This window comes from Passer domesticus, chromosome 25, assembly GCF_036417665.1.
Source record: "Passer domesticus isolate bPasDom1 chromosome 25, bPasDom1.hap1, whole genome shotgun sequence".
NCBI lineage: Eukaryota > Metazoa > Chordata > Aves > Passeriformes > Passeridae > Passer > Passer domesticus.
In genome coordinates, this window is record NC_087498.1 from 1,814,828 (window position 1) to 1,875,775 (window position 60,948).

The 60,948-nt window shown below is 57.2% G+C and overlaps 3 protein-coding genes across 8 annotated transcripts in view; 2 read left to right on the forward strand and 1 right to left on the reverse strand.

Moving 5' to 3' along the window:
• Positions 1-863, reverse strand: part of EPS8L3 (EPS8 signaling adaptor L3) — a 5,139-nt gene extending 4,276 nt beyond the window's left edge. The window contains exons 1-5 of the mRNA XM_064399031.1: positions 788-863; positions 534-618; positions 365-438; positions 216-280; positions 1-113 (exon numbers count right to left, since the gene is read on the reverse strand). The exon at positions 1-113 is cut by the window's left edge and continues 43 nt beyond it. Coding sequence (XP_064255101.1) covers positions 1-113; positions 216-280; positions 365-438; positions 534-574 — 293 coding nt within the window. The 5' untranslated portion in view covers positions 575-618; positions 788-863. The remainder of the gene's footprint in view (positions 114-215; positions 281-364; positions 439-533; positions 619-787) is intronic.
• Positions 864-21,254: 20,391 nt separating this feature from the next.
• On the forward strand, positions 21,255-29,561 carry CSF1 (colony stimulating factor 1). 3 transcript variants are annotated; one of them, XM_064399089.1, is made up of 9 exons: positions 21,255-21,575; positions 22,821-22,952; positions 24,649-24,711; positions 24,986-25,165; positions 25,571-25,748; positions 27,287-27,414; positions 27,648-27,703; positions 27,792-27,844; positions 28,138-29,561. In XM_064399089.1, exons 1-8 carry the CDS (start codon positions 21,555-21,557, stop codon positions 27,841-27,843), a joined length of 810 nt encoding a protein of 269 aa, XP_064255159.1. In that variant the 5' UTR covers positions 21,255-21,554; the 3' UTR covers position 27,844; positions 28,138-29,561. The 3 variants fall into 3 exon arrangements, with proteins under 3 accessions (XP_064255159.1, XP_064255158.1, XP_064255157.1); XM_064399088.1 differs by having other exon boundaries at positions 21,260-21,575; positions 26,603-27,414; XM_064399087.1 differs by lacking the exon at positions 21,255-21,575 and adding an exon at positions 22,545-22,729 and having other exon boundaries at positions 26,603-27,414.
• Positions 29,562-33,894: 4,333 nt separating this feature from the next.
• AHCYL1 (adenosylhomocysteinase like 1) lies at positions 33,895-60,185 on the forward strand. 4 transcript variants are annotated; one of them, XM_064398834.1, is made up of 17 exons: positions 33,919-34,133; positions 49,041-49,152; positions 49,505-49,648; positions 50,370-50,470; positions 51,393-51,495; positions 52,316-52,410; positions 53,161-53,267; positions 53,348-53,464; positions 53,608-53,671; positions 55,516-55,604; positions 56,024-56,094; positions 56,683-56,777; positions 56,920-57,018; positions 57,541-57,609; positions 58,663-58,741; positions 59,099-59,219; positions 59,709-60,185. In XM_064398834.1, the coding sequence occupies exons 1-17, from the start codon at positions 34,029-34,031 to the stop codon at positions 59,713-59,715; spliced, it is 1,578 nt and encodes a 525-aa protein (XP_064254904.1). In that variant the 5' UTR covers positions 33,919-34,028; the 3' UTR covers positions 59,716-60,185. The 4 variants fall into 4 exon arrangements, with proteins under 4 accessions (XP_064254905.1, XP_064254904.1, XP_064254906.1 ...); XM_064398836.1 differs by lacking the exon at positions 33,919-34,133 and adding an exon at positions 37,325-37,442; XM_064398837.1 differs by lacking the exon at positions 33,919-34,133 and adding an exon at positions 46,156-46,268.
• The last annotated feature ends 763 nt before the right edge of the window (positions 60,186-60,948 follow it).

Consider the following 60,948-nt stretch of genomic DNA (forward strand, 5'->3'; position numbering starts at 1 on the left):
TCCAGGATGACATCCTGCCCCCAGAGCCGGCCCTGCTCCTCCAGGTCCTTCAGGCGCCCCAGGCAATCCTCGGCGCTGCGGAGCTCCCGCTCCAGGGGCATCGTCAGCAGGTGCTGGGGGGACACGGTGCCACACGGTGCCACACGGTGCCACACGGTGTCACACGCGCCCCTGGCAAGGCTCGGGGGCGCGGGGCAGTTTGGGGGGGCTTCTACCTCAACGTGGTACTGGAAATCATTCTGGAGCTTGAGCAGGGTCTGCCCGTAGTCCTTGCGCTGGTCTGGGGGCACAGCAGGGTGAGGTGACAGGGACAGGCTAGGCGGGGGGGGGCTAAAGGGGTTTTTGGGGTGCAGCCCTCACTCACTGTAGATGCTCTTCCCGGTGAGGCGGACGAAGCTGTTGGAATGTCGGAGCGGGGTCCTGTCGTCATACTCGCTCCTGGACGGACAGACGGACACTTACACCCCCTGCCCCCCTTCCGCCCGGCCCTCGGGGGTCCCCAGGGTGGGACCCGGCCCCCCCTGGCCGCTCACCGGGAGGGGCTGCTGCTCCAGCGGCCGAAGGGGTCTCCCATCCTGCCGGGGAGCAGCCGGAGCGTCTCGGTGCTGCTGTGGGATCCTGGGCACGGTCCTTGTGTCACCCCCGCTGTGTCCCCACCCCGGGCGGTGCCGTCGCCCTGGTGGCCACCGGGACCGCCCTGAGCTTCCCTCGCAGTGCCCCGCTCCATCCCAGCCCCTCGGGGTCACCCGTCCCCCCATGTCCCGAGATGGGGTCCCTGCCCGCTCACCTCGATCCTGGCTCTGCCGCTCGGGTGACAGGGGCAGGGGACACGGCTTGTCGTCGGTACCGCACCCAGCTGCTCTTTGCCCTCTCGTTAAAGCGGGGGAGGGACGCTGGGGACACCAGCACCTGGCACAGCCCCCGCCTCCTCCATCACCCGCGGCAGGGCGTGCTGGCCGGGGCAGCAGCGGGGAGCGCGGCCCGGGCGTCCCCGGCACAAGGTCCCCGCCCGGCAGGACCCGGCCCTGGCACCCGCAGGACTCTGTGCCCTTGGCCGCTGTGATCCGGGCTCGCCCCAAAGCTGCTTTGTAGCCAGGAGGGGCCGGATCCGCGGGGAGGGTCCAGGATTTGGGTGAGGGATGGAGTCACCATCCCCAGAGCTGTGGGGTCAGCTGGGCTGGGGGCACACGGCGTGGCCAGGGTCGTGTCCGTGGGGTTGGGGTGACGCTCTGAGCCACCTCTCCCGGCACAGACTTGTGAGGCTTGGGTTCGTTTTAAGCCTTTTGGCTCCTCCAGTGCAATTTAAGGGGTGATGGATCAGCTGGGCCGTGTCCCCTGTGTCCCCGAGGGTCCCATCTGTGCTCCCCGGTCCCTCAGGCTGTCACATCCCCGCTCACCTTCTCTCTCCTTTTTTTTCCTGCGGACCAAACCGACCCCACCGCGGGGGGACCCCGGCGTCCTGCATCCCCCAGTGTTACCCGGAGCCGGCGATCCCCCTTGGGAGTGTTCGGGGGGTTCCGGCAGACACGCAGGGCACAGCGGGGGGAGCAGGAACTGGGGCGGGAAGGGGTGCCCATCGTGCCTCAGTTTCCCCGGGCGGGGAGGGGCAGGGTGCAGTCCCCACTGCGGCCACGAGGGGGCAGCACGTTCCCGCGGCCCCCGCTGTGTCCCCCCAGATGTGTCTGTGCCCCCAGATGTGTCTGCACCCCCAGATGTGTCACCTCAGATGTGTCTGCACCCCCAGATGTGTCCCCCCAGATGTGTCTGCGCCCCCAGATGTGTCTGCGCCCCCAGATGTGTCACCTCAGATGTGTCTGCACCCCCAGATGTGTCTGTGCCCCCGCTGTGTCCCCCCAGATGTCTGTGCTCCCAGATGTGTCTGCACCCCCAGATGTGTCACCTCAGATGTGTCTGCGCCCCCAGATGTGTCTGTGCCCCCGCTGTGTCCCCCCAGATGTGTCTGTGCCCCCAGATGTGTCTGTGCTCCCAGATGTGTCTGCACCCCCAGATGTGTCTGTGCCCCCAGATGTTTCTGTACCCTCAGATGTGGGATCCCCCCAGATGTGTCACCCCCAGGTGTGTCACCCCCCCAGATGTGCAGCCCCCCCAGATGTGCAGCCATCATCCCCGGCTGGGCAGCCTCAGGTGTGCGGCGCTCCCCCAGATGTGCAGCCCCCCCCAGATGTGCAGCCCCCCACACGTGCGATCCCTCCAGATGTGGCGCCCCAGCTGTGCAGGGTCCCGGCTCCTGCCAGCGCGCACCGCCGGCGTCCCTGGCGCTGGGGACGTTTGGGTGACACTTCTCGGGGCAGGGTGGCACAAGGGGCCCCCTGTGGTCCCCGTGGGAGGTTTGGGGTTACAACCCCTCAAAGCCAAGCCCCCTCCCCGATTTAGGGCTGCACCCAGGGCTCGGTCCCCCCGTCCCCACCCCCGGCAGGGACCGAGCGCTCGCCCCGCCCCGCCCCAGCTCCTCCCAGTCACCCCACTGGGGAAACTGGGAACGGCCCCGGCTGCGGATTCACTCCAAAGCCCCATTTTCGTGTTTTTCTCCTCAATTCGCAGCCAGAGGCAGCAGTTCCCCGCACAGCCCCAGCCCGGCTGTGTCCCCCTCGCCCTTCCCCGGGCTCGGGAAGTCCCCAGGGGACACCGACCCCCTTGGGAGCAGCCAGGGAGGGGCTCGGAGCCTTCTCGAGACCCAGAAATCTTTTCCCACTTCAGGTTTTGAAACCCCCAGCATCAAAATGTGCAAAATCTGTCCCCAAAGCGCTTTTGGGAGGGAAATGGCCTCAACCTGCGCCCCCGTTCCGCTCCTGGGGAGGGCACCCCACACCCAGCCGGGGACAGCCGTGGGGACATCACCCTGCCCCCGCTGGGGACACCGGGTCCCGCGCTACCCCAGAGGCAGCACGGGGCATTTTGGGGTTCGCCAGGCGGAGGGGGAGCACAGGGGCAGCCGGGTCTGGAATTCCCGGTGACACATCGCTCCCGGCCAGGTGCCACGAGCCGCGGGGCCGGGAAGCAGCCGTGCCTCGGGGCTGGGTGCCAGCCAGGGACAAACCGCCAGCCAGCCTGGATCCGTCCTCACGTCACCAGCCCGGCCTGCGGTGTACCCGGGCCTGTCACCTAATTGCTGGGGACCAGCGTCTCCGTCATTGGGGATGGCTGGGCACGTTTAACCCCTCAGGGGCTGGCAAACTCTTGGATCAGAGTCCCGGGTCAGACCAGAGGCGTGGCGTGACACGGGTGGCACAAAGCACAGCCCAGGGCTCTCGAGATGCACAGACCCACAAGCCCTGCCCTGCACGGGCACTCCCGGGTGGTGGCAGTGGCAAACCAATGTCCCAGCTGCCACAGCTGCTGGGCTCACACGCTGTTGAGGGGTGACACAGGAAAAGACAGAGGATGCGGGGTGACACCTCGCTGTCATCCTGCCTCCATGCCTTGCTTGGTCTGCCCCTGGTCCAAGGTCACTGTGGCATGGTCACCCTGACACGGTCACCTCGGGGTGGCCACCTTGGCATGGTAACTTTGGCATTGTCACCCTGGTATGGTCACCCTGGCATGGTCACCTTGGCATGGTCGTCATGGCATTGTCACCCTGAGGTGGTCACCCTGGCATTGTCACACTGGCATTGTCACCCTGGCAGGGTCACCGTGGCATTGTCACCTTGGCACTGCCACCCTGGCACAATCCCCTGCTGGTCCCCATCACCCTGCTGGTCCCTGTCACCCTGCTGCTCCCTTTCTGGTGGCTGTCCCTGGGTGCTCCACCTCCTGTCCCGTTCCTGAAAGTCCCCTCTCAGCGCTGCCCCAAACCCCTCCTTCCCTGAGGGCACCCTCCGGGTCACCCCGGGTGAATCCCTCGGGGTCTCAGCCCTGTCCTGTGGGCTCCTGGCCCACGTGGCTCTGCTTTGTCCTGCTTTTCCCAGAGTGCACCATCGTTGTTTTGCTTTGAGGAGGTTGAAATGGAATTTTTTTGGATTTCAGTGAGGGAGCTGCACGTGCTGCAGAGCGTTGGGGACCCGTCACTTGGGTGATCTTGGGCTGTGATGCCAGGCCAGGCACAGGCCAGGAGCCCCACGGCCACAGAAGGAGCTGGGTTTCCTCCACAGCCCCAGGGCTCTGGCCACAAACCTGCAACAACCTTCTTATTTTTAGTGTGAAGAGGGAAAAACCAACGTGCCCATGGCCACTCCTGTGTGTGGGACCCATCCTGTTTCCTTCCCACCATCCATCATCCTGGCAGCCCAGCCTGGGGATTTCCAGGGGGACTGGGGGCTGACAGGACTGCGGCACCACACAGATTTAATTAGAGGTGATGAGGGCATGCAAATGAGCAGGTTAAATCCTGCTTGGGGGTGGCCAAGCCCTGAGGATCCTCAGAGGGTTTGAAGGTGTTTCCCACGTTTCCCACGCTCCGGGTGCCAGGGGAGGGCTGGATGTTGGGGGAAGCAGGGTCTGGCTGGGAGAGGGTGAGGAGGGAGGTCAGGGAGGTCACAGCTCCACGGTTATTCCATGTTCCTCTCCAGCGTGGGGAATGCTGGAGATCCCCTGATGTGCTGGGATCCAAGTGAGCCCAAGGAAAGCTGGAATTTGGCTCTTTCTCCTCCAATTTTGGCATTTGGGATGAATTCCCTCATGGAAGAGCTGGTGTCTTTACCATTCCATCCTGCTTGCCAGCCCTTCCCTCCTCCTCATCGCTTCCACACACAGGGGCAACCCTAATCCAAGAGATTCCTGACATGCTCTGCCAGAGCAGCCCCTCTCTAGTGCTGGGATCTGAGCCTTGGAATGTTCCTCCAACTCTAAATCCCCAAAAATTTAGGGATGAGCCCCAAATCCTCCGTCCTGGGATCTGAGCAGCCCAGTGGGGCCTTGGAATGGCACAAAAGGTGCTCAGCAAAGCTCAAGATCCCAACTCTTCCCTGGAAGAAAACAAGGGGAGTTCCTTGGCTGGATGGAGCACCTGGAGCTGCTCAGGGACCCAAACCCACCATTCCCATGGACAAACCCGGGGACACGGAGCTTGTGGCCATGATGGGGAGCAGAATGGGGTCAAGGGTGCAAGTGATAGCTTTTCCAGAGGAAAACCCCCAAACATTTCCATGGAATCTCTCCAGGGAGGAGGATGAAGGTGTGGCCGAGCCTCGTGGCCCTGAGCTGGTCGGGCTGAGCAGCCAGGAGGGCAGTGCTGAGCTGGGGTGGGCTCCCTTCCCATGGGAATGTGCTGCTGAGTCAGCATTCCTGGAGACCCCATGGGTGATGGGATTGGGTTGGGAACCTGCAGAAACTTTTGCTTCTTTTTTGTCAAGGTAAGGATTAAACATGTGAGATGATATTTCTTGTTGGGACTCAGATGTTTATTGGTTCTTATCTCTGTCACAAACCCTGAGTTCTGCAGCACTGCACTCTAACAAACTAAAAATGGAGCCCTGTCTCTCTCTCTCTGCAAGGCCTTTTAAGGATTAACTGAACAATTAAGAAATGACACCTCAATTATTTTTACTTTTAACCCAATAACCAACCGCCCATGGCCGCAATGGGGACTTTTACATCCAATTACACAAAACCACCCAAACCCATGGAGAAGAAGGTGAAGAAGGAGCAGCCTCCGCCCTAGAACCTCCATCTTGTTTTATCTATATTGCTGTATTCCAAAACCTTAATCTCTAAGTTTTCCCCCCTGTGATATCACACACTTCTATTCACACTCCACACCCACAATCCCAGTTCTGCCATTCCATTCTGGAAGCTTCTCCACGGCCTCAGGTCAGTGCAGTGTTCTCCTGGGGGTCAGTGCCTGGCAGCACAGAAATCTGAAATTCTCAGCATCCAGGGTTCCAGCAGGAACCCCGTCGAGGTCCCTGGGAGGGGGATGGGTGCAGAACGTGACACCCAGCACGGGTCAGGGGTGTTGCACTCGAGGGAGAAGCTCTGGAGGAAGTTGTGAAAGGGGGAGCAGATGCCGTCACTGGGGTGTGGGGCGGGGAGAGCCCACGGAGGAGCTCCCAGGGCGTCGGGTGGGAGCTTCCTCCTCCCACGTCATCAGAACCGTCTGTGGGTCCTTCCTCCCTTGGGGGAGCTGGGCAGGAAGGGGTTGCAGAAAGGGACAGGGCTCCCAGGAGGTGTTTGGGAGCTGTTTGAACAGGGTGAGGAGCACTGTGACTGCTGGAACCCTGGGTGCTGAGAATTTCAGATTTCTGTGCTGACAGGCACTGACCCCCAGGAGAACACTGCATTGACCTGAGGCCGTGGAGAAGCTTCCAAAATGGAATGGCAGCACTGGGATTGTGGGTGTGGAGTTTGAATAGAAGTGTGTGATATCACAGGGGGGAAAACTCAGAGTTTAAGGTTTTGGAATACAGCAATATAGATAAAACAAGATGGAGATTTTAGGGCAGAGGCTGCTCCTTCTTCACCTTCTTCTCCATGGGTTTAGGTGGTTTTGTGTAATTGGATGTAAAAGTCCCCATTGCGGCCATGGGCGGTTGGTTATTGGATTAAAAGTAAAAATAATTGAGGTGTCATTTCTTAATTGTTCAGTTAATCCTTAAAAGGCCTTGCAGAGAGAGAGACAGAGCTCCATTTTTAGTTTGTTAGAGTGAAGTGCTGCAGAACTCAGGGTTTGTGAGACTGTGACAGAGATAAGAACCAATAAACATCTGAGTCTCAACAAGAAATATCATCTCACACATTTAATCCCAATCTTGGCAGAAAAGAAGCAAAAGATTTTGCATGTGACATGTTCTAGCAAAACTCCAACTGCTGCTCCTGCCCTCAGGTGCCACCTGTCACCCATGGACACCCCACGGGAGTCACAGGATGGGAGTCCAGGTGTCCCAGGGCCCCCAGCATTGCTCCCAGCATGGTCCAGGCTGACTGGGACACAAACAGCTGTTTTTTCCCCTTAAAAAGCAGCTGTCTCCTGCCAGAAAACAGAATTCCATGGAAAAATATTAGGAATGGAAAGTGTTTGGCCTTCCCTATTGTTTGGCTCCTGTGGGAAGCTGAGCAGGAGGAGGAGCCCATGTATTCCAGCCAGTGCAGCTTCTGCTGGACGTCAGGAGGGTTGTGCCCTTGGATGGTGTGAACATCCAGGACCATTTCCTATCCAGGAATGGGTTGATCATGTCCTGAAATTGGTCCAAAATGCGAAGAGTATTTTGAAGAAGAGTATCCAGCCTCTTGAGTCATGGACACTCACCCAGGCAGCATCTCCAGCCTGAATCCAGCACAAATCCTGGGACTTTTCACCCTGGTTTAGAAGATGCTGGGTGATTCAGGGATGGTTTGAGAAACAACTCATCCCTGGGAGTGCCCATTCCCTGGGCAGCAGGGCCAGAGGAATCTGCAGCCCTGGGGGGGATTTGTCACCTGGACATCCCCCAGTCCTGGCTCAGTCTCAAAGTGGCTTTTGAGGGACAGGGGAGATTGGAGGCCAAGGTCCACAGAGCTGGGATGGGGCTGATGCCTCCTGAGATGCTCCCAGCAGCTTCCCAGGGGGATCCTTGTTGTTCTGCAGGATGTAGGTGGTCCTGGGGGAACACGGGACCCGAGCTGGTGCCTCCTCTTCCTCAGCCCTCCAGCTGCTCTGGGTGGAGACACTTGGCCAAGGTTGGGCCAGGAGAGATCTGTGAGTCCTTGTCTTGGTTTGAACAGCCAGGTGTCTGCTAAGGAAGGCAGGAGCCTCCCCTGAAATGGAAAATGTAAAGCCCCTCCCTCTGAATTATCATAATTTTGAAATCAAGGGGCTCTCAGGCAAAGACATGGGAATAGGAATAACAGTTCTTTACTAGGAAAACTAAAAATACAAATGCAATAAAGCAAAACAAACCACTGCCAGAGTCAGAACAGGCCCTGTCCCCTGTGTGTCAGGGTGGTGGCACAGTCCCATCCCATGGGGGCTCAGCCCTCCTGCAGTGCCAGCTGTGCTTCTGCTGGAGCAGGGATCCTGCACAAGGGGGGAGTTTTCCTCTGCAGCTCCAGGGCTGCTGGAGATGGGCCTGGTCTCCCTCTGGGAATGCAGGGCAGGAGAAAGCTGCTCCTCTGGGAATGCAGGGGGCAAAGGCTGCTGTGCTGTTCCAGGCTCAGATTGGATCCAGGTAGGAATGCTTGGCTCCTGCCCTGGGCAGAGCATCTCCCCATGGGATGCTGGAATTTGATCCGCCCTGCAGGGACACTCAGTGGCCATGGACAGCAGAGATCTCCTGGAGGGAGGATTGGCTGTGGGAGAGATGAATAAAACTGCCCCATGACCAGAGAAGAACTGCCCCAGCTCTGAGAGATGGGGACAGAACAGCCCCAGCCACATCTCACATCCCAGGACAGTCCCTGAGCCGTCCCAGGGCCGGGCACTGGAGGTGGGAATGGGGAGGTTGGGTTGGAATCAGGATTCAGCCCCTGCAGGATCCCTGTGGGGCCCTTCAGTGAAGGGCTGAGGGCAGCAGCCAGGATGGTCAGGACTCAGAGACTCCCTAGCCCTTAAAAAAGGAATTTCTGGATCTAGATGCTGAAATTGAACAATTGCTGCCATTTAAATAAAATAAAATATAATAAGAGAAAATGAAGAAAGATAAAATTAAGTGCATGAAATAAAAAAAGAAGTTAGATAAATAAGATAAAATAAAAGAACTAAAATAAAATTACATAATAAAAATAAATTTAATAAATAAAATAAAATAAAATAAAATAAAATAAACAAAAAATTGAATAAAGGATAAAAAAGTGAAATTAAATTTAATGAATTTATTAATTTAATTAAAGTGCAGTAGAATGAAATGAAATGAAATGAAATGAAATGAAATGAAATGAAATGAAATTAAATAAATAAAATAAAATAAAATAAAATAAAATAAAATAAAATAAAATAAAATAAGCTAAATAAAATGCAACCTGTTTCTAGCTTCCAGGGAGGTGGAACTCCAAGGACCCAGGTCCATGGGGCAGAGGGACAGGAGATCCTTTCCCCACAGCATCCCAGACCCCATCCCTATGGATGCTCCATGTGGCCCCAACCCTGCCGTCACCCTTAGAGCCTTTTTCTTTTGTTATTTTGCTGATTTTCCCACCTCTTTTGCATTTAATTACCCAGCAACATCCCATTGCTCCAGGGAGGAGTGGGATGCACCCGGCTCCAGAATCAGGGATTCCACCCCTGCAGCACCCACGAGAGGGAAGGGGCTCCGGGGAGGTGATCTGGGTGAGGGATGGATCTGAGCTGGAATGATGGATCTGAGCTGGAATTATGGATCTGAGCTGGAATCACGGATCTGAGCTGGAATCACGGATCTGAGCTGCAATGGTGGATTTGAGCTGAAATGATGGATCTGAGCTGGAATCACGGATCTGAGCTGAGGGATGGATCTGAGCCGCAGGGATGGATCTGAGCCGAGCCCGGCCGGCCGGAGGGGCGAGGGCTCTGCCCCGGGAAGAGCCGGCTCATTTCCAGGCTGAACAAGCGGCTGCTGCTGCCAAAGCCCAGCGCCGACGGCCGTGGTGGGAATTTCGGGGCTCACAGAGCGTCACTGGAGGTGCCCCGCGCCGTCACCCCCGCGGGCGGGAGGCGTTTTAATGAATCCCTTAATTAGGAAGCTGCGAGAGGCGCTGCCCAGATGTTGGCCGGGGATGCAGCGGTGGAGGCGGCCCCGGGGTCACTGGGCAGAGCCCCGCGGGGCCGTGGGTTTGCGGTGGCGGTGAGGATGAGGAGCAGCGCCGGGCGGTGTGTCTGGCCAAGCCGTGCTGGCTGCTCCCAAATCCCTGCCGGACCACCCGCCCAGGCCTCGCTGCGCCCTGGAACTGCCCGGGGGCGTTGGAATGAGCGGGAATGTTGAGCGGGCACCCCGGGAGGGGACACGCAGGGGTTAAACCCCGCCGAACCCCGGGAAAAGCCGGCTCCTTTCCAGCCTGAGCAAAGCCGGCACCCTGCCAGACTGCGGCTGCAGGGTCCAAAATCCTGGATTATTAACCGTAATCCAGGCAGGGCATTCCCCTGGAGCGCACTCGGTGCCTGATCCGCGGCCCGCAGGCAGCAGGGAATGCAGCCCAGCATCCCCGAGCACCCAAAACCCCTCCGGAGCTGTCCTGGGACAGCACCCGGCTCTGCTCCTGCTCTGCCTGCAGCCTCTGCAGCTCCCTCCAGCAGCTCCAGCGTTTATTTACAAGTGGGATGGGAGTTGTGCCTTTGCTTCCCTTTATTTTTAAACTTATTTATCTTTATTTTGGATTTCTGACTCATCTCCACCCGTTGCCGGGAGGAAACCAGAATCAAAAAAGCCCCAGATATCGTTTGTATCAGCTGAATAAAATCCTCCCCCAGGGAGGAAAGTCCAGCAACAGCTCCAGGACCCGGAGCCGCTTCTCCTTCTCCCCAGTTTCGTTCTTACAGAGGAGGAAAAATCAAATTTTCCTCTTTTTTTTTTTTTTTTTTTTTTTTTCAAACCACAACTGGTTTCCCGGTCTGCAAGCACAGAGCCAGCCCTGGAGCTCACAGAATGGGGGGCAGAGGGGTGATGGGTGCCCCCCACCCCTGGCACAGCTCTGTCTGCCCTTGGGGTGCCCAGCCCCATTCCCGTGGGATGCTCTGTGGGGATGCAGCACTCCTGGGGAGGGGGGGTGTCCTGGGGGTGTCCCACAATCGGGCTGCCCTATTAATAGGGGTGCCTGGTTCATAGGGGTGCCCAGAGATGGGGGTGCCCCATTAATGATCGTGTTTTGGAGACAAGGGGGCACCCCAGCAGTGAGGGTCCACAATTAACGTGGCTGCCCCATTAATGAGGGTGCCCCAGAGATGAGGGTGCCCCATGAGTAAGGACACCCTGAAAACCAGGGGAGCCAGAAGCAAAGGTCCCAGTCAATGGTCCTGTCCCATTAATCAGGGTGCCCTCTTAATGAGGGTGTCATGGAGGTGCCCCTAAAAACAAAGGTGTCCCTTTAAAGGGGGTGCCTTAAAGATGAGGGCACCCCAAGGAAGAGGTGCCTTTTTAATGTGGAAGCCCCATTGTCAGATTGTGCCCTTTTCTGGCCCAGAGATGGGGCAACTGAGAGGTGTTTTAAAAACTTTTATTCCATTTTTAGTCTCATGTGAAGGGTGAGGCAATACAGATGTTATAATTCACGCCATCACAATTAGAAGCCAACTATTCCTTAATTATAAAACATTATAAGTGTTTCTTGGCATTTCTAAGTCAGCATTTCTTATCTCAAGGTTGGCACACGGTGTGAGCCTTCTGTCAGGCTTTGAGAATTCTCTGCAAACCCATTTCCCACACCCCATTAATGAGGGTGCCCTGAGATTGGGGTGTCCCATTAATGAGGGTGCCCTGAGATTGGGGTGTCTCATTAATGAGGGTGTCCCATTAACAAAGGTGCTTTGGGATTGGGTGCCCAGTGTTGTTCCTCCCTGGGGAGGTTCCAGGGTCTCCCCTCGTGGTGGGGGCAGGAGTACAGAAGGTCCCGAGACCCCTGGCAGGTCCCACATCCCTCCTTCAGCCAAACTCTCCCAGCCCAGCTGGAATGTGTGAAGATTGGGGGAAAACAACCCAAAAGCAGCATCGTGGGGCTGAGGGTGGGCTGTGACTCTGGCACGTGATGAACCAGCCTGGACCCCTCCAAATCCTTCCTGGGGAAGGCCAAATTCTGGATCTGCTTTTCCTTTTCCAAGGGAGAGATGCTCTGGTGATGCCCGGCTGCATCCTGCCCCTGCTGGTCCCTGGGGGCTGAGAGGATCCTGTTGGAGTTCTGGTCACTGAGAATTTCAGATTTCTGTGCTGCCAGGCACTGACCCCCAGGAGAACACTGCATTGACCTGAGGCCGTGGAGAAGCTTCCAGAATGGAATGGCAGCACTGGGATTGTGGGTGTGGAGTTTGATTAGAAGTGTGTGATATCACAGGGTGGGAAGCTTAGAGTTTAAGGTTTTAGAATCTAACAATATATATGGGGCAAGATGGAGGTTTTAGGGTGGAGGCTGGTCCTTCTTCTTCACCTTCTTCTCCGTGGCTTTGAGTGGTATTTTGTAATTGGACAGAAAAGACTGCATTGCTGACTTTGAGTGATCAGTTATTGGGTTAAAACTGAGAATAATTTAAGTGTCATATCTTAATTGGATAGCTTAGCCTTAAAAGACCTTGTAACAAGAGATAGTTATCCATTTTGTGCCTTGGTAATGAGGGACTGCAGAACTCAGACTTGTGAGGCTGTAACACTGGTAAGAGACAATAAACACCTGAGTCTGAACATGAACTATCCTCTCAAGTGCCTTCAATCCCAACCTCGTCAGAGGTAGGAAAAAGAAGCTGAAAACCATCATGGGTCCTGATAGCAGGGAGGACAAAATTGCCCCCCTGGCTCAGCAGAAAGGTTTGAAGGTGTGAAGGGAGGCTGTTGGGTTCTTATCCCAATCCTAATCCCAGTAGTAATCCATCTCTCTGTTGCAATGAGCTCAGGTCCTGCTCATTCCCTGCACATGGAGGAACCATCAGCTCCTGGTATGGATTAAATTTGTTCTTTTTTCTGTCTGTATCCTGGGGCTGATCCTGCTGCCAATGTCTCCTGCTTTCCTGGCATTTGGGTTGGTTTCCCTCATGCCAAGGCGTGGGATCAGGTACCTGGCATAGAAGGGCTGACGTGACCCCAAACCAGCCTGGGCAGAGCTGGCACGGGGCAGCAGGGCCCAGCAGCTCTGGTGGCTTGGGCTTTTCCCAGGCAGTGGATCCCAGCTCATGTCCTGCTTTTTCACAGCTATTCCAACTGCTTGGCATAACCCAGGGGTCTCTGCTTGGTCCCTGCTGCAGCCAGGTGGGATGTTTGCATCCTGGGGTTGGAGGTGGGATCCAGCCCTGGAGCTGGAGCTGGGCTGCATCCCTGGGCTGGGCTCCATTCCAGGCCCGTGCCCTTCTAAATATTTTCATTACTTTTAATTCCCATTTCCCTTCCTGCATCCTGGTGGCTCCAGCCCTGGGGAGGGATGGGGATCCAACCAGTGGCTCTGACCCCTGGGGACACCCCGCAGGGGTGGGACACGGAGGATGTGACCCATGTGGAAACCACAGACGGTTTTGATGTGTTTATGAGCCTGGCACAACTTCCTCTGCCCAAATTTCCCAGTGAAGGACTCAAGTTCTCCACAAGCACCCAGGATGTGCAGTGGGTGGGGGGAGCAGCACCCATGGGTGACAACCCCTCCCATGACAAGGGTGGCTGTGCTGCTGGGGCAGGGCTGAGGGGCATTTGGGGAGGTGGATTGCAGCTCTTCGTGTCCAATCCCACATCCTGGGGTGTGTGTGGGCCGCGAGGCTCGGCCGTCACCCCAGAGTGATGCTCTCGTGGAAAAGGTGAGTGGCGCCGGCCAAGGGTCACACTCTCACCCTCAGGAAAAGCTTAGGCAAAAGCTATTCTTGAAAAAAAAAAAAAAAATAGAGTTTCCTCTTTTCCTTCCTCGTCGCAGGCACGTGGTGGTGAGGTCATGGAGCGCTGGGCTGGCCGCAGGACATGCCTCGGGCTCGGCGTAATCCCGTCCCCAGGGCCGCAGCCGGTTCTGGCCAGCGCAGGGTGGGGGCAGCCCCGGGCCCCCGTGCCCCTCCAGCGCCACTTTGCTCCCGGTCAAGCCACCACCACATCCTGAGGCAGCCCTCGGGCTGCTCCCCGCGCGGTTTCAGCCTCCCGGCTGAAAATCAGCCCCAGATGTGGCCGAGCAGCTGCGGCTCCGTGAGCGGGGCTGGGACACGGGGACAGCAGGAGGGACCTGACAGTCAGGGGCTGCTGGGGGTTTTGTCCCACCCGTGGGTGGCAGTGTGCTCTGTGCAGGGGCTGTGCCCAGGGAAGGGGGCACAGGGACACCCAGGGCTCCCAGTGCTTGGGGAGAGGCTGTGGAGCCTCAGCCCTGGTGTGTGGCACAGCCTCAGAGGACCTGGGGCAATGCCCACTGCCGAGTGCCATCCTGGGCTGTTTTTTGGGAAGCTGACAGGATCCAGGTCCCCACTGCTGTGCCACCACCCTCCAGCAGGAGCTGAGCTGTCCCCAGGGGGTGGCACAGCCCGGCCCTGGGGACATCATGAATTTTAATAGCCCACGCTTGCTTGGGGACCTCTCAGGCCCGAGGTCCCTGGTGAGTGTGGGGCTGCTGGCCCTGCTTGGAGCTCTGGGGCGGCAACCACACGCTAATGAAAAGAGGATGGAAAACTCCTGTGGTTCCTTGGAAATCCTGCACAGCTACGAGCAGCCCACACCGGCTTCCAGATGTGGCAGCAGCAGCCATGGGATGGAATTCTGATGGATTTTCCTCAGTTATGAGTGCTGAAGCGGGGGTGGCAGCAGCAGATTGGCTGTGCAGCAGTGCTGGCCAGGGGAGCACTGAGGAGCCCCTTCCCCAGGGCTGGGGATGGGTTTGGGGTGGCATGGCTCTGCCTCACGCTCTCCCTGTTCAGCTGGGGCTCCTGTGGCTCATCTCAGGCCCTGAACTTGAACCTTTCCAAGATCCTTGGGGATCCTTGATTCATTGCATTCCTCTGGGTGTGAGGAATAGCTCTGGGAGCGCTGACTCCCCACAGCTTGGATGCCATCAGCAGCCTGACCCCACTGCTGCATCTCCCCCTGCCAGCACGTGGAAGATGCCCCAGACTCAGGGTCCTGCTGAGGGTCCCCCGAGCATTGCTCACTCTCTGGGGCCACAAGAGCCCAGGCAGGTTTCTAATCTGTTGTTTTGTGCTGTTCAGCCTCTCTGGCACCATTTCCCCCGTGGGGATGGCAGGTTGCTGCCGGGGATGCCGGGGCCGCAGGGCTGCCGGGAGGGATGATGGGCGGAGGCGCAGCAGCACATGCCAAGATGCATCAGCCTGTGTTTTTCTGGTGGTGCCTGAAGGTTGTTTGTGCTGTCCCGGGATGATCCAATGCTCTTGGCGTAGGTGCAGGAGCGGCCTCTGGGCACACGCACTGCTATTGACCAGGACCAGAGTGATCCTGGTTATCCCCAGACATCTCCTGCCCCAAACATCACTGCAGCCCCCTCCAAACTGCTATGGGAGCCTATTTTTTACCAGTTTTGCATGAGCAGAGCTTTTCAGCAGTCCTCAAACCACTCCTTTGCATCCACAGCACCAATATCACCCAGGGTTGGACGGAGCTTTTGGTCCTTGGATGAGCAGGGAAGCAGCCCACCTGCTGGAAGGACCATTTGTTTTCTTGGAGGAAGCAGCAGGACATCAAAATTTGAGTCTCCAATCACATACAAGCAGCTGGAGCCATTTCACCCCATTCCTGCGAGCTGCTCGGCTCCATTCTGGCACGGGATGGAATTGCGATGAGCAGGGGGAAGAGAATGGGGAATGTCCCCTGGGAGTGAGGATGAGGCCACTGAGATGGAGACGGGAGCTCCTTGTCCAGCTGCGAGGGAGATGGGAAAGGCCAGATTTAGCATCGGCGCTGGCTGGGAGCGTGGGAGCAGCAGGAGCTGCTGGACGTGCACCCGGAGATGCCGGCACAGCTCTGCCCGTGCTCCATCCTCGTGTGTCCCTTCCCGTGCTACCTGGGCTGTCTGGGAGCAGGGGGATGGAATCGATGTTTGTATCACATTTATTTGGCTTTTCAGAGGTGAAAAGATTATTTTGATAACCCTGAGTGGGTTCCAAACCCTTCCCAAGCTGGACAAGTGCAAGGCTGGAGAGAGCTTTGTGAGCCACCTCTTCACCCCTTATCACCACCCTCCCCCCACCAGCCTTTGCAAATTCAAAATCTCCCATTTTCAGCCCAAAATGAACCACTTGGCCCCAGCCAGGGCTGCCAGCATAGCTGAGGGGTAGAATGTGTGTCCTGGCAGCTCCTCCAGGAGCTCCATCCCTTCAAAAACCAGCTTGAACTTCATCCCTGTGTTGGGAAAGGGATGGATCAGGTGTGGAGCCACTGGTGACTTCCCTACAAGTTCCATTCCTCCAAAAACCAACCCTAACTTCACCCCTCTGACGGGAAAGGGATGGATCTGGGTGTGGAGCCACAGCCAGCTTCCTCAGAAGCACCAACCCACCAAAAACCCTCCTGAAGCTCATCCCTGCCACGGGAAAGGGCTGGATTCAGGTGAGGCACTGAGAGCTCCCAGAGCCAAGGCTCGTCAGGGATAAACCACTCCTGGCACCCCTGACCTGCCATGGCATCCCACCTGCCAGGCAGGGCTCCGGCTCTCCAAAGCCATCCCGGAGCAGTTGGCAGGAGGGAGGAGGCAGCTCCACGGTGCTAAAATCGCTGCTGCTAATGAAAAACAGGCTCCAAGCAGCCAAACAGCTGATCTATGGCCGCCAGCTGAGTAATGCCTCGAATTCCTGGCAGGAGCTGCTTCCTTTTGGGAGGCGAGGGCTCCTTCTCCAGCAAGCAAGGCACTGCTGTCCCCCCCTGTCCCCATTAACCCCCAGCTGCCCTTCAGGGAGCAGGGAGTGGAATGATGGAGATTATACACTGCTGGGGCTCTGTCCAATCCTCTGTCTGCCCGTCTTTGTCACCCTCCTTGTCTGTCTGTCCATCTGTGTCCCCCTCCAGAAGATGATGGGCATAAGCCCCACCGTGCCCTGTGAGAAGAGTCCTTGTCCCCCAGGGTGTCCCTTTGGCTGGCAGGGATGTCCCTTAGGGCTGGGGGTCCTCCAGCTTTCAAGGATGGGGCAAGCAGGGAAAGCTCGGCAGCCCCGGGCGGGATCCTGCTGCCGGGTGTGGAGCAAGATAAGGCGGTGACTCAGCCCCAGCCCTCATCCCCGCTTCCCTCCTTCCCAGCAAGGCCCGGCCGGCACCTGGGGACCGCGGGCTGCAGCCGGGGCTGGCCGCGCGTCGGGGTGTCCGTGGCTGATGTAAACAGCTCCGGCTGCCGATAAACAACGGGCCCGGCGGGAGCACAAACAGCTCCTCTGTTCTGGCTGCGGGCTCTGCCCCGGCCGCCGCTGCACGGCCCGGCCTGCGGGCTCCAAACAGCCCCCCCAGCCTGCACACGTGTGGGGGTCACAGTCCCAGTCTGGGGGTTGAAGTGGGGTTCAGTCCCTCAGACACGTGCTGGGGTCAGGGCTGTGGCATCCCAGTAAGGGTTTGGCACGTTTGGATGTCACCTTGTTCCTGGCCATGGTGACAGACAGGACGTCCCCAGGTGGTGCTGAGGCCTGGCTTCCCTGGGCATTCCCAAGCTGCCCCCAGTTGTGCCCAGCTGCTCCTGGCACAGCCCCTGGAGCCCCGGCCATGGGTCAGGACCCCCTTGGCTGAGCAGAGCTGCCCCCACGCTGCGCTGTGCCATGAGCTGTGGGTGATGCCCAGCAGGGCATGGGGCACACTGTGCCCCCCAGCACCCTCATTCAGGGTGTGCTGGGGATGCTGGGGGTGCCCCAGAGCACAAGCACAGGGACATTGCCCCAGGGTGGGCAGTGTCCTGCTGCCACCCTGAATCCCCAGCTGGTGGCACCTCCTGCCCCGCGTCTCCCCCCAGCTCTGCGGGTGCCCGTGAGCAGCTGCCTGGGAAGGTTCCTGGCTCTGGCCCTGCCACATTCCTCGCTGGAGGGAGGAGTGGAGCTGGAGCCATGACTCAGCCACAGCCACGAGGACTGGGGACATGCTGGTGACCCACATGGTGCTGTCACCCATCTTTGGTCCCTCCTCACCGCCTGGCACTCCTCCCGGCATGGGCACCCCTTCCTGACCCCAGGACTGCCTTTATGCGTGCCCAAGGACCCCTGAGCATGTGCTGGGGTGGTGGGAGGTCTCCCGAGGGCCTCTGTGGTCTTGGAGCCCGGGTTATGATAACTCTGAGAAGGGACTTTCTCCGCAGGCGCCGGACACAGCCTGACCCTGCGGTTCCCTCGCTCCCAGCCTGGCTGAATTCCTGGGCCAGGGCTCTGCTCCCGTGGGTGCTGACCCTGCGGGGAGGGGGCTGCTGCCAGGGCAACCCTGAGATCCCCCCGCTGATGGGAGCTGGCTAGGATATTCCAGTGTCCCCATGGAGGTTCCAGTGTCCCCATGGATATTTCCAGTGTCCCCACGGGTGTTCCGTTGTCCCCCATGGTGTTCCAGTGTCCCCGTGTGGAGCAGGCAGCACGGGAGGGATGGATGGAGGAGGGGAAGCGGGGGATTTGCTGTGGGATGAAGGCTCCAGCCTCATCACGACATCCTGAGTCCCCCCTGCTGGCAGCGGCCGGGGGGAAGTGCCTTCCAACCCACATTCCTCCACTCCTGAAGGAACTGGCTGGGACCTTCCCACGGGGATTTCCAGCCTGGGCACACAATGCTGCAGCTTGGATCGGGCTGGCGGGGTCCTGGCTCAGCTACAGCACCCAGGAGACTGTGGGAGAGCATCCTGGCCCCACGTGAATCACCGGGAAGGAACTGATTAAGACCTTGCAACATTTTCCTGCTGGAAATAACTTTCTCCACAGAGGCAGCCCGAGCTGGTCCTAGGATGCAGCTGGGGGGGTTGGACATGCCACAGGTTTTATCCCTGCTTTGGGGCTTGCTGGCTGGAAAAAGCCTCCCAAAATGAGGGATTGGTTGGGATGTGCTCTCACTCCCATGGGGCGTGGGAAGACAGGGAATTGCTGAAGCAAGAGAATTGAGGTCCAGGGATGCTCTAGCCTCACCACCGTAGAGATGTGGCTGCATGGGGGTGGTGCTGGTGGCTGCTCGGGGCCCTTTGGAACAGGAACCATCCTGCCCTGCCTTGCCTCCAGCCCTGCGTGCTCTGTGCTGGGGCCAGCAGACGTGGGCACCCCCGGGATGCCCCACAGCCTCATCCCACCTTTCCCCCTTGGCTGTGGCTGTGGGGGGAGAGGGGCAACTCCTGCACAGCACCAGCGTGGTGACAGTGCCATTGGTCCCAGTTTGCAATTGGGAGAGGGACAACCACCCTAAATTTTGCCTCGCTCGATTTTTCTGGCTACAGTGTGGGCATGGAGCTGCTGCCACCTCTGCCACCTCTGCCACCAGCCCCATTTCTGCCCCGTGACTCAGGGATTTCGGCAGGTTTGGGAAGGGAGGAGGGGCAAAAGCCACTTCCCTGCCAAAAAAAAAGAGGCGGATGCTGCTCTCGCCCTCTGTCATGCACGAGGCGGATTAATATTAACCCGTCCCTCCATCCTGCCGTCCGTCCGTCCTGCTCTCCTTCTGTCCCTGTCCCGCTGCTCCACAGCTTGTCCCATGACCCAGCACATGACACTTTTCCTGTCCCTTTCAAGCAGAGGGCAGTGAGTGTGTGGGGCATGAGCAGCCCGTGGTCTCAGCCGGTGTGAAAGGGCCTCATGTGCTGCCACGGGGTCCCCGTGAGTCACCCCCGGTGCTGGCGTCACCCACCCAGTCCCTCGGTGTCCACCCTGGTGTCCTCCCACCGTGGGGGCTGTGAGGCTCCCGGAATAGCTTGTGATGAAAAATGTGGGTAACGGCTCAGGGTTTTGGGGAGAAAGGGGTTATTTTGGGAGGATGGCTGATTTCTAGTGCAGCTCGCTCCCTCCCCGGCCTGTCACCCTCTGCACCCTCAGATGTTTATCTGCTGCCGTTGCTAAGGGACGCTGCAGGTGACAAGACCTGTGGAACCCATGTGCTGGTGCAGATCTGGTGCTGTCTTGGGGCTGTCACTGCTGTCCCCAACTCCAGCTGCTTCCCCATCTCCTCCAGCAGGTCACTGATCCCAGCCCTCCACTCTTGGCATCAGCTCTCAGCTCCAAGAAAACCCCTCAGCAGCTTCTGCAAGCCCAGCAGGGTTTCCGGCCCTGGGGAGCAGATCCTGCTGGTCCCTCGTGCTCGGATGTGGTGGCTGTCACCTACACGTGGCCCCATTGTCACCTTGTCACCGTCCCCTGTTGCAGCCTCATCCCACGGTGTTTGTGGAGCAGTTTGCTTTCGGTTTCTTGCCAGAGTGCTTGGCACTGCCATGGATCACCTCGTGGCCACTAATCACTTCCAGTCGCCTGGAAAACAAAAAGGCAGCGAAGAGGAAAATCCCAGAGCTGGGAATGGGGCTTGTTGCATGGCTCTGCTGGCCCCGGATCCAGCCCCTCACATAACCCTGTGCACGGACCTGTCCAGGGATCTGTCTGCACCTGTGCACACGGACCTGCTTGTGCACATGGGGATCCATCTGTGCACACATGGACAAGCCATGCACACATGGACCCAGCCACGCACACAGGGATCAAGCCACGCACACAGGGATCAAGCCATGCACACATGGATCTGTCCATGCACACATGCATCTTTTCATGCAAACATGTATCTCTCCATGCACACATGGATCCATCCATGTACACATGGATCTGTCCATGCAGACATGGATCTGTCCATGCATGTGTGGGCCCATCCATGCCCCCAGATCTGTCCATGCTCATGTGGACCCGTCCATGCACACGGATTTGTCCGTGTCTGTGCAGATCTATCATGCACACGAATGCAGCCATCTGGCCATGCACATCCCTACAAATGCATCTGCCTGTGCACGTGTGGATCCATCCATGCGGATGGATCTGTCCGTGCACATGTGGGCTGATCAATGCTCATGGATCTGTCCTGGCACACCCCTGCTGATGCATCCATCCCTGCATGTTCTGATGGGTGTCCATCATGTGTGTGTGTCTGTGTGTGTGTGTCTGTGTGTCTGTGTATCTGTGTGTGTCTGTCTGTGTGTGTGTCCATGTCTGTGTGTCTGTGTGTCTGTGTGTCTGTGTATCTGTGTGTGTCTGTCTGTGTGTGTATGTATGTGTCTGTGTGTGTGTCCATGTCTGTGTGTCTATCTGTTTGTGTCTGTCTGTGTCTGTGTGTGTGTGCAGGGATGAGCAAGCACACACATGTGCAAGGCCCAGAGCTCTGTGTGTGCTCCGAGAGGTGTCCCTGCAATCCAAGAGGGTTGTGTGTATATTCACATGTTCACAAGTGCCCGGGGGTGACCATACACACACACGGGGTGTGTGAGCACACGTGCACATTCCGAAGGTGTGTGCATGCATGCACAGCTGTGTGTGTGCACACACGTGTGCCAGGCTCAGGGTGTGTGTGTGCCCACGGCTGCCGGTGCCCGGGGTCCCCGTGGCCATGCAGGCTGTGTCTGTCCCTGGCACATCTGTGCAGATGTGTGCGAGCCCAGGTGAGCACACCCGGCGTGTCTGCGATAGCGGGGGCTCACACACGCCGTGCCCCGGGCCGAGCCGTGCCGGGGTGATCCGATCCGGGAAAGCCGAGTCGATCCCATCGGAACCGAGCGGCTCCGGCCGGACCCGAGCGGCGCCGACTCCACCCCGGCGGTGGCGAACCGAACCGACCGAGCCACCCGAGCGGTTCCGAGCGGCTCCAGCCCGACCCGAGCGGTTCCGATGGAGCCGAGCGGCGCACACGGGACCCAGCAGTGCCGGCCGGTGCCGCTCGGTGCCCTCCCGGTGCTGGCCCGGCCCGGGCCCCGCGGGGCCTGGCCGCCCGCCAATGCTTTCTCATAAACCACATGCTGCCGCGGCGCTATAAAGGGGAGCGCGGCCGCGGCGGCGGCTCAGCCCGGCCCCGCTCGGCCCCGCCGCTGCCGCCGTCTCGCCCGCTCCGCCCGGCCCTGGTCCCACGGCAGCCCCCATGCCCCGCCTCGGAGCCAAGGTACGGCGGCCCCTCCCGCTACCCACGGCCGCGGAGACCCCCTGGGCCCGGCCCCGCTGCCACCTGCGCGGGGCCCCGCGGGAGCGGCAGCCCCGGCTGTCCCCGTGTCCCCTGGTGGGTCCCCTCCCCGGGGGTCCCGGCTCCCGGCGGGGGATGCTCCAGCCCCGCCTCGCTTGGCGGTGGCAGCCCCGGACCCGCGGGGTGAAGCCGCGGCTCCAGCCCCGCTTCCCGATTCCCGGTTCCCGCCTCCAGCCGGGTCACGATTCCCAGACCCGGCGTGCGGAGGCCCCGGCTCCAGCCCCGGCCGGTCCCCGGCCCCGGCGCCGGCCCCGTTCCCGGCGGGGGGATGCTGCAGCCCCGGCTCCATGCCCGGACCTGCGCGATGAGGCTCCGAGCCCCAGCCCGGCTCCAGCCCCGGACCCGCGGCGTGAAGCCCCGTCCGGGTCCCCGGCTCCAGCCCCGCTCCCGGCTCCAGCCCCGTCCCCAGCCCGTTCCCGGCGGGGTGAGGCTCCGTTCAGCCGTGGCCACATCTCGGCGGTGGCCCGGGCGGCATCTTGGAGTTTCACAAGAGGGGAGGATTCCTGGACATTATCCAGGGGAAATTCCCCCCACCCATTACCCAGGCACCCTCTCCCTGCCGGTGCCCCGGCAGACGGGGGTGCACACCCACCCGAGGGTCCCCTCCTCCCCCACCTCGCGAGTCTTGGCTCTGGGACAAGCCCCGTTTCTCACCGGGGTCCCGCCACCGATCGGGGCCTCCCCGCTTCTTTGCAGGGGGATTGGGAGGGAAATTTGGGACGAGGCCAGAGCTGCTGCATGGAAAGAGCCCGGCGGGTGCAGCTGGGGGGGTCTGGAGGGTGGGAAGAGGATTTTTGGGGATGGGTGGGTCAGTGTGTCAGACGGGCTCTGGAGAGCCAGGGCGGAGGAGGAGATTTGCAGGAGAGACGGAGAAATGGTGCGGGAGAGGGGAGAGGGGCTGGATCGGGAATGTGGAGGTGGCCAAGAGCCACATCCAGCCTTGTGTCACCGGGCCTTGGGAAATTCCCTGCTGACCTGGAGCTCCTAAAAATAGCAGGATGGGGATAGGCACGGGGTTGGAGGACCACAGTGGGATTATCCCGCTGGACCGTGGCCAAGTCCCGGCTATGACAGAGGTGGTCACGCTGGGGGGTGGTGGAGAGGGACGGGGGGCTTGGCGTGTGTGTGGGTTATCCCTGCTTCAAACTCCTCCCGTGTCGTGTTCAGGTGTGCCTGCTCCGCTGCTCCGTGCTGTCGTCCCTCCTCCTCCTCCTCCTGCTCCGCATCCATGAGACGGAGCAGAACAGCTACTGCCAGCAGATCATCACCGAGAGACACCTGGCCGAGCTGGAGGAGCTGGTGAGTGCCGTGCGATGGGGGCTCATTTGGGGCCAGACGGGCACAAAGCAGCTCTTTTTAGTGCTGAAATAAGGAAATGGGGCGATCCTCGGCTCCCCTAGTGAAGTGATGGTACCCAGGAGCTGAGCATCCCTGGGCACAAGGGACAAGTGGGCACCGGGGGGTGACAGATGTCGTGCCTTTGCCAAGGGTGGCCGTGGAAAAGTGACGCCAGGAGGAACGAGAGGACGGAAGCAGGAGCGAGGCCGGGAAGGGGACAGGAGTGGGGCTGGATGGGTGCAGGGGCGCTGGGGAAGCCGTGGAGGGGCCGGCGCTGCGGGCTGCCGTGCTTTCCGGGCGGCTGCGCAGGGGTTAAGCAGAGGAATCCGGCTGCATTCCTGAGTCCAGCTGCTTGCCTGGAAGCTGGGCTGGCAACGGGGCTGTGGGTGGGTGGCAGGCAGCGAGGGGGGCCCGGCCGGGCGATGGAGCCGGGCGGGCTGGGCCGTGGGGCCGGCGTCCCGCGCGGCCCGTGGGCAGCTCTGGGTGCTGGCAGCCGCCCCGCAGCACGGCCAGCCCGGCCCCGGCCGATCCAGCTGCCGGGGCCGTATCTCTCTCTCCGTGGCCCTTGGCTCACCTCCGAGCGGGGAATCACGCGGATGTTCAGGGGAGAAGCGGGAATCGGGGGCACGCAGGGATTTGCAGGGTTGTCGCAGATTAAATTCTGCCTGCGGCAAGAGGGGTGTGCGGGCGAGGGACGGGAACGGCGCCTCCGGGGCCCGAGAGCTGCTCCGAGCGCGGTGTAACCGCCGCGTCCGGGCTCGCTTCACCTCTTCCTCTTCGAGCCCCGAGCTGCGGGGCCAGGAGCCGCTCTGGGCGAGCTCGGCTTCCTCTGCCCGAGCCCTCTCTGCACAGCACATCCCCGCAGCCTTTGCTCTCCGCCCGGGGATTAAAATTGGGTCCGCGGCTGTGGGAGAGAGGGGACGGAGCAGGTTTGAATGGGAGATGTGGTTTTCCAGCTGGGGATTGCAGCCCTCTCCTCGCCGATGGAGGAGCTGGCCCTCGCTCCAGCGCCTGCAGGATAATGGAGCAATTGTTTCCGGGACGGCATCCCGGGCTCGGAGGAGAATTGCCGGCCGGCAGTTCTGCCAGCCCTCGCCCTCCCAGCCTGGGATGGCAGCCCGGAGGGAGAACGTTTGGTTCGGATGGGTTTTTCCTCCCGTTGGAAAGGGTCGTGGCGCGGGCGGGCGGCAGCGCCGCGTGTGGGACCCCGGCGCTGTGTGATCCCGGAGAATGTGTGACCCTGGTGTCACGGCCACCTCCTGCACCGCAGGATGCTCTTTTGCAGCCTGGATTTAGAGGAGAGAGTGGTGCGGGAGAGACCCGAGGAGGATAAAGCAGGGCTGAGCTCTGCTGTGGCGCTGGCAGGAAGAGGAGGAGGAAGAGAGGCGGGGTGGGAGCAGGCAGGGAAAGGCAGGAGCAGGTCTGTGAATTGGGAAGTACAACATCCTGACGGGAGCAGAAATCCCGAGCTCACGCCTGCCACTGTATCAACCTCAGGGATGTGCCTGTGTGAGGAGGAGGAGTGTGGGATGGGGTGAAGCGGGAGTGGCAGCAAAGTCCTCCCAGCCCTGTGGATTTGGGGGTGTCAGGCACCCCATGCCCAGAGCATGGCATATCTGGGGCTCCCCTGGGGTGACATCCTGCTTTGTCCTTCCAGGCTGACACCCAGATGCAGCACCCGGGCAGGGTCTCCTTCAAGTTCATTGACAAAATGCAGTTGGTGAGTGGTTTCTTGCTGGGGACAGTAGGGGACAGGCAGCAGGGCTGGCTGGTGCATGGTGGGAGGTCCCCAGATCCCCAGCCTCCCCTCTTGTGTCCCTTTGCAGGAGACAGCCCTGGAGGGACCCATCCTGCTTGGCCAGGTGGCTTCCACCTTTGGGAACCCTGTGGGATTGTAGAAAGGCATTTTGTGCCTCTGTGCTTCAGTTTCCCCCAGGCAGAGTGAGACACCCATCCAGTAACTGCTGTCACTTTTTGTCACTGTGTCCTTGCAGAACGACACCATCTGCTATGTGAAAGCTGCCTTTCCCCTGATGGGCAAGATCCTGAAGAGAACAGAGTTCAAGAAGAACTCGTCCAACGACCAGAAGATGGACATGGTGCGCACCATGTACACCAACATCGATGAGAACGTGGACCCCTGCATCAAGGAGGAGGATGATGAGGAGAGAATGGTACAGCCACCCCGGCCTCGTGGGGCTTTGGGCCTGGGGTGAAGTGGGATGTCCAGAGTGTCCTGGGGTGCAATGGGGTGTCCAGAGCATCCTGGGGTGCAATGGGGTGTCCAGAGTGTCCTGGGGTGCAATGGGGTGTGCAGAGCATGCTGGGGTGCAATGGGGTGTCCAGAGCATCCTGGGGTGCAATGGGGTGTCCAGAGTGTCCTGGGGTGCAATGGGGTGTGCAGAGTGTCCTGGGGTGCAATGGGGTGTGCAGAGCATGCTGTGTGTGGGCAGGGCTGGGAGCAGAGCAGAGCTGGGGTGTGCGTGGAGCACGAGGAGCCAGCAGGTCCTGCCTTGGGGGCACTGTGGTATCTGTGGGGTGACACACGGAGCTGATGCTGAGCCTGGTGCTTCCTCCAGCTCTCACAGATGTGTTTCAAGGAGTTCACCACGTCCCCCTACGAGATGCTGGTGCTGGTGAAGGATTTCTTCCAGGACATCAAGGATCTGCTGCAGAAGCAGACGACTTTTGACAAGGATTGCAGCCGAGTGTACCGCAGGGTGTGCCCGGGGCCCAAGAAGGCTGGATCCTCACCAGGTGAGATGCCAAGGCTTGGCCTCTGCCCAGTAAACCCGTGCCAGTCTGGGGGGCTTGCGCTCGCCTGCATGGAGCACCTTAGAGTCGTGTGTCTGTGGGTGTGGCACATGTCCACCTTGGCCCCTTTCCTGTGCCAGCGAGCTCTGCGTCAGTGCCAGGGGAGAAGGGGCTGGCTGCCATGGGAAGGTGGGATTTGGGCTAAATCCTGCTGGAAGCAAGGCAAGGGAGAGATGCTGAGGGGGATCAAGGAGGCACTAGGCTCAGCTCTGTCTCAAAGCCCCAATGCTGGGTGGAGCATAACTCGGAGAAATGGAGGGACTGCTGTGCCACCAACACGCTGCATGACCTGGGCTGTGTCACTTCAGCTGCCTCGTGCCTCAGTTTCCCCTGGCCAAGCCTTTGGGGAGAGTGTTGCTGCTGGGGTGGAAGAGCCCTGTGCTGCTGTCCGTGCTTCCGCGAGCGGCCGTGCTGTGTTTGCATGGAGGAGATGTCCCACTGTCATCCCCGTGTCGGAGCTGTGCCATGTCCTTGTGCCGTGGGGACGTTAAACGTGGCTCTCTGGCTCCTACAAGTTGTGAATAACCCACTGCCATCAGCTCAGGGAACCCGGTGGCTCGGGTTTGCTTCATCCCCCCTGCTGCTCGTCACCCTCACCCTGCCCTGCCTGCTCCTGCCTGTTCCCTGCCTGTTCCCTGCCTCTCCCTTGCTCTCCCATTTTTTGAGAGGCTGTTTGCCCCCCTTGCCCGGGGCTGCGGGGAGGGACGGGGACAGTGCCCCCGACCTCAGATCTGCTGGCTCTGCCCCTCTTGGAGGCTAGTGACCCCACGGCTGTCTCTTCTCTCTCCTTCTTTCAGGTGTGGGGACAGATCCTGACTGCAATTGCCTGTCCCCTGCCCTCCCTTCTGCCACCCAGCCCTCCCTCTCTGCTGCCGCTGGCAGGGACACGGCACCCGCTAGCACCCGGGTCCCTTCCAGCCTCCTCCATGCCACCCTCGCTGACTTAGAGGCCCCATCTCAGCCCCCCAGTAGCACGGACGGGGGCTCAGGGACCGAGGAGGTCCTGGGTGCCGGGCTAGGTGACACAGCGCTGGCGTTGGCCCCCGGGATGAAGCAGACAGCTCCAGGCAGCAGTGCCGAAGCCCTCCAGGATCCGGCCGGGACGCTGAGCCTGGCACTGGGTGACATCCCCGTCCTCCGCGGGGATGGAGAGCTGGTGGAGTGGGGCACCGGCCACCTGCCGCAGGATCCAGGCCAGCAGTGGGGAGGCTCCATCCTCCCGGACCAGCCCGGCGGGCTCAGCACCACCCCTCGGACGGCATCGCCCAGCGCTGGCTCGACGGGCGGCGCAGCCGGGATCCGTGCGGCGGCCGAGCCCGTCACACAGCTCCGCTTCTCCAGGATGGCCCCGGAGCTGCGGGCCCCGGGCAGCCCCAGGGACAGGGCGAGGGCGTGGGGCTGGGGGCTCAGCCGGCTGCGGGGCCCCGAGGATGGCGGCGGGGCCGGGCCCAGCTTTGACTCTGGCTTTGTTCTGGGCGCAGAGCAGCGCAGGAAGGAGCCGCCCGCCAGGGAGGGCCGCCAGGAGCCCCTCATCTACATTACAGTGGCCAGTGTGGTGGCCGTGCTGCTGGCCACGGGAGGGCTGCTCTTCTACAAGTATAAATCCAGGGTAAGACCCCCGCCTCGTCTCCTGCCAAGGCACCAAGGTTCTCTCCTGCCTCAGTTTCCCCACTTGTCTCTTGGCCAGTGTGGGTTAAGCCCCATTTCCCCCATAATTTTGAGACTGGGGGACAATTAATTGGTGCTGCTGAGTGTAGTGGGAGGATTTATTTGGGAGATTTGCTGCTGCAGCTTCCCCCCCTTCCCCAGGGCTCATTTCCCCATTTCCCTCCCTCCACACAGGTCCTGCAGCGGCCGCTGGAGGATGGAGGCTGCGACCCCGAGGAGCCGGAGAGGAGGTGGGTGTGACAGCATCCTGCGCGGAGGGGCTTTGGGGACCCCCACCCTGGGTGACCCTGCTCTAACCCCCCCATCTTTCTGTCACAGGGCGCTGCAGGGAGCAAGGGAATGTTCAGAGCTGGAGACTCAGGATCTCTGAGGTGATCAGGGGCTGGGTGCGACCTTGAAGGGCTCCAGTCTGAGCCGTGAGGACAATATTGTATCCCTGGTGCTGACCTTGGCCAAGGGCAGGGAAATTCTGGGTGGGAAGACACGGACAGGAGCAGGTCTGAGCCCCAGCGCTGCCAGCATGTGGTTTCGCAGCTCGTTAATCCATTACTGGCACTTTCTTAATATACATAGTATTTTTTCCTGTGGTTTTCGGTGTTTCTCCCCACGCTGCCCTCCCTGGCAGAGCCCCAGCTCCTGCTCATCTCTCTCCTCCTTTTCCCAGGGCCCCAGGCAGGATGTGAAGCTGCTCGGGGGACGGATCCGGACGGAAGGAGGGTTGGCACACACCAGCCTTGCCGTGATCCCACCGTGATGCTGACACTCCCTCTCCCCTTGCCCCGTGCCGGTGGCCAGAGACTGCAAAACCCTCCCTGGCAGGGACAGAAGGCTGGGGGGATGTGCCCTGAGTGGGACCCCCGGGCACCGGGAGGCGAAAGGCTCTGCGGGACGGCAGCGCTGTGACCTGGAGCAGGACCATGGAGTGCTGGATGTGGGCCATGGAGGCTGATCCCACCTGGACACGGCTGGAGCTGCATGAAGATGGACGGGATCGGCTCCCCAAATCCTCTGGCTCTTCTCCCATCCCAGCAGAGTGGGTTTGGAGCAGCACCCATCGCCTCCTTCACCCTGCCTTTCCTGAGGCTTCAACTGGAGCATCCTGAATTCTGGGGGGGGCCAGTCCTGAGACCCCCAGCCCTGACTTGCAACTCAAACCCTCACACTGTGAATATTTAAAGCCCACCTGTGCCCATGTCCCTGCACGGGGCTGGGTTTGGGGTGACCCTTGGCACCATCCCAGTCCCTCCCCATCCTCCTGTTGCTAGGGCTTATTTTTATTTTTTAGTAGAGTGGATGAAAGTTTTTATCCTGCACAAGTGTTCTGGGGGGGCCGTGTGCCCCTCGCAGGGTCCTCACCACGAGCTGGCCTCGCTGGGATTCCATTTCTTTGGTGACTGCGCTTTGGAGAAGGGAATGGGGCTGGGAAGGATGGGATCCACTGGGTCTAAGAGCTGGAACTGCCCCAGCTGGGCACCCTGGGGCACCTTGGCACAGCCCCACTCCCGGGCTTTGGGAAGAGCCTGGTTTGGGAAGCACCAAGCCCTGGAGATGCCCCAAAATCCAATGGCTCCCTCCAGCCCCAGATGAAGCGTGGCCCACGCTGCTCTGGGAGTTTCAAGCATTATTTTTATATGAAGGATGAAAATACGGACAAACCCGATTGTTTTTAAAGAAAGCATCATTATTAATTTGGGGTTTTTTATATATATATATATGTGTGTGTATTTATGACTGGCAGAAGGAGGGGGTTCCTGGGCGAGGGACTGGTGTAAATCAGGATAAAAGCCCTGATGCAGCAGGAAGTCTGGGGCCAAACTCCTGGTGGTGTAAGTCACCAGTTTACACTGTGGAGGAGCTGCTCCTGGGGGAGAAAACTTGCCTTTACCCATGTTGGATTTATTTTGCCTTTTTTGTTTTTTGTTGTTGTTGGTTGGTTGGGGCTTTTTGTTGGTTTTGGGATGGTTTGGGTTTTTTTTTTATACAATGAAATCCTGAAATATTTTATACAAAGGCATTTAAAATTCTATTTAAAGAAAATAATGGAAAACAACTTGTATATTTAATATTATTAATAAACAGAGAGGTGTAGCTTGGTGTAAGTCTGGGATGCAAGGGGGGACTGGAGCTTGTGGCTCCCCTGGAGTCCCTGAGGCGGTGACTGGGGTGACTCCTGGTAGTGTTACCCTGACCTGCTTCCCTGTGGATGCATGTGGGAGTTCATGGCCACTGGAATGAGGGCAGAGGGACTCATCTGCCCTTCCTGCCCCAGCTCTGCCAGCATGGCTGAGCCCTCCAGGCACCAGCTCTGGTGCTGGGGCCCCCCAAAATCTGTGTGAACGGTTGGGAAGCAGCTGCTTAAAGCAAACACACTTGAGGCAAAGTTTCCTGGAGCACTTTGCTTAGAGTGACAGCCCTGGAAGAGGCATTTCCTCCCCTCTGTCGCTCCCCCTGCTTTCCTTCCTTCTTTCCAGGAGCAGGGGAGCCCCACATCCTGCTCCCCCTGCACACATCCAGCATCTCCAGGGGGATGCCAGGGGGCCCCCACACCATCCTGGACCCCTACCAGCCCATGGGGTGTGCAGGGTGAACACCCCCATCGCTCATCCAAGGGGGTGGCAAGGGCAGGGGGGGATTTGGGAGCGTTCTGTGAGTGCCAGGGCTGAGCTGCTGCCTTGTTTGCTGACAAACAGGATTCCTCGAGGGGAGCTGACTCAGCCCAGCCCTTCCTCTCCCCAGCAGCAGCCGGGGGTTTCCCAGGTCCACATCCCCTTCCCAGGGAAGTGGGACCTATATATATCCTGCTGGATCCATGCCACGGTCATTATGGTCAGATTTGGGGGGTATTTGAGGCCGGAGGCTGCTCTTAGGGGTGGGCACCGTGCCCGGGTTTGGGGGTGCTGAGGGCAGCGAGTCCCTGGCCTGCTCCAGGCTGCTCCAGGCAGCTCCATAGCTGCACACGAGAGGGTGGCTGGAGCTGGATGATGGCAGCTTGAAGCTGTGGCAGAGCTGGGGGGCAGAGCTGGGAGCATCCCGGGCTGCTGGGGGGTGTGAGCAGCACCAGTCCCCACCCGCTCTGTACTTACACCCCACAGTCCCTCGTTCCTGACTTTTTCCGGCTGCTCTGTGTGCTGTAAAAGCACCTGGGAAATGCAGGAAAAAAGCTGAACTCTGTCTGCCTGCCCTTGGGTTCGGCCAGGAGGGTCCCTCTGCTCCTCATGTTCCCAGCTGGGCCCTTTTCCCCACCCTGTGACCGGCCTGTGTGGGAGCAGGATGTGAGTCCCTGCCCCAGGCACCTTCCACCCCCAGCCCCTTCAATCTGGGGACAAAACCTGCTCTCGGCCCCCCGCTCAGGAGCCCCATGGGGCTACATCCCTGTCCCTCTTGGAGGGGAAGGTAGAAAAGAAGCCCCCATCCTGGGGCATGGAAGTCGGGGACACCTGGGGGTCCCTCCTGGGGTCCCAAATGGGTGTTTGTACTGCAAAAATGTGCTCTGATGGGATGAGAACAGGGGGTTTGGGGGAAAAGATGGATGGCGGGAGGGGAAGGCATCAGCAAGAGGCTCCCGGGACCTGAAGCACAAGCTGGCATGGAGTGGCACAAACTGTGATCACCAGCACCCACCCCGGGGGTCCCGGGGGTCCCCACAGCCCTGCTGCTCGTGGCACTGACAGGGCTGGGACATCTCAGGCTCATCCTGCAGCCCTGAAACCTCCCGAGCACTCGAGACCCCCCCAGATGTGCTGAGACCCCCGCCGGGAGCCCCCAGAGAGCTCTGCCCACCCTGGGAAGGCTCCCGAGCCCGGCCGCGGGCACCGCAGAGCTGCTGACGGGGCAGAAGCGGCGGAAAGGCCCCGAGGCCGCGGCTCCCGGGGCACGGCGGCCCCGCGGCGGGGTTTGGCCCAGGAACTGCTGCAGGACTGAGGTGGCCAGAGGCCGTTTTGTGGCCAGACAAAGTGATTTTGGTTAAAAACCGTTATCTGCTCTTTCCCCTGGGGTTTTAACCCACATGTTTTCCCAGTTTGTGTTTCAAGGGAACGCCCCCGGGGCAGCGAGGGCGGAGCAGGCCTCGGCCCCAGCCCCTCACGGCGGCCGGGGGCTCTGGGGACGGGCTCGGGGTGGCCCGGGAGCGGAGCCCCGCCTGCCCGCCTGTCCTGGAGCGTCCCCAGAGCCCGTGTGGGGACTCTGTGCGGCCGGGCAGCGCGGTCCGGGCTGCGGACGGCCGCGGGGACAGGTTGGTTGTGGCCCACCTGGAATGAGGGAGCCAGCGGAGCCCGCTGCGAGCGGTGAGGAGGAGGAGGAGAGCGGGAGGAAGGCCTGGCCAGGCTCAGCACCCCCGAACACCGCTCAGCGCCCCAAAACACTGCTCAGCATCCCCGAACACTGCTCAGCACCCCAAACACTGCTCAGCATCCCCGAACACTGCTCAGCACCCCAAACACTGCTCAGCACCCCCAAACACCGCTCAGCGCCCCAAAACACCGCTCAGCAACCCCGAACAGTGCTCAGCACCCCGAACACTGCTCAGCACCCCGAACACTGCTCAGCACCCCCAAACACTGCTCAGCGCCCCCGAACACCGCTCAGCACCCCGAACAGTGCTCAGCACCCCAAACACTGCTCAGCACCCCCAAACACCGCTCAGCGCCCCAAACACTGCTCAGCACCCCGAACAGTGCTCAGCGACCCCAAAACACTGCTCAGCACCCCCGATCACTGCTCAGCACCCCAAACACTGCTCAGCACCCCGAACACTGCTCAGCACCCCCGAACAGTGCTCAGCGACCCCAAAACACTGCTCAGCACCCCGAACAGTGCTCAGCACCCCCGAACACTTCTCAGCGCCCCAAACACTGCTCAGCACCCCCGAACAGTGCTCAGCGCCCCCGATCACTGCTCAGGGCCCCACGCTGGGCTGGGGATGCGGGCGGGCGAGCGCGGGGACGCCGTGGCTCCGCCAGGCTCGTTAATGGCTAATGAGGGCCGGGAGGGCACTGCCCTGACCCCGGCGGGCGCTGAGCCGCGGGGCCAGCGCGGCCGGGCCTGCCCGGGGACACGGAGCTGGCACCGGGGGGGACACACCTGGGATGGGCACACAGCCCTGGGACCGGGCACAGCCCGGGGATGGGCACACAGCTCTGGGACAGGACACACACCCAGAGATGGACTCCCACAGCTCTGGGACAGGACACAGCCCTAGGATGGGCACCCAGAACTCTGGGACCAGGCACACACCCAAAGATGGGCACCCACAGCTCTGGAACCCGACACACTCCTTGATATTTTATTTTTTCACCGATTTACTTTTACCCGTGTTTTATTTAATCTATTTTCCTGATTAATCGTGTTTTTCCTTCTGCTTTACTGCTTCCCTCTGAGCAAACACAAATACTTTTTACTCTAAAAACCCTCATTCTTCAGCTTCAGCTTTTATTTCCCAATTAATTAATAAATTATTTTATGTAACTTATTTTGTTTCTATATTTATTTAGAAAAATTATATAGAAATTTATGTAATTTATGTAGTATACATATATATAAAATTCAGCTATTTAACATAAAAATTTATGCACAGTACATAGATATGCATAAAATTAATTTAGACAAATTTAATGGTTTTATAGTCACCTATAAAACTATATTTATATTGGTTTTATTATTTATATTTATATTTATATCTATATTTATATTTATATTTATTTATATAAATATTCTATATATACATATATAAAATATATAAATAATTTCTATTTCTATTGATATAATTTATATATATTTATATTTATATTTATATTTATATTTATATTTATATTTATATTTATATTTATATTTATATTTATATTTATATTTATATTTATATTTATAAGTATGGAACTTATAAATATAAATAAACGTTTTTACACATTTATATATAATTAATATTTCATTTATATGGTTGCTATACAATGTATAAAATTAATATTTATAATTATTTGATATAGTCTAGGTAATTCATTTAATTAGCATTATTATTTAAATATAATTAATATATAAAATGTTATATATAAATGTATTTAAGTTATGTAATTATTGTCGTTAATTGGGATTTGGCCCTCGCTGAGGTTCCTGGCCACGCCCCACTCTGACCACGCCCACTTTATGACCACGCCCCCGCTCTGGCCACGCCCCCACGCAGTGGCCACGCCCCCGTTCCCGCCCCCTCAACGCCCTCCTCTCCTTGTCCGCCAGGGGGCGCCCCGCCCCTCGCCGCTACCCCGGCGGCGCCGCGCGGCCTCAGCAGCCCGGCGGGTGCGCGGTGACGTCACGGCGCAGTGACGTCCGAGGCCCCGCCCCTGGCGCGGCGGCCGCAGACCCGCCGCAGCCACCGCGCCGGCGGCAGCGCAGCGAGCGTGAGGGGCCGGCCGGGCCGGGCCGAACTGAGCCGAGCCGAGCCGAGCCGAGCCGAGCCGAGCCGAGCCGAGCCGAGCCCGCGGTGCTCCCCCGTCCGCCCCGCCGGACCGTGTCCCCTTTCGTCCCGCCGGCGGCCGCGGCCCGCCCCGCGTTCCCCGCCGCATCAGGATGTCGGTGCCGGAGCCCGCCGGCGGCGAGGAGAAGCAGGCCAAGGAGAAGGAGGACGCCGAGAAATATTCCTTCATGGCCACCGTCACCAAGGCCCCCAAGAAGGTAGCGGGGGGAGCGGGGGATCACATCCTGGTCCGGGGGAGCAGCCCCGGCTGTGGCGGGGGAGGACCCGCGGTGAGGGGGGAGGCAGCCCCCGGTTGCCGGCAGGAGCCTCCTGCAGGGCACAGCCTCTGCTGGGGCACAGGGAGCAGCCCCGGCTGGGGGAGAACAGCCCGGGGTTCGGGGGAGCAGCCCCGGCTGGGGGTGAGAGCCCCCGGTCTGGGGGCCGCAGTAGCCCCCGGTCGGGGGGCCCAGCCCCGGTTGGGGTGGGGGATGCAGCCTCCGGTTCGGGGTGGGGAGCAGCCCTCGGCTGGGGGGAGAAGCCCTCGGTTGTGGGGGCGACACGACCGTGACCCGGCTCTGAGAGGAGCAGCCCCACGGGTGGGGGGCTGTGCTGGGAAAGCTGGAGCTGATCCGGGGTGATGGTCACTGGGAAGCGGGGCTTGTCCCCTTTCAGCGGCAGAGAGGGACATTGGTACCGGCGAGGGGGCTGGTGCGGTCTGGGGGTGGCAGGTTTGGGCCAGGGGGCTGCTGGCCCAGTTTGGGCTGGGAGGGAAGGGCTTGGGTACTGGGCAGAGAGGGGTCTGTACTGGGCATAACCCTGGCCTGCATAGGGGTGAGGGGAGGAGTGGTACCTGCAGGGCAGCTCCTGCGGGGCCGGGGCCAGAGCAGGGGCCTCAGCTGTGGCATAGGGCTGTAGGGGGACAGGGTGACCCCGAGAAGGGGACAGACAGGGTGGGGCCCTTGTGTGGGACTGTGGGGTGACAGGGCTTTGTGGTGGGGACAAAGCATAGGGAACCTGTTATATGGGAAGAGCCAGGAGCAGCACCCTGGAATCAGCTGTGGGTCACTCAGAAGGGTGACCGAGAGATTTCAGAATGTTGAATTTCTCTGGGGCCAGGGGTTCTGTTGGAGGTGTGGGTGGGAGCACCTTTGGGCTCAGAAGGAGGCTGCCGTGTCACCTCAGTACCCCTCCATCCCTGAAGGCATCACAGGAGCTCTGAGGTCTCCCAGTGCTGCTCCCACAATCTGTGGGGTGCTCAGATGGCACCGAGGGTGGGCGAGCGCTGGTCTTGCCACTGTAGCAGGGTGCAGGACCCCAGTGACCTGGGGATCTGGCCCCGTGCTCCGGGCTCAGTGCTGAAGTTTCAGTGCTGTCAGGGAGGCAGATCCGTGTTCCAAGCCCTGCACAGATTTGTGCAGCTGAACACTGTGTTCCCCTGGGGGCTGCAGCCGCCTGGAAGCGGTGGATGCGAAGGCGGAGCAGTCCCTGAGAATGGGAACATCCTGATTCTTTGGGGGAGTCTCTCCTGCCTGCTCTGCCACTGCTGGGACTGGGGAGCATCTGACCCTTGGGAAGGTCAGCTGGATTTAAGGTGTCTTCCCTCCCGGGGAGCAGGGGTTGGAGACTAGGCCTTGTTTATCTGGGCTGTGGACATGGCCTGGAGGAACAGCAGAGGAATGTGGGGCTGGGATCTGCCTCTTCCAGCAGTGGCTCAGCACAGCTCCAGCTCAGGGATTGTTTTTACCTTTTCATAACCATCATCTCTGTCAGAGCGAACAGCAGAAAGCTGCTCCAAGGGGACAGCAGGCTGCTAATCCTGGAGCATCCCGTGGAACCAAAATACCTGTGGTAGAAGGGAATCCATTGAGCACCCTCAGAGGCAAGTTTGCCATCCTCTCAGGGGGATGAGATGTTGTATCCCCAGAATTTTCTGATGCAGACTGGCTGTGCAGCGTGAGGAGCCTTGGTTGGACTCGGTGGCTGCTGCAGCTTTTCCTGGCTGGGTGAGGATATTGAAGGTGCCCAGAGCGACACGCGACATTTGAGGCTGATAACATCAGAGATGGGAGCGAGCTGAGCTGAGCTCAGGGAACAAATCGCTCCGGGCTCCTGTTTTCCTTGCGTGGCTAGTTCCTGCAAATAGTGCTGGGGAACAGCAGAGGCCTTGGCAGAAGGATGAAAGACCGGGGAAGGGAGAATTGCTCTCCTGAGATAAGCTGTTGAGTGCTCCCAGCTCTGATGCCTCAGAACAGGATTGCAATTAAGCCATTAAAACGCCCTTCTGATTCCCTGAAAGTCAAAGTGTTTTTTGTGCCAGCTGCCCTGGACTTGCTGGCATGGTCAGAGGCCAGTGGAGATAGTGGAGAGAGATGATTTACCAGCATGGATGTGGGCAAGATAGTGCTGTGCTGCTGAAGCACGTCCCTCCTGGGTTTTCAGGCCCTTGAACTTTGCTGATGCAGTTTGTATGAGGTGTTTGGAGATGGGGAGGGTGGGAATGTGGCCAAGCTCAGTGCAGGCTCCATCTCTTTCTGTGAATGGCTTTTCAGAGGAGCCTTAACTTGTGCTGGAGCTCGGGGAAAGTGCCAGTGTGAGCCCACAGCACTGAGTCCAGGATGTGCAGGCGCATCTTGGGTGCAACTGGAAGCACGTTGGGCCTGTGGGTGCTGTGGAAAAATTGGTGTCTCCTTGCTGGGGTCCCCTGGAGCTGGGACTCAGCCCCTGGCATTGCTGTTTCCTCAGGGACTTGTTTAAAGTGAAAAAGTGAAACAAGCAGGAGGTAAGAGATTAAGAGATTAAATACGATCAACTCCAGCTGACTCAGTGGAGGTGAAAGGAGGAATAGGGACATTTTCCCCCAAGAGCTGGGTTTTCCTGGCTCTGCCAGAGCTCCCTTTTCTCTGCAGTTTGTGGTGATTTGTCTGTCAGCATAATGACTCCAGTTTGGTCTGAACGAGGTGGTTCTTTGGCCAGCAGTGGTTTGCAGGCAAAGGTGAGCGAAGCTGATTTTGCACCTTCTCCAGCCACGGCTGTGGTGTTGCTGGGGAACACTGGGAATGCTGAGGCTGGTGGCTTACCCAGGTTTAGTGAACATGGACGTGGAGATGATGATGGCAGAACTCAAGGGCAGGTTGTGCTCCTCCAGATCCCTGTGTGCCATCACTGCTGCGTCTGGGCATCTGCTCTCCTGCCTCCCTGGAGACTGCAGGTGCCCTTGGCAGCAGTCGCTTTCCCAATCCACGTCAGCCGGGCGGGGGAGCCTTAAACTCCCAGCGAGCCAAGCTGGGGTGCCCTGGAGCGGGAAGGACACAGCGAGGGGCACCGTGCTTGCAGCAGGGCAGGGGGCTTGGCACGTGCTGTCCCTGCCTGTCACCTCACCCCGCTGTGTCCTTGTCCCGCTGGCATCGCTGTCTGCTGGGCTCCACACCTGGCTGCTGGCAGACAGATGGACACTGCAGACAGACCTTTCTCCTGCAGCATTGCTGGGCTCTGAGATGGGCTGAAGGCTCCGGTTGGGCTCTGGGGAGGTGAGTGGGTGGCACCTGCGTGCCCAGGGAGCCGCTGTGGGCGGTCGGGGCGGTGCTGTGCCCCTGCGGTGCCGGCTGGGCGGGATCCCGCGCAGCCTGTGGCAGGGAATGCTAATGCACAGCGCTGCAGCTTTGCGGTGGCAGCGAGCCGCTGCTGTGGGGGTGGCAGAGATGGAGCAGGGAAATCTGGGGAGGGGGATGGGGCGCTGTGGGGAGCTGCTGGCCCCTGGGGAGGGCTGGCTGTCCTCTCCAGAGCATCCTTCCCACTGCTGCTGTCTGCAGTGGCCTGCGCACTGCTGACCTTGCTGCAGCCAGCTGCATCCCTGCCCTGCACAGCCCCTTCCCAAAGACCTGTTCCTGCCCCACTTTGCTCTGTCGTGACTTACCCCAGGTCCCTGCAGCTCTGCCAGCCCGGGTGATACCTTCCCGTTGGGGCTGTCAGAGGGACGAGACTGCCCTTGTTTGTCCTGACAGAGCTCCTGTAGCCATTCGTTTTTCCTGTCCCTTTAATTTAATTCCTTAGAGTGGCTGCTCATAAATCCTCTGTGCCTTTGTGAGCCTGTCTGGGGCCATGGCTACCACCTCCTGTCCTGCTGTTCTGCAGGCACCGTGCACCTGGCTCTCCTCATTCCTTTGCCCAGATCTTCACTTCTTTGGTTCCTTGCTCTGAGTTTTTCCTTCTCATAATGAGGTGCCTGGGCTGGGATGAGTTGAACAGCTCATCACCCTGTATGAGATGAGGCTGGCCTTCCCTGGGTTGCAAGAAAACCCTAATAAGTGGGGAAAAAAAAGCACTAGTGTGTTTGAAGTGGAGATGAATCACTGGGGCTTGGGGCAGCCAGGTCACTCCTGGTGCTGTGTTAAATGATAGAATCCTAATTTTTTTTCTAATTTGCTCTTGGGACCTTCCCATTGTTTTGGTGTTTTGGAGGATCTCCCTGATGTCCAGAGGGGAGGCTTGTGCCAGTGCAAGGCCAGAAGACACTTAATGGAATTGTTGAACCAGAGAGGGGGAAGAAAGGAGGTTTTGGGGGTTTGATGGGTACAAACCATCTTCAGAATCATGTGCCAGAACCTTTGGCTTTTGCTTCCCTCTTTTCCTCCTGCATCCCTGAAGGAGGCTGGGTTTCCACTCTTATGTTGGTCCTTTGGAGATGGGAGAAGAGTTGGATATCCATTCTTCCCAGTCTCCAGAAGCATCTCTTTTCATCTTTTAATGGTGTGGGGGTGGAGACCACCCATCCTGGGAGCCCCCTTCCCCCGTGAGCTCCCAGGTCTGGAGTGTGGGAAGAGTGCTGGAGCAGGAGCACAGTGTTTTTTGACCTTCCATGAAATGCCAGGTTATATTCTGCTGGGGACTGGCCTACCACAATACTTTCTCTGGGAACAGTTTCCTCTGTGCTTTCCAGCCTGTGCAAATGTTGGAATGAGTTCCTGTGCTCCCTCCTAGGTGCTGAGGCTGGGGTATTTCACTCTGGAAATCAGGTTTTCAAGTTTTGGTTGGAGTTAATCCTTTGCAAGTGAGGATCCTGTCTGTGTTGCTCCTCTGAGGAGTTGGTGGGTGCCTCATCCTAGATTTTGGAGCAGGAAATGTGTGGAACCTCAGTGCTCAGCCTGAGGCATTTGCTTGTGCCTGGCTGTGTTTTTATCACAGGAGTTTCCTGAGGGTGACAGTCGCATTTGCAGAGGGCTCGTTATGTTTCCTGCTGAGCCCTTTGATCAGAGCTGCTTATCTGGGGCCTCTGGCTCACCTTCACTCAGCACAGGTGGTGACATTCCAGGTGACTGTCCTGGGCCGTGCTGGTGGCCCCAGGGGCCTGCAGTGCAAAGGATTTTGTGCCAGAAGTTCTCCCAGAGTAAAATTGGTGAAACCAGGGGTTAAATCTGTAAGGGGCTGGGAGAAGAGCCAGGGAGCCCCACCAAGGAGCAGCATCATGGTGACACCTCAGCAGGTTGTGTGGAGCCCCGTCCCAGGGCACTGGATAATTCCAGGGGCTTGGGCACCCTGAGCAGTGCTGGAATCCACTCTGCACATCCCTGTCTGCCCACATCATCCCTGCAGGCTTCCCTGGCCTGGTTATCCCTTGGGAATGGGTGCTCTGGGACATCTTGATTGATGGCCCAAAGGTCCAAAGAGGAAGCTGCTAGTCTGGAAATGGTTTGGTTGGAAGGGACCTTAAAGATCACCCAGTTCCACCCCCTGCCATGGCAGGGACACCTTTCACTGTCCCAGGTTGCTCCAAGCCCTGTCCAGCCTGGCCTTGGACACTTCCAGGGACGGGGCAGCCACAGCTGCTCTGGGCCCCCTGTGCCAGGTCCTCCCCACTCTGACAGGGAAGAATTTGGGCTGTTTTTTTGGCAGCTGCTCTCCCCCCGTGGGTTCTGTGCCTGTGAGACAGCAGGATACGGAAGCTGAGGCCAGTCCTGCCTTTTGGAGCTGCCCTCACTGCCCTGTTGACTTGGGCTGCTTGAACTGTGAATTTTAATTACACTTTGGGATCAATACGGTGGCCTTGGCAACGAGCTTATTGCTGCTGCAGAATCTGTTTACCTCAGGTTGGTGACAGCCAAAGGACTGAGGTGGCCGAGGACATGATGTTCCAGCTCCTTGAACAGGCTGCATTGTAATTCGGGTGAGGCTCCCACAGCCCTGGGAGCTGGGTGCAGCTTCCCCTTGGCTGCCCCCACAGACCTGGAGCTGGCTGGCAGCGCCCGTTCCTGCCTGCCTGAGGAGCTGCCTGCACTCAGGAGCCAGGATCTGGGTGGGAGCTGCTGGAGCCTGGTTTATCTGTGTGCTGTGGGTGGAAGGGATCACTCCTTCTGGCCTTTTTCAGTGAGAAGAAGTGGGCAGCCTGGAAAAGGAGGCTCCTTGGGGCTTTGCCTTCCTGAAATTCATGTTTCAGTGTCCTCCTTCCAGATGAGGGTGAGGTTCAGCCTGTGTCTGCTGTTTTCTGCCTCTGCTCCTTTCTCCTCCCAACAGGGAGCTCTGGATCTCACACATTCCTGCACTGTGGGGAGAATTTTGCATCCAACCTGGGCATGTTTTGGAGCGAGAACATCTGGCTGATCCCTGTTGACCTTGGAGCTGTCAGCATCTTGCAGGCAGCACAGTGTCTCCTACATTAACTAACCCCTTGTCCAAATATTCTCTGAGCTTGCCATGGCCACAAAGAAATCACTTCCATCCCTCCTGCCTCCTTTAAAAGAAATGGGCTTCATGGAATCAGCCCTGTTTGCAGGAAGAGGTTGGCTTTGCTCTGATACAGCTCTGATGTTTGTCCATCCTGGTGGTGATTCCTCAGACTCCTGAGCAGGGAGGAGCCCTTGCTGAAGCCTGAGGTTTCTCCTGCTTTGCCTCTCTCCAGATGCATCAAAATCTAAGTAACTTCCAGGGCTGAAAAAAGTCTATTGGTAAATGAGGAATGGGCAGCTCTAGTGGAAATAGCACTGTGAGGGTCTTTGGGAGTCAGGGCAGGGAGAGGATGGATTTCCAGTTTTCCAGGGCAGGCTGCTCCTGTTTCCATGCTGATCCTGAGGGGTGTTTTCCCTTAAAGCTGTGACACAGGGATGGAGGATCAGCTAAGGGTACCTGAGAATAGCTGGGGCCTCTCCTGAGTGGGTTTTGCTGTTTTGGTTTTTGAAAGAGCAGTAGAAGTCCTGGAATGCTGAGATTCCCCAAGGCAGTTTGGGGGGAGAAGGGGAGGCAGGTGGGGTGCCCAGAGTGCCAAGGAAAGTGATTCCTCCCCCAAAACATAGAGGCTGCTTTAGGATTATGGAGCAGAAGTTTGGCGTTCTCAATAAGTTGTTTTGGGTTTTTTTTTGTGGTGAACCCTCCCTGCAGACCATGAGGTGTTGCTGAAGGAGCTTTTTGATAGTGTTTCCAAGTGTTCCCTTGGTCTCATACAACTGTGCTTGGAGAGGCAGTTTCTAATTAGTTTAAAAATTGATGCTAATTAAAGCTGATTCCCTCTCAGCTCTGACACACAAACACATTTTTCCATGGGCTTCCAGCTCTGCCAGCTAGCCTGTTGGAGGCCAGCAGTCCTCACATTGCCCCATAAGCTGCTGGGAGTGATTTAACCCCCAGTCATGGAATAGGGAATGGTTTGGGTTGGAAGGGCCCTTAAAGCTCAGTTCCTCCCTCTGCTGTGGTTCCCAAGGCCTGTCCAGCCTGGCCTTGGACATTTCCAGGGATCCAGGGGCAGCCCCAGCTGCTCTGGGCACCCTGTGCCAGGGCCTGCCCACCCTCACAGGGGGAGATTCCTTCCCAGTATCCCATCCATCCCTGCTCTCTGGCAGTGGGAAGCCATCCCCTTGTCCTTGCAAGGGCATGACCTTGTATTGCCTGTGCAGTTCTTCCAGTGTGGTAACTCCAATTAATACAGGTTTTCCTCCTGCCCAGACCCATGCTGTGCCATAGGCTGGGTGGGCACTGGGGAGGAATCCAGAGGTGAGAAATCTGGGGTGGCTTTAGACCAGTTGCTGTTTGCCTGTTCATGGGGATTATGGGGTTAACCTGAGACATGACCCAAGTTCACTGCCCTTAGGGATCCCAGACATTGGACTTGTGCTGTTCCTGCCGGGAAGGAGATATCCCTGTGTGTTTCAGGAGATATCCCTGTGTGTTTCAGGAGATATCCCTCTCTGTTTCAGGAGATATCCCTGTGTGTTTCAGGAGATATCCCTGTGTGTTTCAGGAGATATCCCTCGGTGTTTCAGGAGATATCCCACTCCATCAAAGCCAGGCCCAAGCCCTTGCCTCGATTCCTGCAGTCCAAGGGCTAGATCCCTCCTTATCTGCTAGTGTGGAGCTTTCCCTCTGCTCCTGCTGGAGCACACCTTTGACCTCCAGGTGTTTATGAGGCAGATTTATCCCCAGTTACTATTTAACGCTCAAAATCACATTTCTTTTATTGAATGCCTGCTTCTGTTTATTTTTCCTTTAATTGGCATTTATAGTGATTCCCATCATGACTGAAATCTTGTGGTGATTTCCAACCTAGTAACCTTTGGAATGGGTCTCTTTCTTTCCTGGTGTTTCTTTTCCTCTGCTGAGTTTTGAGATTCCTGTGGAAGTCCTTAATTCTCCTCTTGGACTCACAGAAACTTGATTTTTTTTTAATTTTTTTTATTTTTATTTTTCCTCAGTGCTTAACCCAACCAGCCTTTCCCTGGCAGTGGAAGATGGATGTTGGGATCAGGGCTTGGCTGGTTTGTTTTGCCAGAACCTCAGTGCCCTTTTACTTCTTCACTGGGAACAGTGTAAAGGTTTCCAGGTGGAGATTTGGCTGGGATTCCTGCTCGGGGAGTTGGCAGGGACAGTGCCAGGCAGGTCTGTGCCTCTAGGGAGAACAGCCTGCCCTGTGAGCCCTCTGGGAGTGGAGCTCCACATCCAGGAGCACCAAATTCCACACAGCTGTGCTTCCATGCACAGAGCAGCAGCCTCGGGGAGCTCTTCCAGCTGTGATGTCTCAATGGAGCACTTGGGGTTTCTTCTAAAAGGTGGGGGAGCCACCAGCAGAAAGTTCTCCTCCTGCAAAGGCCACACCTGGAGCAGAAGCAGGGCCTTCTTCCTGAGGGTTGTTCACTTCCAGCTCTCGCAGAGCCCTTGGTGCTCAGGCTGTGGAGGACCAGGAGGTGCTTGCTGAGCAGCTTTCCTGCTCTTCCAGCATCCCTGTGGAATGGTGGGGTGGAGCAGTGGGCACAGCTGGGGAAAATCCCCCACCATGGGCTCTGGCTGGGGTTTTGTTTGCTGCTGGGAGGATTTGAGCTGGGAATCTGGTGGTTCTTCCATGGGTTGGCCGTAGCCTGATGTGAATTTGTGGAGCCCTTTGCCATCCAGGTTTGCACTGGCATGTGTGACCAGAGCTTGGGGGTGGGAAAATTGGATGATTTGAGTCACAGAGCCAAATTCACCTCCAAACCCTCCTCTCCCCAGTGAGGGGGTGAGGATGGTGAGTTGTCAGGGTGAGAGTCTTGCTGGTCCCGATGCCCCATCCCTCTTCTCCAGGTACCTTGTTTTTCCTTTCCTTCCATCCTTAAGGAATGCTGTGATCCAGAAATACCCTACAGGCTGGAAAATCTCCCAAGAAAAGAACCCTAGAACCATCCCTGTCTGCCTTGCTGATTCCCACCCCAAAAATCCGTGTCCTGTTGGATTGTGGAGCAGGAGCTGTGTGTCCCCTGTGTCCAGCCTCATGTCTAGACTCTGTCCTGTGGGAACAGGGGCTGGCTCTCCCAGCCTGGTAGCAGAGCAGAGGGGCCCGAGGACGGGGCAGCCCAGTCCTCCAAACAAACCCAGCGCCCTGGCATGGCCACAGTGGGCATGGGGCCAGCTGCAGGGGCCAGCACAGGGACACACGCTGGGAGCGCTGGGAACCTGCAGCTGGTGGGTTTGGGATGACCTCAGGGAAGCAAACGTGGCAGTAGCTCTTTTCTCCCAGTCAGGAAGCTCAGCGTCCCGCCAGGATCTGGGTGGCTGTGAAAACAGCATGTAAGAGTTCCGTCCTTTCTCTGAGGAGCTGGCTCAAGCAAAGCTGCTCCTCTCTTCTTTTTGACCTGGAATGAAGGGGAACACTGGTTATCTGACTTTGTTTCCCCTCTGCTGATGAGGCTGAAGGGCCTCATTCCTTGGGATGCCTCTGCCCTCCCTGGATGCTGCGCTGAGTCGCTTCTGCAAATCATTGGATTAGAACAACTTGTCCTTTAGAAATGCCTGACCCAGCTCCTCCTCAGGAAGAACCAGCAGCTCTCTGTCCTTCTGCAGATAGGGAATCCTTGGAGACTGAAACCTGAAGGTGCCCATCTCCAGGTGGGCAAAACCCAGCCCTGCTCCGAGCTGCTGCTCCTGTCTCATGTGGAAGCAGGGCTGCTGAGGAGGAGGATGTTTGTTTGAGCTGTAAAACATTCCTTGTCTGGCTGAATTTCCAGGGATGACAAAGAAATGATGAACTTAAAAGACAGGTCACGTCAGGGCTGCCTTGGCAGCACGGTCATCCAGCAGTGCCCTCCAGCCTCTGCCAGGGAGCTTTTGTTTGGGAGAACATACAGAATAAGGGGAACTGGCTGCATTGAATAGTCCTGATCCCTGCTGCTGGTTTTCTGCAGCCAAAGGAAGGGTCCCAGGACTGGATCCTTCCAGGCTTCTTCTGGGAGAACAGAAGTGAGTTGCAGAGTCTCTTCTGCCTTAGAGGTGGCTGTGTGGCTGTAGGAACGTGCTCTGCTCCCATTTTCCCTCCCTGGGCAACTGTGCTGTGTCCTCACATCCACCGATGTCAGCCTTGGAAGTCTGGAGGGTTTTAGATGGTTCATTGCTTCCTGCTTATTTTGGGTGATGTGTGGAGCCTGCTGCTGTCCCCACTCCACTTATCCAGGACAAAAGTGGCTGGGAGGACACTTTTCCCATGGCTGCATTTGTGCCGATGCTTGTGTTTTCCCTAATAATAAATAATAATAAAGGATTGCTGAAGCAAACCTGGGGGTGCTAGGAATAGAGCCTGGAGCTGCTTCCCAGCCTGTGTCCTTTCCCCTGTGGAGCCTGTGCATTGATGAGCCATGTCAGCTGTGAGTTGGTGGATGCTTTCCAAAATCTCTGTTCCTTCCACAATCTGCTCCCGCTCTACCCCAAGGCTGCATGGGATGCAGTCAGGGATGTGTAGTACAATAAAGGAACTTAAACGACCTCTCTAGATCTGTTCTGGGAATGGAAGTAGTGTTAAAATGAAAAGTGGGATTGTCCTGTGCAAGAGGGACGTGCTGGGCTCCTGGAGTTAGGGAGTGGAATTTTCTTTCTCTGTCAGCTCCAAACACTGCTCCCCTGGCTGACCACAGGGGAGGTGCTTGGGATCAGCCATGGAGGATGGCACACCCTGCAGTCATGAGCTGCCAGTTTGGTGAGGTGGTACCAATCCAGACCTGCAATCTGTTTGCCCTCCCTGTGTCGTAATAATTAAACAAATGAGGCTGTGTGTGCTGGGGACACTTGAGTTGCCCCACCACTGTTCTCAGTGGATTTATCCTTATGCCCTGGAGAGAAGCTTGTTCAGGCTGGTCTTCAGCTTCCTGGTGGTTTGGGATGCTCTGGGCAGTGTGGCCAAATAGGGTGGACAGTGCTCCCTCAGCTCCAGCCCTGGAAAGGATTTGAGCTGAACATGAGTGGCTGTTGTTGGGAAATGTCAGATCTGCCTGGAAATGGGCACAGTGGCTTGGCTGGTGTGACTGGGAGCAGGCAGTGCCCAGTGAACCTCTGGAAGAACTTGGCAGGAGATCATGGATCCTGCTGTTTTCCTGCAGAACATATCCCCAAATCCCTGCTGTTCTGAGTGAGGAACTGCTCATTTGGCCCCTTGGGTCTCCAGTCCCTTCTCCTCCTTTTCCAGGCAGCGATGCTGAAAACCCCTGGCTTCATTCCTGTGCAGGGAAATGGGTGCTGTCTTGTTTTCCCTACTTGACCATGAATTTCTGGGATGAAAAAATATTTTCCTTGCTCTTAAACCCTTGTGCTCCACCCGGTTGGAAAAGCTGCTTCCAGCAGGACGAAGTTTGGGATGCGATTCATGCCCGTGCTCTTGAGAGCTGCACAGCCCCAGTCCCGCTGAGCCAGGGACAGCCCCCAGCTGGGAATGCCGTTCATTCCAGTTCCCATGACAGGCAGAGGGATTAGGAGATTTTCTCTGTCTCCTTAATGCAGCTCGAGCTGCGGGCACGTGGAGGGCGCTGGTCACGCACCTCGCTCTGCTCGGGAGCCCTGCCCCAGCTCCCTGCGCTGCCGCCGACACAGCGGGGATTGCCGGCTCCGAGGGCTTGGATGTTCCCATGGTTCCTCAGGTTTGGGTGCTGTTCCCGGTGTTTGATGATAATTTTAGCCAGGGCAGATTTTGCTAAGCTGGGGAGTTCAGCTGAGCCCTGGTAAAGCTACGGCAGGGATTACTGCGGGTAATTCAGCACTTGGTTTGTTTAGCGCTTGCTTTTTCTCTTCCCTTGGATTCAATCCCCTCGTTCCCATGTTTCTAAACCTGCTGTTTCTCTTGCAGGGTGGGGTTGTGCCTCAGAGCTGGCTCAGCACTCGCAGCTGGAGCCCTGAAGGGGAGGTGGATTGTGTGGGATGTTGTGGGACTGGGCAGTGCAGCATCCCTCTATCCCATCCTCTCTTTTCCACTGCATCCCAAAGGAGCTTTGCTCCATGAGACCATCCAGGCAGCAATTCCCTGAAGGGAATTGCCCTGTCCCAGAGCACACACATCCTGGATGCTGCAGGCCAGGAGAGATCTGCACCCTGGGCTGGAGCACTGTGCTTTGTTTTTTCACTCCTGGGTCACCTCTTCCCTGGAAACCTTTCCCTGAGATGCAGAAAATTCCTCAGCTAACACTTTAAGCTGTTTTAATGCCAGCAGCTGTTTTATGGGGAATGTTTTTTTATACCCTCTGGTTTGATGAGTTGTCAGAGGAAGAGCTTGATGTGAAGGCATGGAAATCTTGTGTCCTGAAATTGCTGATGTTTTTTCCTCCTTGGAAGTGCCCATGAGCAATATACTGGCATGGAAGTAGCACAAGCCTATCCCAGGCTGTGTGGGGAAGATTGATCCCAGGAATAGACCTTGAACAAATTCCAGCAACATCATTCCTTGTTGGGAATCCTGCCAGCTCCTGCCACACACCCTGAGCACAATATTGGTACCTGCCTGGAAGTGCTTCTATCCCAGAGCCAACTTCCCTGTGGGGGTTGTGGTGGACTCTGGATCCTCCCTCTGCTCTCCCATGGGGATGGAGGTTTCAATGCCCTCCAGGTCCTCCCTCAGATTTCCCTTGGAGATGAGGGTTGTGGTCTCCTCTGCATCCTCTGCTCTCCTGTGGGGATAGGGTTGGGATGCCCTCTGGATCCTGCCCTCTGCAACCTCCCTCTGCTCCCTGATGGGGATGGAGGTTGTGGCACCCTCTGGATCCTCCCTCTGCACCAAATGACCTCAAACAATTGCAAAACCAAACCTCCTATCTCCATTTATCCTTCCTATTCCTTCCACTAATACAAACTAAAGCAGTTTGCCTCAGAATCCAGCTGCAGTCTGCTGGGAAGTCTAGTCAGGGAAGCAGGTACTGGGCTGTGCTGTGTCCAGGATGGAGGAGCTGCCTGGAAACCTTGCAGCAGCACCCACATGAATGCCTGGGATGCTTGGCTGGGTGTGGTGATGGATGTCTCTGTGCCAGTCGGTTCCTGGAAGGGATGCTGGAGTCCCACATCATCCCTCCTGCCCTCCCTTGGAGTGAGCCAGGGGTTTCATGCCCCCTTGTCCCTTCCCAGGTGGAATACCATGCTGGTTTTGGCCCATCTGCTGTGGGATTCTGTAGGATTGTGGCAATGCTTTCCAGCCCAAAAAGCTGTACTGGTGCTGCAGCCACCCCAGCTCCAGCCTGTGCAGATTCCTCCTTTCTGGAATGGATCATTTCAACGAAATGCTTTCATTCTTCTCCCCTCTGAAGGCTGTTTTCTGCATCAAAGCTCCCAGGGAGCTTTTGGGATGGCTGTGGCACTGAAAGCCCCTCCTTGTGGCTGCTCTGGGCTGTCTCTTTCCATCATCTTGATTTCTCTAGGACTCCTCTCAAGGTCTCCTGGGTCTCGGGGATGCTTTGTTAATCCCACTCCCTGCCATGACGTCTCATCCCTGTTAAATGGCAAAATTAAATCCTGCAGCGACGTGATCTGAGTGAAGGGGCCGTGCTGGGGTTCTTTGTCAGGGTCTCCTGCATGGCAGCAGGGAGGGGGCTGCAGGCTGGGGTTGCTGGTGCTTTCCCTCATTCCCTTTCATCTCCCTTGCCTTTCACTGGCAGGAGCAGCAGTAAGGCCCTTTGCTGGCTGCTCACTCGGGGTGAGCGCAGCAGCTGAGCAGTTTTGGGTTATTTTTCCTCTCTTTTTGGCCCAGCACAGTTAAATTTGATGATCTGGTGGAAGGTGCTGGAGCCTTGAGTTGCCTCTGGCTGAGAGAGGTGGCTGTTTTGGGGGTTCTATTCCAATGGAAACATCTTGTCCTGCAGAGGAGGCTGAAAGCCAATGCAATGTCAACTTCTTTTTGTTGAAATGTTCTCTCTTGCTGAGGTTTTTTCCTGTGCTTTTAGTGTCAGTTTTGGAAGGATGTGCAGTGTTTTTAACCTGTGGGATGCTCTGCTCCTGGGGAAGAGCCTGGAAGCTCCAGGGATCTGTTGGGACCACCCCAGCTTTCTTGCTGCTGCATTTTTGGGCAGAAATCTGCTGGGATCAGTTGGGACAGGAGCTGTGGGAGCAGGGGCTCTGTCTCCACATGGGATGTGGGGTTGTACAAGGAATGTGGTTCCTGAAGGAACCTTAGGGAGCTGGGAAGGGATTAAAGGGGATGTTTCAGGGTGCTCTTTTTATCTTCACATATTGTGTCAGATTTGCAGGGTGACAAAAACCTGGTGGCAGCTGTTTCAGGCAGAGGAAGGGATTTAATTTTTGGCATCCGTAGCCTTGTATTTGGTGCTGTTAATTTTTGTGGACTGAAGGGATCCACGGGTCCCTGTAGCTTGGGGAGGTGCCATGCCCTGAGGATCACCTCCTGATTTAGCACTTCTTTCCTTTGCTCCCAGCAAATCCAATTTGCAGATGACATGCAGGAGTTCACCAAGTTCCCGACCAAGACGGGCCGTCGGTCCCTGTCCCGCTCCATCTCCCAGTCTTCCACCGACAGCTACAGCTCTGGTAGGTGCCAGGTCCTTGTCCTCTCGTGTTCCTCTCAAAAACCCAGTGTGGGTGCTGCACTGAATGTGCTGCTCACACCCTGTGGCAGGATTTGTGCTGCTGTTTGTACTTGGGTGCTGGGGGAATGATTCTAGGCATTCCCGAAGCTCAGGCATTGATTGCCAGTTGATAATCCTGTTACCTCTGGGCTGTTCTAGAGAAAAAGAGTGCAAAATTCCTTCAGGGTGTTGGCTTTCCTTAGGGGATTGGTAGTTTGAGCTGGGAAGGGAAAAAGAGCAGAAAGCTGAAGGGTAGGAGGTTCCTGGGTTCCTAAGGCCTGGCATAACACTCATTCATTCCTCTTGTGGTTTAGCTGCCTCGTACACAGACAGCTCTGATGATGAGGTGTCCCCCCGAGAGAAGCAGCAAACCAACTCCAAGGGCAGCAGCAATTTCTGTGTGAAGAACATCAAACAGGCAGAGTTCGGGCGCCGGGAGATTGAGATCGCCGAGCAAGGTACGGAGTGGATTGTGGGGCTTCTGGGGCCTGGGGCAGTCCTGGAGACCAGGAGCTGAGGAGTGGCAGTTCCCACTCCTGCTGCAGCCTTGGATATCCTGTTCCTCCCCCAAATCCATTATGGAACAGTGAGATGTGCCAGCATATGTTGATGCTGTGTCCCATCCCTTTTCTCACAGGAGCAGAGCTCTTGCTGGGTTTAATGTTTTGTTGGCTATGGATGGACAAGGATTTTGTAACACTTTCAGAGATATGAAAGCTGAAAATTCCACCCCTTCCTGTGGGGGTGGTAGGAAGCTGAATTACCATTTCCAGTGGGGTGATTGGATAACTCTCCTTTTAGAAGGGGAAGATAATCCAGACACATCTAGAGAAGCTCTTCTGAGATGTGGCAGCTCTGTTTTCAAGTTCAGGTGCTTCACCTGCTGCCAAAGGGCTGGTGACTGTCCTTAGGGGCATTCCCCAGGTAGTGCCAGTCCCAGACCCCTCCTTGCCTCTCTCCTTGTCCCTTGGTCAAGTGACAAATGACACTGGTGTTTTGGTCCTGTTTTGCACAGACCTGCCAGGCCAGGGATGAGGAGTTTTCTCCCTGCCTGTGTAACAGCTTCAGCAGAAATTTTGGGGCTGGAGGTATCCTGGGAGGCCCTGAAAGGAGGGGAGCTGTGTCAGAGAGGGGACCCTGCAGGCTGAACCAGCATTAAAACCTCTCTTCCTTTTGCAGACATGTCTGCTCTGATTTCGCTCAGGAAACGAGCCCAGGGGGAGAAGCCTTTGGCTGGAGCTAAAATTGTGGGCTGTACCCACATCACAGCACAGACTGCAGTGAGTGGCTGCTTATCTGGGGGGCCTGGGCTGGGACATCAGCTTTTCCATGGGGAAGAAAGTTCTTTATCTCCTGGAATGGGGGAAGGCACGTTCAGTTGAGTCTGGGTGCGTTTTGGGAACGTTGTGCTGGTGGCGTTTCGTTCTTCTGCCCATCACTGCAGCCTGCCCTCATGCCAGGGGCATCCCTGATCCCCAGGGCACCCCTGGCCCCAGGGCACTGCAGGTGCCCCTGACCCCTGGGACGGCCCTGCCCCTGGGGGCACCCCTCACCTCTGGGGCAATCCTGACCCCTCCAGGACACTGCTGGCACCTGGGGCTCCCCTGACCCCCAGGGCACCCCTGACCTCTGGGGCACTCCTGACCCCGGGGACATCCCTGATCCCTGGCTTATCCCTGTCCCCTGGGGCACCTCTGGCCCTCAGGACAACCCTGCCCCTCTGGGGCACCCCTGACCCCGAGGACACCCCTGTCCTGTAGGGCTCCCATGATCCCTGGAACGCCCCTATCCACTGGGACATCCCTGTCCCCCGGGTTGTCCCTGACCCCCAGGACACCCCTGTCCTGTGGGGCTCCCATGATCCCTGGAACACTCCGTTCCCCCGGGACATCCCTGTCCCCTGAGTTGTCCCTGTCCCCCAGGCCACCCCTGTCCCCTGGATTATTCCTGACCCTCAGGGCATCCCTGACCCCCGGGACACCCCTGTCCCCTGGGTTACCCCTGACCCCCGGGACACCCCTGTCCCTGGGTTATCCCTGACCCCCAGGACACCCCTGACCCCCAGGACACCCCTGTCCCCTGGGTTACCCCTGACCCCCAGGACACCCCAGTCCCCTGGGTTATCCCTGACCCCCGGGACACCCCTGACCCCCAGGACACCCCAGTCCCGGGCCCCCCTGAGCCGGCCCCGCTGTCCCGCAGGTGCTGATCGAGACGCTGTGTGCCCTGGGGGCGCAGTGCCGCTGGTCTGCCTGCAACATCTACTCCACCCAGAACGAGGTGGCCGCGGCCTTGGCAGAGGCTGGTGAGTGCAGCAGGGCCCCTCCTGCCTCCCTGGCCTCGCCCAGGGGAATCTTCCAGGGAACTTCGTATTTCGTTTGTGTATATTCTGTTTGGTATTTATATAGTTCTATTCTATATTTATGGAAAATTTATATTTACTATAATATACAACAATATAAAAATTTGTATTAAAATTATAAAATTATAATTTATATTTAGAAATATTTTATACTACGTATATAAAAATATAAATAAATATTTAAATAATATATAATAAATATTTATACATTGGCATAAAATATGCAATATGAATACATGTATAGATAATGCTTATAGATACATTTTGTATAAAATATAAATAAAATAGGTATAAGATATAAAAGAATAAAAAATAAAAACAAATATACAATTATGAAAACATAAAATATATTTTAATTTTATATTTAACCATATTTTAATTCTATTTTATTTATTTTTATGCTGTTTAAAATTAAACAGTTAATAGTAGTATTGCTACATTAATTAGTACTAATAGTATTACTACAACAATAACTACTATAAGTTATTGTTAGTAGTATTGTTTCCTTACTATTTATTTATTATTATATCTTTGTGTTTCATTATTTATTTTAATTTTTTTAAATGTTGTATTTCTGTTTTAGGGAATTAATATTTTGGGGAATATCTTCTAGGGAGGGATGGGCAGGTCTGATCCTGCTGTGGGCAGTGATGTGCTCTCTGCATGGCCCCTGGCTCTCGTGTCCGTGTGTTCCTGGAGCTGGCCAAGCAGCAGAGAGCTCTGCCACACCCAGCCAGCTCCAGGGGTGCTCCTGTTCCTGCAGGTGTGGCTGTGTTTGCCTGGAAAGGGGAGTCAGAGGATGATTTCTGGTGGTGCATTGACCGCTGTGTTAACGTAGATGGCTGGCAGGCCAACATGGTAAGGAGTCTTCTCCAGCCCTTCCTCTTCCTCCCTTCCACCCTGGGGCTGTTCCTGGGAGCCTGCTGACCTTGAAAGGGCCTTTGACCCCCAGCAAAGGGGGGCTCTTGGAGAGCAGCAGCTGGAGATGAGCTGGGAACAGCCATGGGAATGTCCTGAGTGGGCACATGCCAATGGCAAGGGGGCAGCTCCTGGTGGAGCTCCCATGAGCCAAGGAATGGAACCTGTTCCCCCTGCAGGAGCTGCCCCAGCCACTCCTCTCTCAGCACAGGAGCCTTCTGCCCTCTGCCTCCCAAAGCTGGGCTCTCCTTTCCCTTGGCAAAGCCGATGTCCCCCTTGGTGAATGGTCTGTGGTCACCAGGGATGTGTCCGTGGGCCAGGACACCTCCCACAGCCTGTCCTCTCCCGTTTGCTTTCAGAGCAGCAATGTGGTGGTGTCCTGGGCTCAGCCTAGTTAGTTAGATCTGCCTGTGGTCACCTTTGCAGGCTGCAGAGCAATAGCAGAGGCAGGAAATTCTGTTAGGCTCCAGCAGCTCCACACAGGGGTAAGGAAGCTCAGGGTTTTAGAGGCGACCCCAAGTTGCAGGCACCTAGGGGAACCCAGGAGTCCTGGCCCCCAGCCTCTGCCCAGACAGCCCCTCCAGCAGTGCCTGAAGATGCTTCTCCAAATCATTTCCCCATCCTATCCTCAGCCAGTGCATTTCCCAGTAGGAGGCCTGACCACTCCCTGTTCTTCCTTGCCTGTTCTAGATCCTGGATGATGGTGGGGACCTGACCCATTGGGTTTATAAGAAATACCCCAGCGTGTTCAAGAAGATCCGAGGGATTGTGGAGGAGAGCGTGACAGGCGTGCACAGGTGGGAGCTTTGGGAAGGCAGATCCAGAGATCTCAGGGAGTTGCTGCTGTCTGCTCTGACCTGCCTCTGCCCTCTCCCAGGCTGTACCAGCTCTCCAAGGCTGGGAAGCTCTGTGTCCCAGCCATGAATGTGAATGACTCTGTCACCAAGCAGAAGTTTGACAACCTGTATTGCTGCCGGGAATCCATCCTGGATGGGTGAGTCCAGCTCTTTTCCCCACTGGCACTTCCACACGGGTGGGTTTGGCTGCAGCTGCTTCTTAAGCAGAGATCAGGCTCTGCTGCTTTGACCTGGTTTTGGGCTTGACTGATCCCAACACAGGTCTCTCTCTGTCCCCCAGCCTGAAGAGGACCACGGATGTGATGTTTGGAGGGAAGCAAGTGGTGGTTTGTGGTTATGGGGAGGTGAGTTCTGTGAGCTGTGCTGGCCTCCCCCAAGCTCAGCATCCTGCAATTCCCTGTGCAGAGGCCACTTGCCCTTGCTATAAGGAATAGATCCAACCTGGTGAGCGATAACCAGGGAAATCTTGCTGGAATCTGCTGGGAGGATGGAGATCAGGGGTCAGGTTTCCCAGTTTGCTGCAGATGAACTGGGCTGCACAGCTGACAGTTGCTGGGAACACTGGCCTGAATTACAACTATCCACGGGTACGCCCATCTGCTGTCCCTGGCCCAGGTTCAGCATCCAGCCTGGCTGTCACTGAGCAGGGCAGGCAGCTTCTCCCTGGGAATAATACTCTGGCAGAGGGAAATTGTATAATGAGCTTGTAACTGATTCTACCCTGGAAGGGCTGGAGCTGGGAGCTGCCACCTTCCCTCCATCTGTGCACGTCCGTGTGGGTGTTTATCTTCCAGCACTCTGCAGGGACTGGCAGGAGCTGCAAAGGCTCTTCCCAGCCGGAATTTGCTCCCTAATTTATTTAGGCACCAGTGGAGCCCAGCTTTGCTTGACCAAGAGACTGTGCTGGCTCTCACCGAGTGCTCTGGGCTGGTGCCTGATTGTCCAGGCAGGAGATGTGCTGGGCATTGTTGTCTCCAGAGTCTGTCCTAACCTTTGCTAGAGTTCTTCACAACAGGGAAGTCAGAGAATCCCAGACTTCCAACCCATATTTGTGGTGGAAGGGAACTTCAAACTCATCCAGTTCCACTCTGTGCCATGGAAAGGGACACCTTCTGCTAGACCAGGGTGCTCCAAGCCCCACCCAACCTTGAACACTTCCAGGGATGGGGAGCCACAGCTTTTCTGAGAAGTCCATTCCAGTGCCTCACCACCCTCACAGGGAAGAATTCCTTCCCACTGTCCCATCTAACCCTGCCCTCTGGCAGTGGGAAGCCATTACTCCTTTTCCTGTCACTGTCCCTTGTCCAAAGTCCCTCTTCAGCTCTCCAGAAACCCCTTCAGGCACTGGAAGAGACTCTAAAGTTTTGCTGTAGCCTGCTCTCCTCCAGGCTGAGCACCCTTAGCTCTCCCAGCCTGTTCACCCTGACTGGTTTCCCCTTTGGACGTGAGTTGAGTCCCAGCCTGGGTGTGTTCAGTAGACCCAAGGCTGGAGTTGGGTGATAAGTGAGGGTCACTCTGGAAATGTTTTTGGTCCAGCACCTTGCTGGTCACAAAACAAGTCTGAGTAGAGTCTGTGCAGCAGAGCCAAGTATTGGTGTGGGTTGGTGATGTGGAGAGTTGGACTTAGTTTTAATTTTCCACTGAGGGGAGGGAGCAAGTCTGAGATGCTGTTGCTGGAGCCCTGTGCTCCCTATGCTGATGTGGCAGCATGGGATGGAGGATCTGTCCCCTGAGGAGTGCAGGATAGCTCTGAAATCCTGTAGCTTAAAGGCAAGGGGGCAGTGTGTGCTCCTCTAAGCTAATTCCTAGAGGAATTTAATTCCTGCTTGGAGAAAGGCTCCTGCAATGCTGGGGCTGCACAAGCTGTGAGAGCGTTGTGTTGGGAAAACTCCTGTCATGGGTATTTCCAGCTGGGGCAGCCACAGCACTGGCTGTCACCACTGGGGAGAATTCCTTCCCAGTATCCTGTCTAATCCTGCCCTCTGGCAGTGGGAGGCTGGTGGCCTTGTGGGGGAGCTGGGCTTGTGGCAGTTGTGCCATTCACCAGGCACATCCTGAGCTGTCCCTGGCATTGGGCAAGTGGCTGGGATGAGGATCTTCCAGCGTGGGATGGGCCTGGGCTGTTTGGGGCAGGGACTGTGGCACTGGTGGGTGTGTGTCCTGCCTCACTGATCCTCTGCCTCGGCAGGTTGGGAAGGGATGCTGTGCTGCCCTGAAAGCCCTGGGAGCCATCGTGTACGTCACCGAGATCGACCCCATCTGCGCTCTCCAGGCCTGGTAAGGTGCTCCCATCTGCTCTCTCTGCTCTTCCAAAGCCTGCCAGAGATGGAGTGAAGCCAGGGGGATCTGTGGTGCATTTTGGAGAACATGCACCTTATGGGGGTGTGATGGGGAAGGGCTTGGGCAGCTTTCAGGGATGGGGTACTGGGCAGAAGGTGCTCACTGGCTGCTTTGGGGAGGCTGCTCAGACCTCTATGCCACACATTCCTGGCTCATCCAACATTTCCAAGAGTGGGTTGGACATGCCAAGTGTTGCACAGCTCTCCCTTGTGGCACTGGTGTCCCTGGAGGGGTACAGGAGAGTCCGGGCTGCAGCCAGAGCAGTTTGGAGCTGCTGAGTTCCCGCATGGCCTGGGGCAGAGAAGAAACAAGCTTCTCCTCCTCATGATAGTCCCTATTCCCTTTTTTTTTGCCAGCATGGATGGATTTCGGGTGGTGAAGCTGAGCGAAGTAATCCGTCAGGTGGATGTTGTCATCACCTGCACAGGTAGGGACAGACGAGGCTGGAGCAGGCTGAGGAGCATCCTTCCCAAGGGGGGTCTCAAGGGGGCTGGGAATGGAGGACATTTCACTGCTCTGTGCTCCTAATTTTCCACAACAGCTGGGCTCTGATTTGCTGTATGACCACAGTCCTGCCCCAGAGCAGAGGGACGTCTTGGACACGTGTTCTCGGGGTATTTTGGGATCTGCTAGAGCCTGGTTAATTCATGGAGCAAAGATCAAAGATTTGGGCACTGCCCAGGCTCCCCAGGGAATGGTCACAGTCCCAGTCCTGCCAGAGCTTTAGGGGTGTTTGGACAATGCTCTCAGGCACAGGGTGGGATTGTTGGGACCCTATGCAGGGTCCAGGAGTTGGACTTGATGACTCTTGTGGATCCCTTCCAGCTCAGGATATTCCATGACAGCACTTGTCCCACGTGTTCTCTGCTGTCACAGCCACAAGGGCTCGTGTCTCAGGGAAGCTCCTCTGATGTTGCCCCAAGCTGAGCTTCTCTGACTCGAGTTCAGGGAAGGAGAAACCAGAGGGTTTGTGTTCCCACTGCTGTGGGATGAGCTGTGCCCTCTGTGCCTGCAGGGAACAAGAACGTGGTGACCAGGGAGCACCTGGACCGGATGAAGAACAGCTGCATCGTGTGCAACATGGGCCACTCCAACACCGAGATTGACGTGGTGAGTGCCGGCACCCCTGGCAGTGCCCGCCTGCCGGCTCCTCGGCAGTGCCTGCCTGCTGGCACCCCTGGCAGTGCCCGCCTGCCGGCACCCCTGGCAGTGCCCGGTGCCGTGACCCAGCCCGTGCCTCCTCCTCTTGCAGACCAGCCTGCGCATGCCGGAGCTGACGTGGGAGCGCGTGCGCTCCCAGGTGGATCACGTCATCTGGCCCGACGGGAAGCGCGTGGTGCTGCTGGCCGAGGTGCGGTGAGAGCTGGGCCATGGTGCCTTGGGCCTGTCAGGAAATCCCAGATTTAGCCAGGTGGAAAAGTGCTGAGAGAAGCTTCAGGGCTCAACAAAAGTTTTTTTTAATTTATTTTATTCATTTTTTGTTTTCTTTCTTGGGGGTGGGTGTGTCATACCCCACATGCAGCCACAGAGGTGCCACGTGACTCCGTTCTTCCGAGCTGGGATTCATCCCGCTCAGGCAAACCCCATCTGTGCAGGGTTTCCCAGGTGCTGGGTGGCTCCTCTTCCCACAGGAGCTGTTCTGGCAGGAGGAGGGACTGGCTTTTCTAGGGCCCACAGCATTCCCCTGCCTTGAAATGAAGAGTTAAGGTGGCAACTGGAGCAGACTTGAAATGCTCTGGTCACCGTGCTCTGGTTCTCTGTGCCCCTGGTCCCCTGTGCAGGGAGGGCATGGAGGTGAATCCCATGTGGGAGCTTGGTTTGGTTTGGATTTGGGAGCATGTCCAGCTCTGTGCTGACTCCTGCTTTCTCCCAGGGCCGTCTGCTCAACCTCAGCTGCTCCACAGTTCCCACCTTCGTTCTCTCCATCACAGCCACCACACAGGTCCGTACATGGGTGGGGCTCTGCACAAGCCTAGGGGTGGGGATGGTTTGGAAGGAGCTGAGAACATGCTGGGATTGGTCCTTGAGATGGCACCACTGCCAGAAATACCATTTTTTCTGGGCTGGAGTTATTGCTGGCATGAACCCAGTGTTTTGGGTACAGCAAGTTTTGGGAGAGCTTTTAAATGAGTGGTTTCATGGCACAGATCCTGCTGGGCTGGAATACAGGTTTAAGCTTCCCCCAGACAGGTTTGAGCCCTCCTAGGATGGGTTTGAGACCCCCTAGCATGGGTTTAACCTTCCCCAGAACAGGTCTAAGCCCCTCTAACACTGATTTAAGCTCCTCCAGCATGTGTTTAAGCCCACCTAGCACAGGTTTGAGCTTACCTCAAAGCAAGGTTTTGTTTGGGCTGGGAACATGGAGGGGGCTGGTGGCACTGGGAATACTGAGGGGACTGATGGGACTGGGAATGATGGGACTGGCAACACTGAGGGGATTGATGGGACTGGGAGCATGGAGGGTCTGGTGGCAGAGGTGCTCGTGGGGAAGAACAGCCAGGCTGACAGTGGGGAATTTCCTTCTCCCCACTCCTGTCAGCCCAAAGGGAGAGGGAACAGGCCTGTGTTTTAGGCTTGGTTTCCAGCAGTGGAAGCCAATACTGTGGTGTTGCAGTTTCATCTGTTCTGAAGGAATGAACCTGTTTTTTGCCAGTTTCTGAGGATCAGCCCCTCTTTTTCCATGTGCCACAGCAGCTGGCTGGTTTTAGAGAAGAGCTGCTAACCCTAAACCATCCTCATCTTTTTCCCTGGGGTGTTGAGCCCAGATGCTGCAAACAGGCTGGTGGCATCTCCTCCCTGCTCTCTGATCCCTCCAGGGGATTGTGGAGACCCAGACTGGGATGTACCTGGGTGGGAGCCTTTCCCTCGAGGCGTGTTAGAAATGGTTGCCCTGCCCCTCAAGCTCCCAGATCCTTCTCTGTGTTTGTGAGCTTTGTGCTCCCCAAGCTGGTGGCTGTTCCTGACTGTTCCCAGCTTATCCCTGTGCTCTCCACAGGCTCTGGCTCTGATTGAGCTCTACAACGCTCCCGAGGGCCGGTACAAGCAGGACGTTTACCTGCTGCCAAAGAAGATGGGTGAGTGAAGGAGCTGGCTTTTCCCGGGGAAATCCATGTGCCAGCAGGGTCAGAGGAGCTCAAACCTGGGCTGGGAAACACTTCCAGAGGGACAGCGAGCTCAGGGAAGCCACCAGAGGGAGTGACCTTAAAATCCCTGGGGGTTATTTGCTTTATCTTTGTTAGTGTTGTGCAGCGTGGGAGGATCCCACATCCTGCAGCCTCCCTTCTCTGGGATTTTCCATGCCCTCCTTGTGCCCTTAGGGGCACATCCAGCCCAGGCTTGGGCTCAGCCCTGCTTTGGGTGATGGTGAATGCGGGGTGCTGCCCATGTTGTGGTGGGAGTGGAGCCCCTGAGGTTCCTGTTCCCATTCCCAGATGAGTATGTGGCCAGTTTGCACCTGCCATCCTTTGACGCCCACCTGACGGAGCTGACGGACGATCAGGCCAAGTACCTGGGACTCAACAAAAACGGGCCTTTCAAACCCAACTACTACAGGTGAGAGCTGCAGGGCAGGAGCTCCCAGCTCCCCGTTGGTTTGGAGTTCTGCCTCCAGCTCCGGGGTCTCCAACAGCAGAAGGATTGGAGCTGCTGGAGCGTGTCCAGAGGAGGCCATGGAATGCTTTGAGCCCCTCTGGGACAGCTGGAAGGCTCCCAAGAGAGCTTACAGTCCCTTCCAGTGCCTGAAGAGGGCAGGGTTGGGTGGGGTATTGGGAAGGGATTGTTCCCTGTGAGGGTGGGCAGGCCCTGGCACAGGGTGCCCAGAGCAGCTGTGGCTGCCCCTGGATCCCTGGAAGTGCCCAAGGCCAGGCTGGACAGGGCTGGGAGCAGCCTGGGACAGTGGAAGGTGTCCCTGCCCGTGGAATGAGATGAGCTTTTAAGTCCCAGCCAGCCCAAATCATTCTGGAATCCCGTGCCTGGGGGATCCCCTTGCCCTGGCACAGCAGCACCTCCCATGTCCCTCACTGTCCCTTCCTTCTCTCCTAGATACTGACGGGACCATTTCCATGAAGGACCAGACCACACAAGGCAACATTTGAGAGATTATTTTTTGAAATAATTTTTATTTTGGTTTACCTTTTTTTTTTTTTTTTCACCACTACCTGAACCTGTTTTTACATTTTATCTGTGATTTTAAGGTCAGGTTTTCTTTTCTCCCCCTTTTCCATGATCGCATCCCTGTCTGACCTTGCCAGACAACCTGGGATTTGCTTCTTGCTTTCATGTGGCTGAAGCTGCTGATTCCCAGCCCTGGCTCCAGGAGGGGCTTTCCTTTTCCTGCTGGGCCAAGGGCACTTCATTCCTGCAGCAATGGTTTCTTTTGGCTTTTATTTTGTATTTTTTCCCACCTTTCCAGCCCACGTCGGTCTCAGCCGGGCTCCCTGTGGATCCGGAGATGCTCTTCTACCTTATCTTCTATTTCTTTGTGTGGATTATCTGCAACTTCTAAATTGCCTTAAAGAGCCCAGTTTTAGCTGCTAGATCCCTGCTCCGGGTGCTTCCTGGGAGCAGAGTGGCCTGCAGGACACCTGGCAAAGGGGGTGACTGTGCCCAAGCCCAGCCCGGCTCCCTGCGCTGAGGTGGCCCAGCTTTGGTGGCCACTGGCCTGGGTTTGCTGGCCACCTGGGCCCAGGGGAGTTCAGTGTTTCAGGGTGCTAATCTGAATCTGGATGGGGGTCGCTTTCCCAGCATTATCCTCATCTCTCCTAGGTTTTTTGTTTGTTTTTTTTTTTTAGCCAAACTGCACCTTAATTGAGTTTTAAACATTTTTTTTCCGTTTGTTTATTTGTTTTTTCTTCCTCCTTTCCTTTTTGATCCTTACAGAGATGTTTTAGAGGGCGGGGATTGTTATTAGATGTTTTAAAAAGGAAGCATTGGGGACGTGGCTGCCTTCCCATCTCCCACTGGGAAGTGCTGGGTGGTGTTGAGGGTGTCTGGGGTGGGTTTTGGGGGCGTTTCACTATTCTTTTTTTGAGCTGGATGCAGAGATGAGCCTTCCCCATACCCCAGCCCGGCCCCTCTGCTCCCTGTCACTGTTTTCCTCACCCTCTCCTGGTGTGTCCTGGCTGCTCCCATCACCTCCTCCGTGCCCTCCCTGCTGACATTTCCCTTTCCCAGCTTGTGCTGGGGTGTGGGCAGCTCCTTCCACCCCACTGAGGTGTCTCTGGCTCCCGTTCCTTTCCCCACCCAAGGGAGGAAAGGAGCTGCTGGCACCTCCTGGATGGCG

Excerpts from the sequence above, each read along its gene's own strand:
- CSF1 (XM_064399087.1), top strand. The coding sequence starts at position 22,652 with ATGGGGATAGGCACGGGGTTGGAGGACCACAGTGGGATTATCCCGCTG. Across the intron at positions 24,712-24,985 it reads TCATTGACAAAATGCAGTTG|AACGACACCATCTGCTATGT; the intron begins GTGAGTGGTTTC and ends GTGTCCTTGCAG. Across the intron at positions 27,415-27,647 it reads TCTACAAGTATAAATCCAGG|GTCCTGCAGCGGCCGCTGGA; the intron begins GTAAGACCCCCG and ends CCCTCCACACAG.
- AHCYL1 (XM_064398834.1), top strand. The coding sequence starts at position 34,029 with ATGTCGGTGCCGGAGCCCGCCGGCGGCGAGGAGAAGCAGGCCAAGGAG. Across the intron at positions 50,471-51,392 it reads ACATCACAGCACAGACTGCA|GTGCTGATCGAGACGCTGTG; the intron begins GTGAGTGGCTGC and ends GCTGTCCCGCAG. Across the intron at positions 58,742-59,098 it reads CCTGCTGCCAAAGAAGATGG|ATGAGTATGTGGCCAGTTTG; the intron begins GTGAGTGAAGGA and ends TCCCATTCCCAG.